We start from the raw sequence: 72,089 nt of genomic DNA, 5'->3' as shown, positions 1-72,089 counted from the left end.
GATCATTCCCACGAGGATTGCTGAATTTATGTTTAAAAATAGATTCCTTAAGCAAAAGCAAAATAAAGTTTGATTGTTTAAGTGATGATAACAAAGGGTAGGGCTTTGATATCCACCACTAATTATATTAAGCTAATATATCAATATGCCAATGCTTTGATCAAGTTATGCATATTTAATGTTTGCCAACCTAAGGGCATGGGTGTATACTCCTTAAGCTATTGATTTCCCTAAGCAACGAGTTAGGCATGGGTGTATACTCTAACTCTTTTCTTTCCTAAAGGATTTAGCATGGTAAATACTAAGTTGTTCTTTAGAAAAGCATATGTTTTATGGAAATCGACAAACACACGAGGCCTAGGGCATGGGTGTATACTCCCGGTTCCTTATGTTGATTAACCCAAGAATCGCGGTGTGGATTCTTTTGTTACTTAAGTTAAACCCAGGACTTGGTCATCCAAATTGATCTAACTAACGAGTCCATACCACATGCACATGTTGATTAGGCATGCACATATGAGGAATTCATGCAAGCAGGTATTAATCAAGTTAAATAGCACAACATGATCGTCACGCGGCGCCAATATTGAAATATTAATTTAACATAACTAGGGCTTCAATCTAGCCCTACTAAGTAAATTAGCTACACATAGAGTTGATTTTAAACATCTTCATAAAATAAAAGAAAAGAAAGGAAAGAATAAACCCGAGACTTGACTTAAGAGCTCCTATTCTTCTCCCTTCTCCAAGCCTGTCTATTCTAAAGGCTTAGGAGTCTATTTATAGGCTTTAGAAGTCCTTGGAAAAGTAGTAAACCCTAGGGATTTCGTAAGGTTTCAATCCTATTACAATTTGGAGTTTGAAAAACCCTAATACGGAAATAGGGACATTCTAGGCGCCACTTGGGATGCCTTCTGCGCACTGGTGCGATCGATCGCAACCCGTGTGCGCTCGATCGCAAGTCTGCGATGGATCCTTCTTTTGGCCTGCTCTCTATCGCTCCTGGCCTGGCTCATGCTGTATCTTCTCTTTTATTGCGCTCGATCGCAGGTACCCTACGATTGATTGCAGTACTAGGGATCTCCGATTTTTCTCATCTTCTCTTTTTGAGCCCAAATCACCCAGTTTTACTTCACTTTCTTCCAAAAGCCTGTAAAAACATCAAAAACACAAAAAGGAATTAAAATGGCCTAATTAACTACATCCAAAGGATTAAAACATGTAAGATAATGGCTGAAAATATGAATATTTTGCACTTATCAGCAACTGGTCAGGAGGGAGTTTCAAGTAGGACAGAAGGTTTTGATCTATAACTCAAGATTGAAACTCTTCCCTGTAAAGCTTAAGTCAAGATGGTCTGGGCCTTGCATTGTCACACAAGTATTTCCTCATGGAGCTTTGGAGGTTCACAACCCCCAGACAGACCAATCTTTCAAAGTCAATGGACACAGAGTCAAGGCATACATTGAAACAAACTTTGCACCAAGAGATCAAGATTTGGCATCACAAGACTTGGCACTTCAGTCTCTCCAATATGCTGCACACCATCTAGAGCATCTACTTCTGGATAACACTAAGAGGGGACCACCGTCTGGCTGAAGACGTAGAACTTAGCGCTCATGGGAGGCACCCCACAGTATATCCTTTTATTTTGTATTCTTTTACTTTATGATGTGTTTTAATTTTATTTTGGTATTTTTAGTGTTTTTTTATAATTTGTTATGTTTTCCATTCTGTTACTGCGATCGATCGTACCCAGTGTGGGATCGAGCGCAGTTCTCCATTTGTGGGTTCAACGCACTTTGTTAGTGCGATTGAACGCTCCATGTGTGCGATCGAGTGCACTTGGGCAGCATCCCATAGTTATCTTTTTATTTTGTTTTGTTCAATTTTTATTTAGTTTCAGTTTTGTTCCTTTTTACTTGTTTGTGTGTTTTCGTATTTTGCAGAGATAAATGTGCTTCAGTTCAAGTTTGGGGGTGTGCTATGAGCCATGCTTTCCAAGATCATATCGACCAGCTCTCAGGTACACTCTTTCCTTTACTTAGACACATTGGGGACAATGTGTCAATTAAGTTTGGGGGTATGGCCACACATATTTACACACACTTTGTCCCAAATTTCATGTTGTTTGTTTATTTGAAAAAAATAATAATAAAATACAATTTTTGCATGTTCATGTTTATGCTAAAATTTTGGGTTGATCTAAAAGAATTGTGATTTGAATTCATCAGTGAGCTTAAAATTTTGAACACATGATCTGATGAGTGAATCTGTTAGTTTGGTTACTTGTTTAGGACCGTTGAAAAATCACATGTTTGATCTAAGCACTCAAGCACATTAGCACATAATTTGTGAGGAATGACATGAGGTTGATATGTGTGTTTTTGCATCTTGGATGAAATTGGATGACTTATTAGATGACACTTTTGGCATATTTGAAAAAAAAGAAAAAAAAAAGAAAAAAAAAAGTGAAATAAATGATCATTGATGGCTTTTCACTGAGTAACTGGACCTTTTGCCTCAAAGCATTGAGTGTTCACGTCAAAAGGTGAAAAATTTGGATTTGATCAATGTCATGGTTAGTTGGTTTTGTAGCCTTTTTGACTCGAGTTAGTAGGTTCTTAGGGGTGTCTCTACACCTAATGCCCTAAAACCATCTGGTTTGGGAGTCATTAACTTAACACTCGCTACAAGGGTCAAATAGAAATCTTAAGGGAACCATCATTGCACAACCAGACCAAAAAAAAAAAAAAAAAAAAAAAAAAAAAAAAAAAAAAAAAAAAAAAAAAAGAAATATGCCCTTGTGTCATTCTAATAGGAATTTCAAAGAAGTCTGAGATAAAGAGACAGTGCATATTGAAAAGATTTGGAAGCCTTATAATTTTGTACTAATTCACTGTACACAAATTTTCAAACTTGTGATGATTTAGCATGTCCTTTGTAAGTTATTGTACTTTGAGGTTCCAATTCATTGTGAAGATGGAGTTCATCTTTTTAAGCTTACTAATGAATGAAAATCATGATCTTGAAGTGATGCTTAAATTTTTGGAATAACATGAACTGTGCATGATATTTACGGGTAACGTTACTGGAAAACCCTCACGAGACTTCACTCGTCCACTAGGGAATTCCTAGTGGTTTAAAAGGCTTGTTGCATATGCTAAATGCAATCGTTTATCCCACGAAAGATGGATTTATCTTTTGTCTTCTGTTTTTTTTTTTTTTTTTTTCTATTCCTATTTTTAGTTTTGTATTGCTAAGGGACTAGCAATATGTAAGTTTAGGGGTGTGATAAGTGCTAAAATATTCATATTTTCAGCCCTTAACTTGCATGTTTTAATCCTTTGATTTTAGTTAATTAGGCCATTTTAATTCCTTTTTATGTTTTTCACACTTTTACAGGCTTTTGGAAGAAAATGAAGTAAAACTAGGTGATTTGGGCTCACAGAGAGAATATGGAGAAAATTGGAGCTCCCTGACACTGTGATCAATCGCAGGGTACCTGCGATCTAGCGCAGTACCCGAGAGGACATAGCACAAAGCAGGCCAGGAGCGATCGAGCATATGCCAGAAGAAGGATCGATCGCAGACCTGCGATCGAGCGCACACGGGCTGCGAACGATCGCACCCGTGCGCTTGAGACACATTAAGTGGCGGCTAAAACGTTACTCTTTCCATATTAGGGTTTTCCAACTCCCAATTGTAATAGGTCTCAAACCCTACGAAATCCCTAGGTTACTACTTTGTCTAGGACTTCTAAAACATATAAATAAACCCTTAAGCCTCTAGAATTAGGAGGCTTGGTAAGGAGAAGAAGAGGAGCTCTTGAAGTTCAAGTCTCGAGTTTATTCTTTTCTTTTCTTTTCTTTTATGAAGATGTTTAACACTAATTTTATGTGTAGCTAATTTATTAGTAGGGCTAGATTAAAGCGATAGTTATGTTTATTTAATATTTCAATATTGGTGCCTTTGTGATGAACTTGTTATGATATCTAACTTGATTAATACCTAGTTTCATGAATTCCTCATATGTGTGTGCCCGATCAACATGTGCATGTGGTATGTACTAGTTAGTTAAATCAATTCGGATAACTGAGTCCTGGGTTTAACATAAGTAACAAAAGTAATCCAGACCGGGTTCTTGGGTTAATCAATATGGGGAACCAGGAGTAGACACCCATGCCCTAGGCCTTATGTGTTTGCCGATTTCCACAATTTTTAAGCTTTCTTAAAGAACAACTTAGTAAACACCCATGCTAAATCCTTTAAGAAAGAAAAGAATTAGAGTAGACACCAATGCCCTTAGGTTGACAGACATTAGATATTCATAACATGATCAAAACATTGGCATATTGATATATTAACTAAATATAATTAGCGGTGGATATTAAAGCCCTACCTTTTTATCGATATCAACTTAACCCAATCTTTGTTTTAGTTTACTTTTGGAATTGATTTTGAGCAAGATTCAGCAATCCTCGTGGGAATGATTCCGTATTTGCACACTATACTACTGTGTTGACCTCGTGCACTTGCGGGTAAAACACATAATTATTTTCCTATTAATTTAGGTAGGTAATTGTGAACAAAAATGAAGATAGCGATGGCGAGGATGAACGGCATCTGGCCGTTAAAGAGAGAGAGAGAGAGAGCGCGATCGAGCTGGCCGGAGCGGGTGAGAGAGTGAGTGAGTGAGTGAGTGAGTACTGTGAGATGGAGCGGGGAAAATCTGTGGCGACCGTAGAGGAATGGGTGGCCAGCAGTGAAAAAATGGTTGAGAAGAAGGAGGAGCTATGTGAGCTGGGCGCGGGAGGAGGAAGAAAGAAGAGGGAAATGGAAAGAAAAGGAGCTGGCTTGGGGATCAGTGGCCAGATCTAAATTCTTGACGTGCCACAAGTAGCACGTCAAGAATTTCTGACGTGCCTCATGTAGCACGTCAATAATTTCTGACATGCTACATGTAGCACGTCAGAAAAGGGCTGGCACGTCAATAAATTCTGACGTGTCACATATGGCACGTCAGAAATTGGCTTATTAATTAAACTCGTTACCTAACTTAATTATTACCATAAATAGCGATGGGAGGCACCCCATAATTTATCTTATTATTTTTCTATTTATTTTTCAATTTATTTTTATGTTTATCTTTTTTGTTTCCCTTTTAATTGTTTTGTGTTTTATTTTGCAGGGACAAGTGTGCTTCAGTTCAAGTTTGGGGCTGTGCTATGAGCCATGCTATTCCAAACAATTTCATCCATATCCCGGGTAAAGTCTTTCCATGTTATAGACACATTGGGGACAATGTATAATTTAAGTTTGGGGGTATGGGAGACACTTTACACATATTTTGTCCCAGTTTTATTTTATTTTTATTTTTTGGAAGAAAAAAAAAATTTCAAGGAGACAACTTTGGGGAGAGGAATTGGAGGCTACTTCTAGGAGCGGTTTTTGGTTCTTTCTTTTCCTTTTCTTTTTAGTTTTATTTTAATTATGTGTAACTAACTCTTAAGGAGGGCTAGATTGAAACCCTAATTATATTTATTTAATATTTTAATATTGGTGCCTCTGTGATAATCATATTGTGTTGCTTAACTTGATTAATTCATGTTTTCTTGAATTCCTCATATGTATGTGATTGGCCATTATATGCATGTAGTATGGACTAGTTAATTAAATCAATTTGGATGATCGAGTCCTGGGTTTAATAAAAGTAACAAAAGAAATCCACATTGGCTTCTTGGGTTAATCAACTTGGGGAATCGAGAGTAGACACCCATGCCCTAGGCCTCATGTGTTTGTCGATTTCTATAAATTTATGCTTTCTTTAAGAACAACTTAGTAGACACCCAAGTTAAATCCTTTAAGAAAGAAAAGAATTAGAGTAGACACCCATGCCTAATTTGTTGTTTAGGAAAATCAATAGTTTAAGGAGTAGACACCCATACCCTCAGGTCAGCAAACATTAAGTATTCATAATATGATTGGATTATTGGCATATTGTTATAGTATCTAAGTATGATTAATGGTGGATATCAAAGCCATGCCTTTACCTTTTCATTTATCTTTACATCTTTTTATTTCTTTTTCACAATATCAATTTAGTTATAATTTGATATTTTTATTGATGTGGTATTTTTGTGTCCAAAAATATCAATAATAAAAATTACCACTCGCAATAGTACAAATCCTGTAGGATAAAGCTATATTGAGGGTGTCGAAGCTCAAGGACTGCAGGGGTTTTGTTATCAAATTCGAAAGATTAAAATTAACTTAATTAAAAAGAGAATTTGATTTGATTTTCTTTAAAACTAAAGTACATGAAAATAAAAGAAATTTAAAATAAGAGAGAGGGTGTAGGGTATTGACTTCACCTCTATCCGCACAACATTGGTTAATCATAATTAATCCCTGAAAATCATTCTCTGCATGTTATAAATAAACAAGAAACTACCTTATCAAAGAATAAGTATAATCTATCTTCGGTTGGCACGGATCGTCCACCTAACCACTAAGATGCGGTACGACCCATCTTCCCTAGGTATAAATTATCAAATTCTTTAACATGATACATACAATCAATGAAGAAGTATAACCCATTTTCGGTTGGCACGGAGTGTCTACTTAAATTACACTAAACTAGGGTGTAGTACAATCCGTCTTCCCTAGGCATGGCCTATCAAATCCTATTAATTATATGTCAATTCAACCCATTGTATAACCATCATCCTCATAATCACAGAAAACAAGAATGATTTGAGATCAACAAAAGTAAAATACTTTCTAAGACAAGAGAAGAATTTCACAAATATTGATTTTGGAATTTAAGAACAATTGCATTTAATAATTAAGAACTGAATCAAAAGGTAGCAATTCTCATAGTTATGCAATCAACATGCATAAATTGAAAATCTAGAAATTAAATACAATCAAACCATTGTGCTTGGATAGGGTTACATCAATACCCCACGAAGGGGTTTAGCCGCTCATGATCTTCTAAGCTCTAAAGACAAATTTCTGATTTCTAACTCTAGGAAGTGGTGTGTTCTTTTTTCTCAATGCTTAGAAGCCAATTTATAGGGCTTAGGAGAGTCCTAGAAGCCCTAGTAAACCCAGAAAAACCGTAATTCAGTTTCCTAGTCGGATTGGGAGACCTAGAAAAACTTTCCTTATCAATTTCAGACTCCTTTTTGCCCTTGCCGCGCATGTGCTCTCGAGCACACTGTAGCTGCGCTCGAGCGTACTGTAGCTACAGTAACGTGCTACAATAAAATTGCTACAGTGCCGCTACAGTAAAACTTCTACAGTTAATCCGCTACAGTAACTACTACAGTGAATCCGCTACAATAAACTTCATTTTGAGCCCAAAATCAATGATTTTCTTGTATCTTTATTAAACACCTGAAAACACAAAAACAAAACAAAATCAAACAAATAACAATGCTAAGGAATTAACATATGCAAATTAAGGGACTGGAATGTGCAACATTCGGCGCTTATCACACCTCCAAACTTACATATTGCTAGTCCCTTAGCAATACAAAACAGAAAATAAACTAAAAAACAAAAAGATAAATCCATCTTTCGTGGGATATACAATTGCATTTAGCGTATACAACAAGCCTTTTAAACCCCTAGGCATTCCTTAGAGGACGAGTGAAGTCTCGTGAGGGTTTTCCAAGAATGATACCCACAAACATTGTCATCATTATGTCATTCAAGAGAATAAAGTATAAACTCCATTAGCAAACTTTAAATTATAAACTCCATCTTCAAAATTCCAAGGAATTTACAAGTCAAATCACTTACAAATGGCCGATTGAGTTACACAAATTTGAATTAGTGCAAAGTGAACTAACATATAGTCATGAGGTTTCAAAATAATTCCAATATGAATGAATCACCATCTCAGAATTCATTGGACTTCATATCAAATGAAACAACCAAGGCATACAATTTTTTTTTTTTTTTTTTTTTTTTTTTTTTTTTTTTTTGTAAGGCTTTGCAATGCTTAGCTCCCTTAAGCTTTCTAGTTGACCCATGTATCGAGCGTTAGGCCAATGTCTCCCAAACGAAATGGCTTTAGGGCATTAGGTGTAAAGACACCCCTAAGGACTTACTAACTCGAGTCAAAAAGGCTACGAAGCTAAGCTAGCAATTTTATTAATCAACTTAAAAATTTCACTTTTTGACGCGAACACTCACTGCTTAATGAGGCAAGAGGTCCGGTTACTCAGCGAAAATTTCAAACTTGATTTTTTTTTTTCTTTTTTTATAGCATGCCAAAGTTATTCACCCAATATGTCACCCAACAGAATTCAAGATATTGAAAACAAACATAATTGGTCTCAAAATTCATACCTCACAGACATGTGCTAGTGTGCTCAAGATAAATTTAAATTGAAGCAAGAAGCATCCCATATTGCCAAACGTAAGTAATAAGACTCAAAATCCCTAAGTCATATGATCATGTGTTCACAACTTTATGCCTACCAATGAATTTCAAACCAAAATCAAAGCTCAACCATATGCTTAAGAATGACATAACAGTAATAATGGACTGTGTTTTGTTTTTCCATACCCCCCAACTTGAATCATACATTGTCCACAATGTATGTATAGAACTAAAGAATAAGATCAAGAGTACAGAAATACCTGAATGAGCAGATGGAGGCATATCATACCCCCAAACTTGAATGCAAAAACACATGTCCTGGAAAACAAAGTGATACTCCAACCAAATACCAATCAAGCGCACACATTGTTGTAAAAATATAATCAAGGAATGAAACAACAATGGATAAAGTAAATGTTGTGCAAATTTATTTAACTCGCAAGTGCACGAATCGATTGTAGTTTAATGGATTGCAAGTGCGAGGTCGATCCCACAGAGAATTGTATTTTTGAAAGAGCAATTTATATCTAAACTAATTAAATCCTAATCTAGTTCCAAAAGGGTTTTAATTTTTGAGTTTTGATAATTAAAGAATAAACATAAACTAAATAAAATAAGTAAATCTAAGGATAAAGGTAGTAAGGTTTGGGAATTCACACTCACCAAATCATAACAACATACTTTATGTTCATCAATATTAATCCGAAGTTCTCACAAATTAAATCATAGATATGTTTTACTATACTTCAAAGAATTAATCAAAACCATCCAATGTATCCATTCATTGACCAAATCACAAAAGGAATCCAAATTGAATTGAAACACCAGATGTATCCGTAGAACAAATCACAAGGGATATCCAATTTTTATGAGTTAAAAGCCAAGCAATCAATCATATGAAATTATCTCAAATCATCACATGTATCCTTGAATCACAAGAGATATCCAAGAATCAATCCATACAATTGATTAAAAGTAAAACAATTGAAATAAAAAAACCCAATAAAATCAGAATAATAAAAACTTACATAAAAGTGATGTTGTTCTTCATCGGTGAGGCTTCATCCCCAACCTTAGTTGGGAATTTAGCTCCACATAAAAATAAAATCTAAACCTAAACCTAAACCTAAACCTAAACCTAAAGAAAAACTAAACAAAAGAATTTTGCTCTCTGGGATTGTGTATATTTTCTTGAATGCAAAGAAGTCTATTTATAGGCTTAGGGAAATCCTAGAAGCCCAAGTAAACCTAGATAATTCGGAAGTCTGTCTCCCAGTCAAAATAGAAGACTGAAATCGGAAGAGGATTCGTCCAGATTTGTGTCCTTTAATTGCGGGGCGATTTTGACATAGTAACTGTACGAATTACGAAAATCCTATTTCACAACAAATTGTAGTATTTTGAGCTAGCTTTCTAATGCCATTTGAATCACTTCAATCCGATATTTGAACGGAGAGTTATGGTCAAAATACTAAGACGTGTTCAGAATCTAAATTTGAATTTGATCCGAAATCTTATCCAATCTGATCTTTAATCCGACTTAACATTTTCCTTGGATTTGGTTGAACTTAACCACATCATCTAGGTCTTCTCAAAATATGCTTTCTTCCAAACTTCACATTTTTCCCTTTAAAGCTGCAGTTTTTCTTCAATGACCTACAAAACACTAAAAACACAAAACTAACACAAAATATTAAATAACGACACAGCTAAAGGATTAACTAATGTAAATAAAGGGGTCCAAATATGCAATATTTGGCACTTATCAAACACCCCCAAACTTACATTTTGCTAGTCCCTTAGCAAAACAAAACAAAAAATAAAATGAAAGCAAGAAACATAAATCCTCTTTCGTGGGAGAGACGATTGCATTTAGCATATGCAACAAGCCTTTTAAACCCCTAGGCATCCCTAGTGGACGAGTGAAGTCTCGTGAGGGCTTAACAGGAATGATACCCACAAACATTGTGTACTATGTTGTTAACAAGAAAGAAGTCTCACATAAACCATGGTTCTTATTCATGAGCAAACTTAAAAAGACAAACACCATAATAACAGTCAAAAGGAAATCCAAAATCAAATTACTCATAAATGGACAATTGAGACCTCATATGTTTTGAAATGTGTAAAGTGTAATTAGCATATAATCATGAAGCTTTCAGTTTAAACTCAAGATAAGTTCCATAAAATTTGTAAAAATCCCTAACAGATGAAACAACCAAGGCAAGATATGCATTTTTTTTTTTTTTTATAGGCTTTGCAATGTCTAACTCCCTTAAGCTTTCTAATTGACTCATGTAACAAGTGTTAGGCCAATGACTCCCAAGCCAGGTGGCTTTAGGGCACTAGATGTAGAACATCCCTAAGGGCTTATTAACTTAAGTCAAAAAGGCTACGAAGTCAGATTAGCCATATCATAAATCAACACTGAACTTCACACCTTTTGACGCGAACACTCAATGCTTAATGAGGCAAGAGGTCCGGTTACTCAGTGAAAAACTCAACATGATCTTTATTTTCTTTTTCCTTCTCTTTTTTATTTTTATTTTTTTTAATTTTTTTTTTATATCTTGCAAGCCAATGGTTATTCATCAATAGGTCATCCAACAAATCTCAAAGAGAACAAGCCTAAGCTCAAACATCATACCTCACAGAAAACATGCTAATGTGCTCATGAAAATTTATCTCAAAACAAGTGAAATCTCTTTTACCCAAAAATAAGTCAAGGGACTCTGACTCCTAATGACATAATAATTTGTTCAACCCTTTAAGAAAGCTAATGAAATGTAAATCACAGTTATAGTTTAACTCAAACTTGACAACAACATAGCATAATTTTTATTTTTTTTTTTCAAATTTTTTTTTTACACAAAATGATAAATAAAAATAAACAAATAAGAACAAAAATAAATAGACTAAGTGTTTTTCCATACCCCCAAACTTGAATTACACATTGCCCTTAATGTGTAGTATAGAAATACATTACCGGAAGTAAGGAAATCGGAGTGTGAACAAGGCTAGGGCGTCCCCCAAACTTAAACACCAAAACACCTGTCAATAAAAACTAACAGCAATATTTTTTTCATAGAAACAATATCAAAAGATTAATTGCTGTTAGAAACAAAAAAAATAAAATAAAATTAACATGTAATGGAAAAGGAAAGAAAGAATTTTTGGAGTGAAGTGCAGAAAATAAACTGGAGGAGAAAACTTTACAGTGCTTCCCCCTATCATGCGGATGTCCAACTAATCCCTTCCACCCCTTCTTCTTCAAAACTTCATACCCCTCTGGAAGGATGTTTCGCCATCTTATGTAGAATTTCTTGCTTTGAAGGATCGTCTTAGGAAAGTGGTTCCTAGATTTGTGTGCTTGTGTGCACAAGTCCTTGAGTATCTTGACATAAGATGGCTCTTTGAGATATTTAGGCGCTGAAGCTTTGGGCTCTTGATGTGTCTCAAGAGGAACAGTGATGCTGGCAGGAGCTTCAGTACTCACTTCCATGTCACTAGGCAGATTAGGATCCATTGGGAGTTCACCATTTTCATGGTGCTCAACTTGCTCAAAGTGCTCAACTTGCTCATCTGTCTCTTCCTCCTCTTTGTTATCCACAATTTCCTCACTCTCAAGTGTGATGGTAACTTGGGGATGCTCATGATAAGAATTTTCAGAATCATCCTCATCCATCATGTAGTGTCTTTCAGCCATCAGCTGACTTTGAAGCTCTTCTTCCTCTATTCTGTTGAAGTCAGCAACTAGATGACCGATCTGTCCTTCTATCTTGGTCATGGCCTGCTTAAGTTCTTGTATGTCTCTACCATTAGCCATGTTGGAATTCCTCAGCTCCTGTACAGCTTGATTGGTAAAACCTTTTAGCTCTTGTATAGCTTGGGAGTTGGAATTCTTGAGCTCTTGTATAGCTTGGGAGTTGGAGTGGTCGACTTTTTCTATTAGTGTTTTCATCATGGCTTCCAATGATGACTGTGGTGCAGGCTGTGGCACTTGAGTGGTAGCCTGATAAATGGGAGGTTGAGCTTGCTGATCGAACTGCGGATATTCTAAATGGTGCAATTCATCAAATTGGTGAGCATAATTTCCTGTAGCTTGAGCTGACCATGAGAAACCAGATTGGTTGCTCCAGTCCGAGTTATAACAATTGAAATTTGAATTAAACCCCAGGCTGGAGAAACTAGTGTTCATTTGTTCATATGAAAAGTTAAATCTAGCTGCTCTGATTTGGTATAATTTGTCCCATAAGTCATCGAGCTCAGCTCGCAAATCTGGACAATTGTTTTCCTCATGATAAGGATTGAAACAAAATGAACATGGTTTATGTGGGTAAAAATTTTGAGGATAGTTGGTAGGAGCTGATGTCCTATAACTAGGAGATGCATTAAAATCATTAAAATGAAAATTCATGCTTCCCCTCACTTTTTAGCATGCAGATATCTCACATAAAATATTAACCAATTTTTTTTTTTTTAAATAAAATAAACTAAAAGAACAGCTAACACAATAAAAAAAAATGAAAATGAAAATTTAAAAACTCACAAAAAGGACCAAAAATAAATTTTTGGCAAAGATCTACGGAACTGCTGCTTTTGCTATGAGTGCGCTCGATCGCGCTGATGTGCGGAAGGTGCTGCGGCAAAACTGTAAAACAAGCCAAACAAAACAAAAAGCAACAAGAAAAATCTTTTTTTTTTTTAAGTAATACGAATAAAACAAAACAAATTGCAGAAAAATAAAATTCTAATTATAACTAGTAGAAGAATAAAACTAATTTAGAAATAAATTAGTTTCAAAAATTGAACAATTCCCCGGCAACGGCGCCAAAAACTTGTTGTGCAAATTTATTTAACTCGCAAGTGCACGAATCGATTGTAGTTTAATGGATTGCAAGTGCGAGGTCGATCCCACAGATAATTGTATTTTTGAAAGAGCAATTTATATCTAAACTAATTAAATCCTAATCTAGTTCCAAAAGGGTTTTAATTTTTGAGTTTTGATAATTAAAGAATAAACATAAACTAAATAAAATAAGTAAATCTAAGGATAAAGGTAGTAAGGTTTGGGAATTCACACTCACCAAATCATAACAACATACTTTATGTTCATCAATATTAATCCGAAGTTCTCACAAATTAAATCATAGATATGTTTTACTATACTTCAAAGAATTAATCAAAACCATCCAATGTATCCATTCATTGACCAAATCACAAAAGGAATCCAAATTGAATTGAAACACCAGATGTATCCGTAGAACAAATCACAAGGGATATCCAATTTTTATGAGTTAAAAGCCAAGCAATCAATCATATGAAATTATCTCAAATCATCACATGTATCCTTGAATCACAAGAGATATCCAAGAATCAATCCATACAATTGATTAAAAGTAAAACAATTGAAATAAAAAAACCCAATAAAATCAGAATAATAAAAACTTACATAAAAGTGATGTTGTTCTTCATCGGTGAGGCTTCATCCCCAACCTTAGTTGGGAATTTAGCTCCACATAAAAATAAAATCTAAACCTAAACCTAAACCTAAACCTAAACCTAAAGAAAAACTAAACAAAAGAATTTTGCTCTCTGGGATTGTGTATATTTTCTTGAATGCAAAGAAGTCTATTTATAGGCTTAGGGAAATCCTAGAAGCCCAAGTAAACCTAGATAATTCGGAAGTCTGTCTCCCAGTCAAAATAGAAGTCTGAAATCGGAAGAGGATTCGTCCAGATTTGTGTCGTTTAATTGCGGGGCGATTTTGACATAGTAACTGTACGAATTACGAAAATCCTATTTCACAACAAATTGTAGTATTTTGAGCTAGCTTTCTAATGCCATTTGAATCACTTCAATCCGATATTTGAACGGAGAGTTATGGTCAAAATACTAAGACGTGTTCAGAATCTAAATTTGAATTTGATCCGAAATCTTATCCAATCTGATCTTTAATCCGACTTAACATTTTCCTTGGATTTGGTTGAACTTAACCACATCATCTAGGTCTTCTCAAAATATGCTTTCTTCCAAACTTCACATTTTTCCCTTTAAAGCTGCAGTTTTTCTTCAATGACCTACAAAACACTAAAAACACAAAACTAACACAAAATATTAAATAACGACACAGCTAAAGGATTAACTAATGTAAATAAAGGGGTCCAAATATGCAATATTTGGCACTTATCAGTAAACCTGGATGGAGATCATGTACCCTAGTAGAATGAGGAGTCGACAGGGCCTGCGCTCGATCCTATGAAACTAACTCATCTAGTCAAAATATATGGAATTTGCCAAGTCAACAGAATCCACAACCTTGATGCGCGCAGTGTTCTCTGACCCTTAAGTTTAAATTTGAAGCACCAATCTTTTCTTCTCTTAGACCAAAGAGAATAAATTTTACCCACAAATGGGTAATTCCAAATGTCAGCATATTAAGGTAGATCCTTCTGAGTATTCTCAAACAATTTCTCATCCGAAAAGGAATCATGAATTGGAATAAAATGGGGAGAATATTTGGAGAGTTTTTCTACCTCAATGGTCTCTTGTTGCTCGTCTAATAGCCCTAACAGACTACCCTCCTGATCTCTTGGTAAGTCATAAAAAATAAAGACCGGGATAGTGTCATCTATCCCTAAAAATGAAGATTTCAGATTACCTGGAATAGGGGCTTGGGGCTCATATGGCATCTCCGAAATAGGAGGCGATGGTCAATAAACCTTAGTGCTTGCTTCCTTGTTTTTTTCCTGATGTAGATCCTGTGGGACCTCAATTTGCTCCTCTTGTTGCTTCTCCTTCCTTTCTTCCACGGGGTTTTCGACCACCTCTCCACTCCTCAGTGTGGTGATCGCTTGCTTATGACAAGAGGTACTTTCTTTCTCCATGTAGTGCCCATCAGGATTGGCCACCGGCTGACTTTGAAACTCTTCTTCTTCTTCCATCCTATTGAGGTGGTTGATGATTTGTTCAACATGAGCTTCCATCTTGGCATCTATCTCAGCGAAGAATTGAGGGGTATAAAGTTCCTGTTGAGACTTCACAATCTGATTCGTCTCCTTTACTTCACTGAGAATCTTCAACACCGTATTTTGAAAGTCAGCATCTGACAGCAGAGGTGGCTCCTCTTGGTATTGTTGTTGTGGAGGATAGTAGATGGGAGTTGGCTCCTATTGATATTGTTGTTGTGGAGGCCAATAGATGGGAGATGGCTCCTCTTCGTAGGCTTCTATCTTAGCAATGGATTGAGAGTTCACCATCTCCTGTTGAGATTTCACCGTCTGCTTTATCTTGCCCGCCAGCGCACTCATTATTTTTAGCATCCGATCCTCAAAATTAGAATCTGAGAGAGGTGGTGTGGCCTAGTATTTTTGCAGTGGAGTTGCTTGATATTGAGGGGAATATGATTGATCATTGAACTGCGGATATGCCTGATGGTACAGTTCATGACGTTGTGGAGCATAATTCCCAGGAGCTTGAGCTTGCCACGAGAGATTAGGCTGGTTGCTTCATGCCGGGTTATAGGGATCAGAATAAAGGTCATTCCTTGGTCTAGAGAATGGTCTATTCATATGCTCATAAGAATAATTAGAAAATTGTCCTGCTGTAGGACAATCTCTAACATGATGATAAGGACTATAGTAATATGAACATGGTGCATGGGGTGTTGGAATGCCTCCCCACATGAACTAACTAATAGAATTAACATAAAATAACAACAGAAAAATAAAAATAAATAAAAACAAAAACTCACAAACGGCCCTTAGATGTCCTGGAAATTTGGATGCTGACTTCTGCTAATGCGCTCGATCGCACGGCAGGGTATGCTCGAGTGTACTACCGTCGATGGGTGCGATTGTAGGCTAGGAAGGATCGAGTGCAGAAGGCGGAGTGGGTACGTGCGCTCGATCGCACGGGGGATGCGTTCGATCGCAGTCACAGAGATGGGTAGCTACGGACCTGTTTGAGAAAATCAACAAAACCAAAATAAAACACAAAAAAAAAAAAAAAAAAAACAGAATTAAATTATAAACGTAAAATAAAGAAAAATAAAATAAATAAAATAAAAATTAAGCTAAAATTAATCCTTAAAATTTGATAATAAAACCGTTAAGTTGTCCCCGGCGACGGCGCCAAAAATTGATGTGGTATTTTTGTGTCCAAAAATATCAATAATAAAAATTACCACTCGCAATAGTACGAATCCTATAGGATAGAGCTATATTGAGGGTGTCGAACCTCAAGGCCTGCAGGGGTTTTGTTATCAAGTTCGAAAGATTAAAATTAACTTAATTAAAAAGAGAATTTGATTTGATTTTCTTTAAAACTAAAGTGCATGAAAATAAAAGAGATTTAAAATAAGAGAGAGAGTGTAGGGTATTGACTTCACCTCTATTCGCACAACAATGGTTAATCATAATTAATCCCAGAAAATCATTCTTTTCATGTTATAAATAAACAAGAAACTACCTTATCAAAGAATAAGCATAATCTATCTGCGGTTGGCACGGATCGTCCACCTAACCACTATGATGTGGTATGACCTGTCTTCCCTAGGTATAAATTATCAAATTCTTTAACAGGATACATCTAATCAATGAATAAGTATAACCCATCTTCGGTTGGCACTGATTGTCTACCCAAATTACACAAAACTAGGGTGTAGTACAATCTGTCTTCCCTAGGTATGGCCTATCACATCCTATTGATTATATGTCAATTAAACCCATTGTATAACCATCATCCTCATAATCACAGAAAACAAAAATGATTTGAGATCAACAAAAGTAAAATACTTTCTAAGACAAGAGAAGAATTTCACAAATATTGATTTTGGAATTTAAGAACAATTGCATTTAATAATTAAGAACAGAATCAAAAGGTAACAATTCTCATAGTTATACAATCAACATGCATAAATTGAAAATCTAGAAATTAAATACAATCAAACCTTTGTGCTTGGATAGGGTTACATCTGCACACCACGAAGGGGTTGAGCCGCTCACGATCTTCTGAGCTCCAAAGACAAATTTATGATTTCTAACTCTAGGAAGTGGTGTGTTCTTTTTTCTCAATGCTTAGAGGCCTATTTATAAGGCTTAGGAGAGTCCTAGAAGCCTTAGTAAACCCAGAAAAACTGTAATTCAGTCTCCCAGTCAGATTGGGAGACTTAGAAAAACTTTCTTTATCAATTTCGAACTCCTTTTTGCCTTTGCCGCGCGTGTGTGCTCGAGCGCACTATAGCTGCGCTCGAGCGTACTGTAGCTACAGTACCATGTTACAATAAAATTGCTACAGTACCGCTACAGTAAAACTACTGCAGTGAATCGCTACATAAACTGCTACAGTGAATCCGCTATAGTAAACTGCATTTTGAGCCCAAAATCAAAGATTTTCTTGTATCTTTATTAAACACCTGAAAACACAAAATCAAACAAATAACAATGCTAAGAAATTAACATATGCAAATTAAGGGGCGTGAATGTGCAACATTCGGCGCTTATCATTTATCAATTCTAAAATAAAATCACCAATCCTCGTGGGATCGATCTCTTACTTGTTGCACTATACTATCGATTGATCTTGTGCACTTGCGAGTAAAACGTACTAAATATTATCTATTAATTTTGGTAATATTTGGCACAACAAGTTTTTGTTTACACACACTTTGTCCAATTTTATTTTATTTTTATTTTTGTTGTTTGTAACAAGAATATATATATATATATATATATATATATATATAATCATGTTTGTCTTAAAATTTTGGTTGATTTTAAAAATTGTGATTTGACTTAATTGATAAGCTTAAAATTTTGAACACGTGATCTAGTAATTGTGTTTTTCAGTTTGGTTTCTTGCTTAGGACAGTTTAGAATTTACATGTTTGATCTCATCTTACACAAGCACATTAGCACATAATTTGTGGGGTATGACATAAAGTCTGATGTATGTGTTTCTATGTCTTGGGTGAAACTGGATGATTTATTAGATGGATACTTTGGCATATATATATATGTGTGTGTGTGTGTGTGATCAAAAATATATATATATATGATCATTGATAAGCTTTTCACTAAGTAACTGGACCTCTTGCCTGAAAGCATTGAGTGTTCATGTCAAAAGGTGAAGAATTTTGATTTGGTTAATGTCATAGTTAGTTTGATTTCGTAGCTTTTTTGACTCGAGTTAGTAAGTCCTAGGGGTGTCTCTACACCTAATGCCCTAAAACCATTTGGTTTGGGAGTCATTGACTTAACACTCGTTACATGAGTCAATTAGAAAGCTTAAAGGAACCAAGCCTTGCATAACCTGACGAAAAAAAGAAAAATATGCCATTGTTGTTCATTTTAATAGGGATTTCAGTGAACTTTGAGATATTAAGACATTGTACATTGAAAATAATTGGAAGCTTCATATTTATGTGCTAGTTCGCTTTACACTGTTTCGAACTTGTGATGCCTTAGAATGTTTTTTGTAAGTGATTAAATTTTAGAATTCCAATTCATTGTGAAGATGGAGTTTATCTTTTTATGCTTGCTAATGAATGAGAATCATGGTTTTGAGTGATACCTTAATTTTTGGATAACATGAATTCTTGCATGATGTTTGTGGGTAATATTCTTGAAAAGCCCTCACGCGACTTCACTCGTCCTCTAGGGAATTCCTAGGGGTTTAAAAGGCTTGTTGCATATACTAAATGCAATCGTACATCTCAGGAAAGATGGATTTATCTTTCTGTTTTCTATATGTCATTTTGTTTTTAGTTTTGTATTGCTAAGGGACTAGCAATATGTAAGTTTGGGGGTGTGTTAAGTGCCAAAATATTCATATTTTAGCCCTTAAACTTATATGTGTTAATTCCTTAAGTATGTTAATTTGTCCTATTTTAGTTCTTTTATGTGTTTTCCATGATGTTGTAGGCTTTTGGAAGATAAGGAAGTAAATCTGGAAGATTTGAGCTCAAAGAGAGAAAATGGGAAAAATTGGAGTCCCTGACAGTGTGATCGAGCGCAGGAAACGTGCGATCGAGTGCACTACTAGAGAAGGCAAGCAGCGATGCAGCCATGCACGATTGAGCACCTCACACCTAGGAGCGATCACAGACATGCGATCAAGCGCACACAAGTTGCGATCAAGCGCATCCGTGCGCAAATGACACATCAGAGGTGGCCAGGCTGTTATTTTTTCCATATTAGGGTTTCCCAAGTCACACTTGTAATAAGACTAAAACCCTATGAATTTCCTAGGTTTACTAGTGTAACAAGGACTTCTAAAAGCCTATAAATAGACCTCTAAACCTTGAGAATAAGCATCTGGGGAAAAGACACAATTTCCAAGGAGAAGAATTAGAGCTCTTCAAGTTCAAGTTTCGAGTTTATTCTTTTCCTTTCTATTTTATTTTATGAAGATGTTGAATATCAAACTCATGTGTAACTAATTTACTTAGTAGGGCTCGATTGAAGCCCTAATTATGTTTATTTAATATTCAATATTGGCTCCTTTGTGATGATCATGTTGTAATATGTAACTCGATTAATTCCTGTTTTCATGAATTCCTCATATGTGTTTGCCTGATCAACATATGCATGCGGTATGAACTAGTTAGTTAAATTAGTTTGGATGACCGAATCCTGGGTTTAATAAAAGTAACAAAAGAAATCCATGCCGGGTTCTTTGGTTAGTCAACATGGGGAGCCAGGAGTAGATTTCCACAGACTTATGCTTTCTTAAAGAACAACTTAGTAGACACCCATGCCAAATCCTTTAAGAAAGAAAAGAATTAGAGTAGACACCCATGTCTAATTCGTTGCTTAAAAAAATCAATAGTTTAAGGAGTAGACACCCATACCCTTAGGTTGGCAAACATTAAGTATTTATAATATGATTGGATCATTGGCATATTGTTATATTATCTAAATACGATTAGTGGTGGATATCAAAGCCCTACCTTTAACTTTTCATTTATCAATATTAATTTAGTGACAAATTAATATTTTTTTTTTCTAAAACAAAATCAACAATCCTCGTGGGATCGATCTCGTACTTGTTGCACTATACTATTGTTTGATCGTCTGCACTTGCGAGTAAAACGTACCAAGTATTTGCCTATTAATTTAGGTGTGTATTTGGCATAACAATTAAACTATAACATTTGGTGATAAACTCTAGCTGAGCATGATTACCATGGTAGTAATAATTTTGCCCCATGCCAACTCTCTTCTGTAAAACCTACAGATTGGCGTCAGATCATGACATGGCTATACGTGCGCACATTTTCGTCATCTTATCTGACTGCATCCTTTACCATATACTTCCTTATTGATATCATATTAGGGATGACTTCATTTCGCTATCTTTCAAATGAACGACATCAATTCTCCTTGGTTGGGAGTATAGTCCACACCCATCACAATTGATGACTTCAGTTGTACGCAAAACCATGTGTTGACCCTCGCTAAATATTTGATCAAGTACTTCCTTTAAAGCCATTATTCCTGTGGTTTTCCTTGATGCACCTTATTAGTGTCTTTTTACACCCCCTGAGCATAGATATTACCCAATCTCAACATAATGCATTTCAGTGGACTTTTACATTTATGTGGGATATAACGTATGTACCTTATCCATGTCATTTGCCCTTAATTGACCAATTATTTCCCCATTAGGTAGAAGTGAATAAAATCGTTCTTCTAGGTGTCCCTAGATCCTTCCGACTATGCGTCAACCCATTGTTGCTACATGCCCTTTGAATTTATCCAGAGGCAATCCCTTGGTCATAGGATCGTCTACCATCTCTATTGATGAAATAAATTCAACATTTATTTCACCTCTCTCCACTATATCTGGAATATAGGGATACCTTCTATTAATGTGTTTGTCTTTGGAACTATGTGCTCCAGTTTTTATTAAAGAGATAGCAGACTTATTATCACAAAACACATTTATTGGTCGGCTAGGTATACCTAAATTAAACTGTTGACAAAAAATTAAATCTAGACCAATTGACGTACTATTGTGTTGCATCCATTATACTAAAGCTCCATTGTGAACTCCACAACACAACCTTGCTTCTTACTCAAACCATGAAACAACCATTCCACCAAATAGGAATATGCATTCACTTGTAAATTTTTCATCCTCTACATAACCTGCAAAACCTGCATCACTACAAGCAATAAGGTTAAGATCACTTAGCCCAATACACAATTTCATACCTTGGTGCCATGCAAATATCACAATATTTGCTTCACTCCCTGTAACGCCCTCAAAATTAGCCTTGGCTAACCTGGCAGGGTTACTGGCAATTATCTCAGTTTAACCAACTTGTGGCTAAATGAGGAATCGTCCCTCTAAGCATTATCAGAGTTAATGCATAGGAAGGTGAAATAAAATAAGAGAAACTATTAAATCATGAGATGGACAAGTATATTCCTTGAAATCAAGATATGGAGCAACTAACAGTAATATCTAAACAAACCTGATAACCTTTAAAACAAGTCTATAGTGGCTGTCGTACCACCCTTGGGTTTTAGCAACAGATTTCCTAGAAAAGTAATAACAATGTAAGTCTAACGACTTAATAAGTAAACCTCACAATTAGGTATGATTGAGCCCATTTATGCTTAAATAAACGTGCAGTTTTAGTGAACATTTAAAAGAGGTGTTGTCTTCGTTAATACACTATAACAGTATTGTTTAGTTAATAAAAGAGTGGTGTACTCCTAACGGCAATCGCCTAAGTATTTTAATGCAGAAAAACTATTGTTTTATAGGTCACAACTCTTATGTATGGTCTATCCGAAATATTGCCCTTTCTCAGTAGGGTTGACGCTATCCCGAGGGACCTGTAATACAATGTTGGTGCCCCAACCATTGTACTATATCGTCCATCCCATTTGTGGTACAACCGAGTCCGACCTTGGGTGGCCCACACCACTAATGATGTCTGTTCTATAGTTATCATCCACTAGGGAATGGTTGCGCCTAGTCACGGAATCATTGTATCCAAAGCCGACATAACAATACACACATTTGACCATAGCATTAAGTCTATATAGTAAGCCCATGGTCATTATAATGCACGTACCCGTGTATCATGTTATACGATGTATCTTATTACTAGTTATTAAAGTAGATTACCAAATAATTACGAAAATATAGATATGCTCATATCATACTCGTGGTCAGTCAGTTGACATATCCCACGTTTTAAAGGAAAGAGTTCGTAAGTGTTTACTTACCTTACGCGCTCGCTTGAATCCTTCAACATTGCTAAATCCTGCTATAACGGAACATAACATACCATTATACATAGAATTAGAGGACCCTTATGAGTTAAATACTAGGTTAACGTAATATAAAGGGTTGCTGGGACCTAAGTTACACAAATGGGGCTAAGGCGGATGTCTGACCTCCTGACCGTACGTCCAGGCTTGAGGAGCGTACGTCCGGTTAGTAAGTAGGCATCTCGACCAAAAGCTCCTATCGGGGTTTCAAGGTCTCTATAAATTCTATAGGCTATCATAACTCCTTCTAGGCTATAAATTAGACACATGCAACGTAAGGAAAAACACATCGATCATGCGACACAAAGAATAGAGGAGATTTAAACTCTTTTGAAAATGTTTCTTATTTTGGTAAGGAAATGATTGCAAGAGCTTAACACAGTGCCTTTGAAACTTATAACACAACAAGAACAAAATTAAAAACATAGAAATGGGAAGGGGTTACCTTGGGAAAAATGGCAAGGACACAAGCTTTCCTCCTTTCTCTCTTAAAACTCACAAAGCACTCATATAGGGTGGTTACAGAGAGTCTGGGGGCGGAATGATGGTTTCAAAGGGTGGTAGGGGAGTGGTATTTATAGGCTAGACAAGCTGAGGGCGCTACCAACTACTCTGAAAAGTAGCGGATGTTCGTTACTATTGGGGCATACGTCCAGTACCATTGCACATTGGCTAAAAGGATTCAGCGTCCGTTTTGGGTATTATCTAGGGGTTAACCCAAAAGTAGCGTACGTTCGGTGGTCCCCAAGCGTACATCCGTGTGGTCGCCCGGTGTACGTCCGCTACTAAAGACAAGAGCGTACGTCCGGCAACCCTAGCATATGTTCGAACAGAAAAGGTTAAGCTTGGGTCTATGCTTCAAACTTTTTAGGAGCTTTCTAGGCTATTAGTATAGGCTTAGCTTTGTTGTTATAAAACTAGGTTTCTTTCATAAATCCTTTAACCATTCTTTGTGGAAAATCTTTTAATAAAAACAATCGTTTTTATCGGGGTATTACACTCTCCCCTCCTTATAAGAATTTTGTCATCGAAATTTCATTTTAGTAATAAACAAGATCCTCCTACTAGAGAGGGTTTTCAAAAACAAGTAAAAGAAAATAGTTGAAATGAAACATATGGTTTTGAAAAGATCGGAAAGATTTAGGCATGCATAATTAATTCCAAGGAAAAAAATAAAAGAAAAGAAACAGTTGCATACTAACAAAATTGCCATCATCAAGCAACACATGCACAAACAACTAACCAAGCAAAAGTCTATAGAAATCGTCCTACTATGTCGTCTTCGATCCCCTGATCTTGACTCGGGGTGCCTTGCGTACTAGGGCTCCCTCTTCCTAGGTTGATGATTAGGCTCCAAATGCCGTAATCTCTCACGTCGAGCAAGGATTTCGTTCAAGTGATTGTGAATTTTCGAGAGTGACCCTAGAATGTCGTCGATATTTTTCCTAGCTCCGATGTGAGACTTCCTATAGATTGCTGAAGTCCACTGATCGTGTTGTAGATGCGCTCCAGATCAAAGTCGTTTGCTGGTATGGACGAGGAGGCTCCATTAGCTGCTCGTCCCTTCTGGTGCAGCTCCCCGTGTTTGTGGCACTCGTAGTCAATGGTAATCCTAGTTAGAAGGGTGTAAAGGAGAGAACCCTATCCTACGTGACAGTTGCGAGATTCTTGACCCGAGGAACTCAGCTAATCATCACGTGGTATACTAGTCGGTTGTCATGCTAAAGGGCATGCGGGTTCACGTAAAAACTCCCGAACTAATTCGACGATGGCTGGCCCACATCGAGCATTTTCGTCCTTCTTTCTACAATGATGTTGCAACTGCTGTAGAAAGAGTTGTATCGGCTCTCCATTTTGACGACCATGAAGTGTGTGCGGTCGTAAGAAAATCGGATGTTGTCGTTGTCGGTGCCTTGGCCGAAACATCCTGAGTAGAGCTGTGAGTTGAAGACTTGTCCGAAATGACCTCTTGCTACGGCTCCTCCATCTCAAAATTGGAGTTGGAGTCAGGATCCTGAGCCTCCTAAAGCTAGGCTCGGGCTCTACGAAACCATGTTAGATAAGACGAAGATGAAGCTACAGTGCTCGCTCTTTTTCATGCCAAAAAGAATCACTACCAATTCTAAGTGCGACCTTAACAATAACCCATCTACTACAAAAGTGGAAACCTAGTCTTAGAAACTGAAATCCTCCCTCAGGTGTTAGGAAAAATGCAAGGAGGTATCAGGAAACATTGGGATATAAAAACTTAGTGGGGTTGCCAAGGGGTTGGTTCATAGTTTAGAAATCTGGTCAAATGCTTAGCAGCATTTTAGGTGTGTTCGGTTCGCAAAGGCAATCAGGTCATTTCAGATTCTTAGGCCAAATACCTAAGTTTGACTAGGTGAGAGTTGATGGATTCCAAATGTCGAGGTTGACTTCAATCTCTAGGTTTTCAAGAGGGGTCTTTAATAACAAGAATGCCCTTAGGGGCGAGATGTGGGAAATGTGGGGTTACCTAAGGGTAGGGGCATTTCGGTCATTTGGAAACAACACCGAATTTGATAAGATATTTGGTTTCTTTTGAGTAACCCAAAATAATGGTGACCTCAAAATGCAAGGGCACCTAGGTACTTGATAAGTCATGAAAATTTTAGGTCTAGGCTCTGAGGGTGTTTTGGAAATTTTGTATTAAAAGAATATAGCACCGAAATGAATGGTGCCACTCTTGGGGTTGTCTAACATAACGATGTCCTCAAGATGCGAGGATAATTAGGGTTTAGGTCTCAGGGTTATTTTAGTGATTTCTAAATTCGGACAAAACACAGAAATTTGTTTGGGTTAAGGTTGATGGCTCGAAGTGTTCGGTATTGTCTTAAGGGCAAGTCATTTTTGGTTATGCCAAAATACCAAAATTCAAACTGCCAGGTTCATAGGTTAGGCTTTCAATTTATAAGGCTTGAGGCTCAATTCAACAGATAGGCTTGACCCTGTAACAAAATCAGGTCGTCCGCAAATTAGACGAAATTTTCCAATTTGAGAGTAAGGGGTATTTCGGTCATTTTTTTAGGTCCGAGCGAAAAACTTTCAAATCCAATTGGTCTAGATCGGGCTTCAAATTAATGGGTTTGGGTTGTATTAAGATCATGAAAGACAAATTTTGAATTCAAGGGAAAACCCTCAAATCCAACAGCTAGGGTTTTGGGTTGGTCAACAGTGGAGTAAATGGGTTATGTCCATAGGGCATTTGGGTCACAACCCATGCATCAATTGTATGATGAGGTCAAGGAAACACAATGATTTTTCACTTAGGCCAAAAATCCTCAAATCCGAACATGTGGGGTTTCGGAAAAGGAAATTGGTTCTAATCACAACCACAACTATCCTAATATGGATTTTTTTCCCAATTGATTTTCTCCCTTCAAACTATTTTCCTTGAATTTATCAATTGTTTCAAACTTATGTTTGAGAATGTCGATATTTCTATATCTTAAATAAACATGAATAAAGGTAATAAAATATTCAATTGTTGTTACCGTGCACAATAATTGATGAACAATATAGAATTGAAAAGAGAGAGAGAGAGTCAACATACAAATTTACGTGGTTCAGCAATTTGCCTACGTGCACTGAGAGGCGGCTGTATTTTTACTCTTAATGATTCAGGATTACATCATTCATATATATAGAAAAACCCTAAATCCTACTTGTACCGTCGCTAGAGCGACGTTCACTCCGCTCCAGTCCACTGGTATTAATATAAGCCACCATTTCTAACAATCTCCACCTTGGCGAGTATTCACCTATTCAAAGATAATCATTTGGCTTCACTTGGAACTGATAGGTTTGGGGATGCCACCGCCTCTCTCTTCTCCTCTCTAGCACCTGAAGACATTTGTCAAGTCTAAGCAATGCTTGAACTTATCTGCAGTAACAGGCTTCGTCAACATGTCCGCTGCATTCTCAGAAGTGTGGATCTTCTCAAGTAACAGTTCACCTGTAGCAACCAATTCCCTGATCTTGTGAAACCTCACATTAATGTGCTTAGTTCTCGCATGATACACCTGGTTCTTTGCCAAGAAAATGGCACTCTGGCTTACACAATGCAATGAAACTCCACCTTTCTGAATACCTAGCTCCTTGACTAACCTTGTGAGCCACAAAGCTTCCTTTACAGCTTCAGCCGCCGCCATGTACTATGCCTCAGTCGTGGACATCGCAATCGTGGACTGGATCATAGACTTCCAACATATGGGTCCTCCTGCAAGAGTGAACACATAGCCCGTGGTCGATCTCCTGGCATCCAAGTCCCCTGCATAATCTGCAACCACATATCCCACAACTAACAAATCACTCTTTTGTCTGACAAAAGTGATGCCATAGTCAATAGTACATTTCAAGTATTTGAAAATCCATTTAACTGCATCTCATTGTTGTCTCCCTGGATTTGCCATGTACTTGCTTACCACACTCACTGCATGAGCCATATCTAGCCTGGTACATGCCATAGCATACATCAGACACCCCACTGCACTGGCATATAGGACCTTAGACATATCTTCAGTTTCTTCAACTGTCTTTGGACACGGTGAGGTAGACAAACAGAAATGATTTGCCATAGGTGTACTCACCGATTTTGCATGCTCCATGCTAAACCTCTCCAACACCTTCTTCACATAGCCGACTTGAGATAGGCACAATTTCTTGGCATTCCTGTCCCTACGAATCTCCATCCCAAGAAACTTCTTGGCTACGCCCAAATCTTTAATGTCAAATTCTCTACTCAACAAAACCTTCAGTTTGTCTACCTCTGTTGTGCAAATTTATTTAACTCACAAGTGCATGAATCGATTGTAGTTTAATGGATTGCAAGTACGAGGTCGAACCCACAAAGAATTGTATTTTCGAAAGAGCAATTTAAATCTAAACTAATTAAATCCTAACCTAGTTCCAAAAAGGTTTTGAATTTTGATTTTTTGAAATTAAAAGACAAACATAAACTAATGAAATTAAACTAAGAGATAAAAGACTAAGGTTTGGGAATTCACGCTCATCGAATTATAACAACATACGTCCATGTTTATCAATATTAATCTGAAGTTCTCACATTTAAAATCTTAGATATGTTTCACTATGCTTCAACAGTTAATCAAAACCATCCCATGTATCTATTCATTGCACAAATCACAAAAGGAATCCAATATCAATTAAATCATCAGATGTATTCGTAAATCACAAAAGATATCCAATCTTAATTGAAATCACAAGGGATATCCAATTATTTAGCCAAATATAATCAAGCAATCAAGTATGTGAAATTATCTTAAATCATCAAGTGTATCCTTGAATCACTCCAAACATTGAAAAGAAGTAAAACAATTGAAATATTAAACTCAATAAAATCATATAAATAAAGACTTACATGAAAGTATTAATGTTCTTCATCGGTGAGGCTTCATCCCCAACCTTAGTTGGGAATTTAGCTCCACATAAAAATAAAAGCTAAATCTAAAGAAAACCTAAACTAAAAAGAGAAAAACTGTAGAATTTTGCTCTCTGAAATTCTATATCTTTTCTTGAATGCAAAGAAGTCTATTTATAGGCTTTTGAAAGTCCTAAAAGCCCTTTTAAGCCGAGATAATTTGAAGGTCTGTCTCCCAGTCAAAATAGAACTCTGAAATCGGAATAGGATTTGTCCAAATTTATATCCTTTAATTGCGGGGCGATTCTGGCATAGTAACCGTTCGAGTCAGGAAAATCATATTTCAGAACGAATTGTATTATTTTGTGTTAGCTTTCCAATGCCATTTGAATCACTTCAATCCGTTATTTGAGCAGGAAGTTATGGTCAAAATACTGAGACATGTGCAGAATCTGAATTTGAATCAAATCCGAAATTTTATCCAATTTGATCTTTAATCCGATTTAACCTTTTCTTGGATTTCGTTACACTTAACCACATCATCTAGGTCTTCTCAATGTATGCTTTCTTCCAAACTTGTCATTTTTCCCTTTAAAGTTGTAGTTTTTCTTTATTGACCTTCAAAACATTAAAAAATCAAAACTAACACAAAATATTTAATAACGACATAGCTAAAGGATTAACTAAGGTAAATAAAGGGGTCCAAGTATGCAATATTTAGCACTTATCAACCTCCACTATACTCTTAGCTGCAATAAGCATATCATCCACGTATAGTAACAGAAAACAAATGAGCCATCATCAAGGCTCCTCACATAAACACAGCAGTCATACTCACATCTCCTATAGCCAATTCTGATCATGTAGGAGTCAAACCGCTTATACCACTGCCTTGGAGACTGCTTCAACCCATAAAGTGACTTCTTCAATTTACAGACCAAGTGATCCTGTTCAGGGTGATTGAACCCCTCTGGCTGTTCCATGTAAATCTGCTCCTCGAAATCACCATGGTGAAAAGCTGTCTTCACATCCATCTGCTCAAATTCCATGTCATAATGAGCTTCCTTGTAATCAACCCCTTTTTGCTGTGCATAACCCTTTGCTACTAGGCGAGCCTTGAACTTTTCTCCCCTTTTTTCTGACACTGCTACTTTTTTCTTAAACACCTATTTACACCCTATCGCACTCTTCCTCTCTGGAAGCTCCACCAAATCCCATGTCTGGTTTTTAAGCAGGGACTCCATTTCCTTCGCCATAACACCCACCCATTTGCTCTTTTCTTGGCTATTGACAGCCTATTGAAAAGTAGTAGGATCTCCGCTGCTAATGACAAGAGCATAGGAAGCCATGTCCTTATAACCGTACCTGACTGGTGGTCCGATAGTGCGTCTAGGTCTGTTTGTGGCTATACTGTGATGCTGCTTTACTCCTAAAGTAGAGGTCTCTGTCCCATAAGAAGTGTTCTCCCGCACAGGAGTCTCTAAGTGCACCCACACCACTTGCTTATCACTGTTACTGCTTTTTGGCCTCTGCTGCTTTCATCCTAAGTACTCTTCAACATGAAATTTTCATCAAATACCATGTCTCTACTGATCACCGCCTTGTTCTCCTTCGGATCCCAAAACTTTTAACCCTTGACCCATTTCCCGTATCCGAGAAAGAAACACTGTCTAGGATTTGGATCAAGCTTCGATCTTTCTTCACTAGGTATGTGCACATAGGCTGGACAACCAATTACTCGCAATCCAGAGTAATCTACCTCATTACCTGTCTACACCTCCTCTACAACTTTCCCATCTAGTGTTGCCCTTGGTGACTTGTTGATCAAGTAGCTTGCCATACTCACTACATTTACCTAGAAAATCTTTGTAAGTCCAGCATTCAGCCTGAGACATCGTGCTTTCTCTGCAATAGAGCTATTCATCCTTTCAGCCACACCATTTTGCTGCGGTGTCTTGCATACTGTCAAATGTCTCTTTATACCATGCTGCTCACAGAAATCTCTGAACATGTCGTTTGTGTACTCAGTGTCATTATCTGTTTTGAGGCACTTAACCTTCATTTCAGTTTGGTTCTTCATTTCAGCTTTCCATAACTTGAATTTGGCAAACGTTTATGATTTGTGCAGCATGAAGTACACCCAAACCTTTCTGGGGAGATCATCAATAAAGATTACAAAGTACATATGTCCTCCCCGTGACACTGTCCTCACAGGTCCCCAAACATCAAAATGAACATAGTCCAAAATTCCTTGTCTTGTGCGTGGCTGTCTTGAATTGTACCCAATTTTGTTTACCTAGAACACAGAACTTACAAAAATCAAGTTTGAACGTTTTGACACCCTTCAACAGATTTCTCTTATGAAGCTCCAACATGCTCCGCTCACCCATATGACCCAACCACATGTGCCACAAAACAGTACAATCAGAATCAGACTCTATAAAGGCAATTCCACCTACAACTATACTTCCCAACAGTTTATAAATATTCTTTGATATTTTCTGCCCCTTCATCACTACCATCGCACCCTTAGTCACCTTCATTACTCCACCTTCAGACTTATAACCATAACCGTTTAAGTCTAAGGTGCATAATGAAATCAAATTCTTTTCCACATCTGGTACATGTCTAACATCGCATAACGTTCTAACCACACCATCAAACATTTTAATTCTAATATTACCTATGCCAGTAATTTTGCAATGTGCACCATTACCCATAGTAACTATACCAAAAGTAATTGACCCGTAGGTGTCAAACCAATCTCTGTTGGATGTCACGTGAAATAAACATACTGAGTCTAGAATCCAAGAATCCACAGGATGCTCTGAATTAGATGCAACAGAAAGCATATCACCATCAGCATCGTCTGAATTGTCTTCCACTACGTTCTCAGATTTTGAGGAGCCTTCTTTCTCGTCATCCTTGTTCTCCTTCTAGTTCGGACAGTCCCGCTTTATGTGCCATTTCTTTCCGCACTTATAATAGATGATGTCCTTCCTCCCCCTGGACTTTGACTGAAAATTCTTGCCTTTCGAATCACCCCTGTTATTGCTTCTTCCACACTCATAGTTACCCTTTACAACTAGCCCTTCCCCTTGAGAGTTATCATCAATGTTTTTCTTCCTTTGATGATACGCCAGCAGGGCTCCTGTAATGTCCTCTAACTCCAAGGACTCTTTTCCCCATGTTTGGGTTGTAACCAGATTCTCATACATAGGAGAAGTTGAGAGTGAATTCAATAGCATCAACGCCTTGTCTTCGTCTTCGAACGTCGCATCAACCCTCTTTAGATCTCCAATTATCTGATTGAACATGTTAATGTGTTGGCTCAGATCCGAGCCCTCCGCCATCTTCAAGCCATACAACCACTACTTTAGATAGAGCTTGTTCGTCAATGACTTTGACATATACCAACTTTCTAGTTTCAACCAAACTGCCGCCTAAGATTCTCTGTCCACGACATGATGCATCATGTCATCTCCCAGACAAAACCGAATAGTAGCCACCGCTTTAGCCTCAAGTTCCTTCCAATATATGTCTGCCATCCCTTTTGCTTTCGTCCCATATAACACCTTCAACATCCCTTGTTGCACCAACAAATCCTTGATAGGTCTCTGCGATAATCTGAAATTACCGGATCCATCGAACTTCATCACGTCGAACTTCGTAGAAGATGTACCAACCCCAGCCATCGTAGATTAGGCTTTGATACCAATTCTTGTTACTGTGCACAATAATTGATGAACAATATAGAATCGAAAAGAGAGAGATTGAGAGAGAGAGAGAGAGAGAGAGAGAGAGAGAGTCGACACACAGATTTACGTGGTTCGACAATTTGCCTATGTTCAAAGAGAGGCGGCTGTATTTTTACTCTTAATGATTCAGGGTTACATCATACATATATATATAGAAAAACCCTACTTGTCCGCTCCATGAACGTCACTAGCGTGACGTTTACTCCGCTCCCATCTACTTGGCCTTCCACTAGTATTAATATGAGCCACTAGTTCCAACACAATTTCTATGTGTCTTAGTTCTTAAAGGTCCACATGTATGAGAATGGATTACTTCCAACAAATCTAATGATTTGGAATGTTATAAAAAAGACTTATTTGTCATTTTCCCTTAATACATGATTCACATGTATTAAAAACCTCATAACTAACTTGTGGCAATAATCCATTTTTACTCATTCTAATCATTTATAAGAACTATTTACCGACACATTCAAAAATTCCGATATCAAAACTTTATTATCAACTTTAAATGAGTTCATGTTATCCACATTTATACCATTTACTGGTGTATTCATTTCCATATATAAACTTTCTCAGACTTTGAATTTATCTCATATCATTTTTATCTAATACATGCACTGATATTAGATTTATACGAATGATAGGCACATATAAAATATCATACAAAACAATGACTAACCAATGACATAAAACTTACATTTTTCTTTTCCCAATATGTTTTTGTAAGTGATGTTTCCCATGTATACTTTGTGCTCCTGACCGCTTATTCTCTGAAGTCTACAAAAGATTCTTAGCCTCTTGCTATATGTCTTGTCGTTGCCGAATCTATCAATCAAGAATTTGTGGTCAAATTCACCATCATCACTTTTCTTTTAAACTTTTGGGTTACCTTCATATGTTGGCGCATGTGAGATTTGTGTCATAGTCTAACTATCATCAAATTGATAGATATCCCTTTTCTCACGAGGCAATTCACTGGTCGGCGTGTCGGGCGGTTCTGGTATGCATGGGGCAGAACACGGGTTGAGAACCACTTCAAAGTTCAAACCGTGGCATGGGTTTGGTCTTGGATTTGGCCTTCCACTACTCTCTATATGTTAATATATTAAGCAAGTGACAATTTTCTCATGAGAATTCAGTAGCCTATTATTTTTGCCGCTGCATCAAAAGAATTTTAGTTAAAAACCAAATAACCGCCAACGCTGCTGTGAGGAATCGAAATGTTGCCTTCTCCTTCGCAGAGCCTCAACCATTAGGCCAGGCGCATTCAATGATTGATTTTAGCCAAACAAATATTAAACCGTGTTTGAATCTATTAACACAGATTTCAAAGAACCGAATATATAACCAAATAAATATAATTGTAATTTGAAGATATAAACTTCTCGATTCATGTTCATAAGAAGAACCAACACATGAAGCAATTTCAAATATGCAGTAATCTTGTTAAGCTATTCTAACCCCCACTCTATTTATAGAGTGCATGCATTGTTTCTCTTTTAACTATAACCTACATGGAAGTTATCACCTTCCATGGGGAGGTTAGGTGTAGAGATGACCACACCAATTATGGTGTGATCACCCCTACATCTTCATTTGGAGCAAGGTTCAAAAGGGAAGCATGTGGAAGAGCAAGCTAAAGTCATAGACTTTTCCAAGGCACAAATTAACCTACTGTTCTCCCAATATGGAGTTTGCTCTTGCCTCGAAATTCAAGTTCCCATAACTAGAAACATATTGTAACACCCCACTTAATTAAATATAAATTATTTTAAAATAATCACCGGTTTATACATAGGCCTTGATATTCTAGTGTTTTACAAGAAGTGTTGAAAAAAGTTCAAAAATTTTAGGGTTTAGCAAACATCAATCGATCGATCTCACCATTGATGAACCGATGCTTGTGGCACATTGTAATAGTTTGAAAATAGAAATATATTTATTATGAACCGAGACCCTTAGTTTTATTCATATAGGAAAATATTTCCAATAAAATGTTCACCATATTTAAAATAATCATTAAATGAAATATATTATGTTTAAAAATAATAAAATTTTTATTCTATTTAAAAAAGAGTTACCCAAACGATAGAAGTTTCCTCCCGAATTTTTATTCTATCTAGAATGTTAGCCACCTCAGCCCTTTAAGCATGCAAAAATCCAAGTAAAAACATCCTTACACCTAGAAAGGTTGGAGGACTTTGGTCCACTAGCTAGAACTTGACTAGCTAGGAAGGTTAGAGGTCCATGTGAAAGTTCATTTTATAAAATAAAGGGGAATAATATGCTTTAACTCTATGAATTATTACTACATTTTTATTTATGCTTTTAAACTGTAAAAAGTAACATCGGAGCATCTCATACTACCACTGTGTATCAAATTAGATGCATTTGTACGTTTCTGTCCAAAATATCTTTAAAGTTATTAAAAGATTACCATTTGAAAATTTAAAATTATTAAAAAAGTAAAAAAAAAAAAAAAAATGAGAAAACCAAAAAATACCAAAAAGGGGTGGCTCTTTTCATATTAGCTCCATGAATTTCTATATATATATATATATATATATATATATATATATATATATATATATATTCAAATGGTTACTTACCCAAAAAAAAAAAAAAGCTTCAATGCTATTTTAGGGGGAAAAGGTTTTAAAAAAATGTCTAATTGGACACATGTACTAGTTTAAGGGGTCCCAATATCACATGGTATTTTTATGGTTATGTTAATGCAGGTTTCATGGCCCATTTTGGGGGAATGCTTTTACTCCTACTCATTTCTCCAACACGAGCCACTTCAAACATGTGGCTGAAAACATCTTTGAATTGCATGTATAATACAGATAATAACTTTAATCAGGTCGTGGTTTAAATTGAGTATTTTATACCCTCCAATCAGAAGCATACATTTCAGTTTGAAACACCAAAAAATAATATAACTGATAAGCGCCGAAAGTTGCACATTCAAGCCCCTTAATTTACATATGTTAATTCCTTAGCATTGTTATTTGTTTGATTTTGTTTTGTTTTTGTGTTTTAGGTCTTATTTGACAAACCATTGAAAATTGGGTTTAAAAGGGTAAAAAACTGGGCATTCTGGATCTAGGATCGAGCGCAGCTGTCTCTTGCCAGGGATCGAGCGCATGCCTGCGCTCATGCGCATGACAGCTAGGCTCGAGCTCACAAAACATAGGATTGAGCGCACTCGGGCGTGTATTGAACGGCAGCAATTCTTTTCTAGCGTGGATTTGGTTTTCAGTCTCCCAATTGGACTGGGAGACTGACCTCCGATTTTCTGAGGGTTTCTAGGGTTTTTAGGGTTTTCGTAATCCCTATAAATAGGGCTCTAAACATTGTAAACAAACACACCGCTTCCTAGAGCTAGAAATCAGAAAATTGTCTTTGGAGCTTAGAAGATCATGAGCGGCTAAACCCCTTCGTGGTGTGTTGATGTAACCCTATCCAAGCACAATGGTTTGATTGTATTTAATTTCTAGATTTTCAATTTATGTATGTTGATTGTATAACTATGAGAATTGCTGCCTTTTGATTCTGTTCTTAATTATTAAATGCAATTGTTCTTAAATTCCAAAATCAATATTTGTGAAATTCTTCTCTTGTCTTAGAAAGTATTTTACTTTTATTGAAATCAAATCATTCTTGTTTTCTGTGATTATGAGGATGATGGTTATACAATGGGTTTAATTGACATATGATCAATAGGATTTGATAGGCCATGCCTAGGGAAGACAGATTGTACTACACCCTAGTTTAGTGTAATTTAGGTAGACAGTCTGTGCCAACCAAAGATGGATTACACTTATTCATTGATTGTATGTATCCTGTTAAAGAATTTGATAATTTATTCCTAGGGAAGACGGGTCGTACCGCAACTTAGTGGTTAGGTGGACGATCCATGCCAACCGAAGATAGATTATGCTTATTCTTTAATAAGGTAGTTTCTTGTTTATTTATAACATGCATAGAATGAATTTCCGAGATTAATTATGACTAGTCATTGTTGTGCGGATAGAGGTGAAGTCAATGCCCTACATACTCTCTCTCTCTCTCATATATTTACTCTCTTTATTTTCATGCACTTTGAATTTACACAAACAAATCATTCTCCTTGAATTAAGTTAATTTTAATCTTTCAAATTTTGATAATTAAAGTCCTGCAGTCCTTGAGGTTCGACACCCTCTATATAGCCGTATCCTACAAAGATTCATCCTATTGCGAGTGGTTATTTTTATAATTGATATTTTTGGTCACAAAAATACCACAATCAATAACCATTCACACCAAATAATTTTTCTTCTCTTTACAAAATACTTCGTTGACAAAATCACGAGAACCATTGTCTTAGTTGGTTTTGGAGACTTCGGTGTCAGGAAGTCAGAGGTGGGTGGGGAGTTCGGCAGTGGGTGGTGGTCCTGGTGGATGTTGGGTTAGAATAAATGAAAAAAGTCCATAAGATTGATTTGGATTAAAAATACTGTGTTTTCATCATTATTATAATTAATGTTTTTATGTAATGCGTCAAATTTTTATTAAAGGCTGTAAAAAAAAGGTTTTATACTCCATCCTGATAGAAGGGGCTCTTCTTATATATATAACTTAATGCTAACGTATGATCACAATGGTGGTGATTTAGAAACATTCGAGCTAACTCTTTTTCTTTTTTAAGGGAAATTCATTATGATTCCATTGATAGAGTAGTCAAGAGCATAAGAGCTCTTTGAACAAAGTAGTTCTGAAAGATTATAGGCGAAGGTAAAAGATTACACGTCATACAGGGCAAAAACATAAAGATCTTACATTGAAATCCTATCTATGACGTCAAACATCTGCAAACCTTGCCCAACCTTCAACTTATAGAACATATCTGCTCTAGCAGACTCCTTTCGGGGCAAACATAGCACATTCTCCAGGCATAAGCAAAAGACCCACACCCAAACTATTCCCTTCTAGACTCGAAAGCCAGAAAATTATTCACATCCTTAACCCAAATGCCAGGAATACAAAACATACACGAAAATACAAGGAAAAAAAACAAAGCAACTAAAACCCACAAACCAGCAGCACCATCGGAATGAGGCGCAGAGGGAAGTTGCCGGAAGATTATGGCCGGAGCGCAAAAGACATAAAAAGCCCACAAGCACCAAAGGAAGGTTGCCGGAAGAATCCGGCTGGAGCGCAAAAGACCACGTATCAGTGCGTGGTTGCCCGAAAAAGATGCCTATGGTGTCATTGGAAGCGGGCGGAGCTGGTGAGTGCAGTGGTGGGGCACATGTCGAGGTGGGTATGACGGAGTGAAGTAGATTGAGCTTTGAAAAGTTCAATCCAAGAGCCCAGTCAAAAATTGGAAAAAGACTGCAAAAGATGGTGGACGGCATCGGTACTGAGCTTTCTAAAAACAAAAGAGGGGGGGGGGGGGGGGGGGGGGGGGGTGGGTTTGAAGAAAAGCAGGGAGGAGGGGGAGAGCAAAAGTTCTCCCCCCTCCTCCTGACGGCGCTCAACCAAATTCCAGGTTTTAATCGTTGGATGCCATCGCCTTTTCATCTTATAATTTAGTGGGTTCGTAGAAGAGTTCATAGTCAAATCTCAAAATCATAAGCGTTTAAGATTATTTTCATATCACCAACTTGGGTGTCTCTAGTGTACTAGTGGTTTCCTACCTTTTTTTAATTTTTTTTTAAAAAAAATAAAAATGCTGACGTATGATATAGCATGCTTTCACCAAACACTCCATTGTTGAAAATTATAGTATTCGAGGTGTTAAACCTTCCAACCTGAAATTCTGAGGAAGTTCTACATCATTAAGTGGAAATTTTATTTTTTATTTTTTATATTTTATTGTTTAATTTAATGTTCTATGCTCGAACTAGATCCCGGCAATTTCAAAGAAAATATAAGTTGTTTTGCAGCTTTAGAAACTTCTGGTTGATTGAGACCACGTCATAGATGAATTGTTGACAATAAATCCATAATTATTGTGTTAGAATATTTTGGTATTATTGTAATTAACTGTATTTTCATTTATGTGACAAAATATTTTCGTAATATTCTCAGTATGTTACGGAAATATTCTTCACATTTTATGTCAATATTTGTTACCGTATTCACTATTGTAAATATGCTAGAAATATTGTGTGACTCTCTGTTATTTTATAACGAGCTTATACCCCACGCTATGCGTGGGTTTTCTCATTATAATTTATTTAAAAAGTTTTTAAAAGATTACCAATAACAAATTTTCTTTTCTTCACTCAATTAACTCATTGGCTATTAAAAATGAAAAAATATTTATAAGAACATTTTGAACCATATCTCTCTTCTTTATTTAAGACCATAAACCCTTATATTAAATAAATTTAAAAATTCATAAAGTTTAATCCTTATAAATTGAACGTGTTAAATATTTGTTCTCATAGATATAGTTTAAAACTCTATAAAGGAAAAATTATCAAAATGAAAACCTGGATTAATCAATAATAAAAAATGAGCAAAGTCTTCAAAACCCAACCAACCACAATCTATCATATCCCAACAATAATACCATTTTTTTCTCCATTGAAAAATACTTTTCTTTCAAATATTAATACTAATATGATTAACCTTAATTTCTTTCGGTAATTGAACTTTCTTCTCACCAACTAAAAATGTGGCAAGAATATTGGAGGACCTAAAAACAAAGACATGAATAGAAAAATCTGGCATGAACTATTGGAAAAAAACTTATACTACCAACATTATGTTACTTTGAAACCATACGTTTTTGGCTATATAACCATTCAAGACAAATTTTCAACAATATAAGCTCATGACTTAGCTCATCTATGAAGGCAGTTTAATAACAACATTTCACCAAGAGGATAACACTTAGTTTCACTTAAAATAAAAACTTGTCTGGCAAAAGAAATGAACGTATGTTTTGATTAACAAAAGCACTGTTTCACTTAAATGTACCTTTTGATTTTAAACTTATGATCTAATTTAAAATGAACACTTGGCAGCATTTTAAATAGCCACTTGTCTTTTTTAGACCCCTCTCTTAAAAAATAAAATTAAAAAAAAAAAAACTATAGAAAGTTGAATAAAAAGTAATATATAAATTAGAAAAGAAAATAAGGAACAAAAAGGGAAATGGAAGAACAAAACCACATAAAATAAAGACGAACAAAGGGAAAATGGAAAATGCTAATATAATCGAAAATATTTTTCTTGGTTCCAATAAACTTGATAGGTTTAAGAACAAGTCAATTCAAATAGAGATTTTTTCTTTCTACCATCATTTGATTATATAATGTATAAAAAACTACTTTTAGAAAATAAAGTAAAAATAATGCATATATTGGAGCATGAAATAAGGAAAAAAAAAAAACAATAGGAAATTCTCTCTCACTATCATTTTTCTCGATTCAGTAAAAAATTTACAAAATAAAAAATAACCAATTTTAATATATATATATATATATATATATATATATATATATATATATATAAATTAGAAAAGAAAATAAGGACAAAAGATGAAAATGAAATAACAGAACCACATAAAATAAAGTCAAAATAGGAAAATGAAAAATACTAATAATAGAAAATAAGTGTTTTTTCCATATACCTTTTCCTGTTCCAATGAAATTCCTAGGTTTAGAAAAAAGTAGTGTCAAATAGAGATTTTTTCTTTGAACATTCTTCATAACATAAAAGAAACTAAAGTGAAAAAATAATATAAAAATTAAATCAACCAATAAGGACAAATGATGGAATTTAGAGCATAGAGTCACATAATAAAGATAAACAAATTGATTATTTATCGTTCTCTACTACATTATTTACCATTCTCTTTCAACACCATCCCTGCAAATACAATTTCCAAAACTTAATCAAAATTAATATTAATCTCAAACTTATAAAAAAATAATATTAATCTCAAATAAATTAATGTATTTTTTTGTCTTTGTTGCAGAAAAATGAAAAATAGTAATATAATAGAAACTAAATTCATTTTTTGGGTACTTTTCATGGTTTCAATGAAATTCACATGTATAGAAAAAAGTCTTGTCAAATAGAGTTATTTATTTATTTATTTTTTATGTTAGATCATCTTCTCAAATCTCAATATATAATATAAATGAAACTAATTTTATAACATAAGTTAAAAAATAATATAAAAGTTAGTACAAAAAATAAAGAGAGAAAATGAATACATAATGACAAAAAATAAAGAAAAAATGGTTTATTTATCATTCTTTCTACAATATTTATCTTTATCTTTTAACACGGCCTGTAAATATAAAGTAACCTATATTTAACAAACAAAATACATCCTCATGAATCTCCATTGATCAGGAAAAGATACTGAAAATTTGTCTAAGTCAAGGGTGAGACAGAGATATTTGAGTGTTCAAAGTAAAACTTACGTTCAAAATGTAAATCTGACATTTAGACTAAAACTTACTTTTAATGAGAGGGGAAATTGTGTTTGACTGAAAGTGTGAAACATGGTGTTTTAAACCAAGTCCAAAACTAATGAATTTGAAAAGAGTAATTTTCCTTATCAAATTGGCACTAACAACTACCGAAATATACATCACAAATGAAGAATAATAAATAAAAAAAATCCAAATTTCTATACGTAAAAAAATTGGGAACCTTCAAAACTCGATTGGATGAGAGCCAAACGTGAAGTTGCTTCTTTTATTGCCTTGTCTAATTGCTTTGCTTTGTTCACCAAAATATCTTGAACCAAGCCGCATGCCTTTGTTACTAATTCCATCAAAACTTAGTGACATGTACACCCTACGTCATGTAGACCATCCAAAGCCATCTTCATCTCCATAGTTGTCCATTGAGATGCTCTATATTGGAATAACCGCATGCATAGACGTTTGGGAGAAACAGATGAGGGAGGTATGGAAAATAAGTTTGCTTTGATGTTTATTGGATACGTAAATAAAAAAAAAAAACTAAACTTTTGTTTTACACTTAAACATGGACAGTTGATATATATATATATATATATATATATATATATATTATATATATATATATATTAGATATTAGATATGATTAGACTAGATTAGATACATTTATTAGAAATGTAGTTCTGAAAAGATAACTAAAGGCACAACGTTTCACCAGAGTTTGTTTTGTTTTCAATAAAATAAAAAAACTAAACGCTTGTTTACACTTAAACATGAACCGTTGTCAGCAAAAAATAACGACACATGTCACAATATTAGCCTCTCCTCCTAAAAACTTCCCTATTATATATTATATTAGATTAGATTAGATTAGATTAGATTATTGTATTTCCTTTCTCTAATGGCCTCATACCATCATTTAACTATAAATAGGTTATTCTATTATACAATTAAAATTACAGCATGAGATCCTCTCTATTTTAGAGGAAATGGAGAGAAACCGCTTAATATAATATAGGACGGCAAAATGGTATTTTCAATTTTTTGTAAGACCATTTTGCCCTCTTGTTTTGCCTAACCAGTTCCTCTCCATTTCCTTTGAAATTAAGATGATCATTTTGGTGAAAATTGCATATTTCTTCTCGACAATTATTTTTCTGTTGTCTTATTCTACATGGTATCAGAGCCACTGTTTTCTTGGTGCCTCTTTTAAGCCTATGTTTTCCGTTCGTATGGTTCTTTTATTTTTGTTTAACCGTTTCTTTTTTGTGGTTTTTTTTTTTTTTTTTTTCAAAAATACACCAAACGTCTGTTGCGGTTGTTTTTGTACGTGACAGAACTTGTAGAAGTCTTATAGCACAAAATCACAGAAAATCACACAATATTCCTATCATATTTACAATAATGAATACAGTAGTAAATACTGCCATAATATGCGGAGAATATTTCTATAATATAATGAGAATATTACGGAAATATTTTCTCACATAAATGACAATACCAAAATGTTATACCACTTTCCCACATAAAAAGGAAATCTTTGCTTAAAATCAAAGCATTTCTCGTTTCTAAAGAAGATAAAATATGTTACCAGATAGAAATGTTAGGGTTTGTTTTGTAATTGTGACTAATTGATGGACCAATTGACAAGCCCATGATGCACATTTCTTATCTGTGATTGGGAGTGACTGCATACAGTAGGGCCGGGGCTCTGAATATCATTTGATTGTATTTAAATTTTGTTGAGGCAGTTTTTAGTCAGGTTTGTATGGGCCTCTTTTCCAAGAATTGATATCAAGTCTTGCAAAAGAGACAGAAATGAAGCAAAGAGCTTGTTGGAACGGGTCAATTGAGAATAACTCTGATGTCTAAGTCAATTATCACCGTAAAGATGAATAACGACTAAGTAAGCAATTCAGATGGTAAATTCGCCAAAAAATCTGGATACCTGGACTTCAAGTTTTTTATATAGTAGTTGAGCATTAAATGTGGTTATGATGGCTAATTCATTCTTTATGTAGAGCCTTAGGTTAGGGAGTGGCTTTGTCAGAGCCGAACGTTAGGTGTTGGCGTATGGAGAGGTCTCATACCTCTTGATTGGTATAATTAATGTGACGTTAGTCTTATCTGGGCATTTTAGCTTGTCAAGTTGCTGTTTCTGCCACTTGACAATGTCGAATAGGAGATGTCATCTATTAAATATCGAATTCTTCGAAGATCTCACCATCAATGAGATAGACCTTAGGAAGAGTCTATCGGACACATAAGATGGATTGACTGGTGGGAGTCCTTTGTTTGCCTAGCCTCGATCGTGGTCAAGACTCGTGAGTGAAATTCGTGATCGTAGAAGCTAATAGACTTGTGTGGGCCAAATCCTCTCGAAATTTGGACTTGGAAGCAATAGGCCCAATTCCCAACAAACAAATATGATTATAATTGATTTCAAATTTTTTATTGCAATTATTTTTTAGGTAATCAGATTTGATGATTCGATATTATCTCCGACTACCATTTTGTATTAACTTCATCTACATTGTACTTATCAATAGAAACCATTTGTATTTTAATTGATTATCAAGAAATAAGAACACAATGTAGCCCTTAACCCATAGGACGCTAACTTGTATACTACCACAGACTATATAACATAATTCTTTGTATTTCTCCATTTCTTTCCCTCTTTCATCCTGTGTTTATTTTATTTTATTTCGCTATTCAAATTTATTTTTCGTCCGATTATGTTTTTCTTCTCATGGCCCCTAGAAAATTTACAAAACCCCATTAATCCTCCAAAAAAATTTATAAGGACCTTATAAACTCCCAAAAATATCCCAGAAAACATCCTCACTCCACTAAAATCTGAGAATGATATATTTAGATTTTTTTATAAACTTATAAAACTTTTCTTCCCAAAATATTTTAAGAATACACATTTGGATTTTCCTAAAACTCAAAAGTTGGTCTCTAAGAGCCTGTTTGGGATTGCGTTTGAAGGTCTTAAAAGTGCTTTTAATATTCAAAAAGCCCGTTTGAAGAAAAAAATTATTCGTCTGATAAAAAAATTAAAAGCGTTTTTAAGGGTCTAAAAAGCTTAAAAATGGTCTAAACGCACTTTTGACAAAAAGCTTATAAATGAAGCTTTTGCCCAAAAGCTTTTTTTTGACTTAAAATCTCTATTTCTCAAATACAATCCCAAACAGGCTCTAAAAAATTTCTTTAGGCCAAAAGCTCTAATTTTACCCTTTACTAGAACGCAAGGTCCCTTGACTTTACTTCACTCCCCACCCCACATTTGTTTTCTATCTTTCCCACAACCTCAAAGTAGCCTCATAAATCTCTTTCCACTTCTGCTTCTAAAAATATATGATGACCCAGAGTAAAAGCTTCTCGCCTACGACATTATTCATCGTCGCCTTCATATTGAAACCCCAGTATTTTGGATTTCAAGTAAGGCAGAAACTTTGATTGATCACAATAGAGTAAATAAAATTATTGGTTGTGCTGGAAAGCCTGGCAAAAACTATGTAGACTTGTGTGTATATATAGAGTGAATATACAGTGAAAGGCAGCAGTAGCAATATTAATCATCATCACAGAAAGCTAAGACCTTCCAAAGTTTTAGCAGACTCATCAACACTATAATGAGTTCTCCAAAGAGAAGGCATGCATGGAGTCACAACCAATTTAACAACATTGTGTCATATATGCATGCACTTAATGATGTTCTGAGGCATGCTTCTATAACCTGGGAAATGGGTGTGGCGGCTGAGGAAGGTCCCAATCAGTCACAATGTGATGACGGGTGATTTCTTTGAGCGAACGGCAACCGCTTAAAGCCATAGTTAGCTCAAACTCCTCGCGCAGCATCTGGAGTACTTTTCTCACACCAGCCTCTCCTTCAGCAGCCAATGAGAACACCACTGGCCGTCCAATCTGAAATAGAGCCCAGAATTAAAAAAGTCTCAAGTCCCCATACCCACATTCAACTGTAGGTGATGTGTCTTTCCATGGTGTCTAAATAAAAGTCTTCTAAACAACCTCCAATTAAAGGAGTAGAATAAAAGAAGGGATAAAAGAAAAGTGCAGTTCCAAGGCATCATTTGGTAGGAGTTTTAACTAAAATAGCTTAAGGAGAACCAACTATGTGAGTTCAAAATATCTTTTATAAAGCATGAATTGACTGCCGCAATGAAGGTTTAAAATCAGCCTTTTCAAATAGGGAATCAAATAACATAAAACTTAACTAAATGCGCTTCTGTGATCCAAAATGAGTCCTAAAATGTTTTTGGATGCATTTTCCTTATCAATAAATGCAGATGGCATAAAAAAGACTAACAGGAAATAATGGACCTTCTCACAAATATAATATGGAGCAATAATATAGAGATACTTACAAATATGCCAGATGCTCCCAGTGCCAATGCTTTGAAAACATCTGTTCCACGACGTACACCACCATCCAAGAACACAGGCACCCGTCCTTGGGCGGCTTTAACAACCTAAATTATAGGACAGAGACATTATACCAGAAAATTGAGAAATAGATGTTTCAATTTAATAGAGATATACCACATGCAGGAATCATCAATTGATGTACCTCTTCTAGGGCCATGATCGTAGCAGGAACATAATCAAGTTGGCGTGCTCCATGATTGGATACGATAATCCCAGCAGCTCCAGCTTGTACCGCCAGCCTTGCTGCATGATAATGATAAAAGAAGTGTTCACGCATTCTAAAAATTTCATGATGTAAAAGTCAGAAAATAATTAGGAGTTACACTGCTCTTACCATCCTCAGCAGTGAGTACACCCTTAACCAGAATTGGCAGTTGGGTAATTGTCTGAAGCCATTTCACATCCTGTCCAAATCCCAGAAGAGAGAATTTTTACGGGCAGTCTCCTTTAAGGAAATCTTCAAAAGCCACAGATGTCGAAAATATATTTTGTTACTCAATTATTTTCAGCCACAACAGCCCCCCAAAGGGCATGGTCTTCCTCTTTGGATATCATGCTTTTGGCCAGAAAATACTAAGAAGCTTAGCATCATAATATATATAGGTTCATCTCATTGATCTAGCTATTCTACCTTTTTATTTTTATCTATCTTTCAGTTGGGCAGGTTTTTGTTGTGGGTGGAGGATGGGGGGATTCAAAAAAATTTCTTTCAAAATTTATCAGTCTGTAAATTGGCCAATTCTCTCTTCATGTCTAAATTTTCATCAATTCTAAACAGGTCCACATGACAAACCCAATAAATCACTAATTTCAACTGTTTATGCAGACTGATGAACTCTCAAGTTATGTATCTCAATCCTCAACTACTCAGTCACATCTGACGTACCTTCCAGCTCAGAGAGCGATCTATTTGACCAGCAACATATGAAGCAAGTCCAGAGTCATTAGCCTGCATGGCCCCCAGAAAAGAAAAAAAAAAAAAAACGATATTAACTATAAGACAAAAAACAACAACCAAGTGATATCGTAATAAATAAAGAGGAGAGAGAGGGCCCTGATTGTCACTCACTTTGTCCATCTTGCCAAGGTCCAAACCTTCAAAGTTTTTCAATGTTAAAAATGGTGGTAAAGTAAACCTGCAGAGAACCAATCATGACTCAGAACTGCTCTTAAGAGAGTAAGTGAATCTTTTTTTGTATTAAGCTTAAGCTAGTTTCACAAGCTGAATTGATCAGCCTTCTAGCAAGATACTCAAGATCGACCAAGCAATGCTGTTTCCTAACAAAGTTGATGTGACCTGTTCTTGATGTCAGCTTCTCTGCGACCAAGCCTTGGGGTATCAACTGTAAGGGCAATAGCCTTGAACCCAGCCCTTTCAGCTCTTCTCACAAGTTGAGCAACTACATGTCTGTCCTTATAGACCTGAACATTATGACCAGCGAAAATCATAGACCATTTAATGCATGAAAACTCATTTAGGAGACAGGTCAATCACAAACCAGTAAAAGGGAATGTAAGATGTAAATTAAGCTTACGTAGAGCTGGAAGAAGCGAATGCCAGGTCCAGTTGAAGCAACCTCCTCAACACTAGAAGTTGCCCATGAGGATAAAGTCTGAAATGATCGAAGAAGGACTAATAAATAAAGTAAAGCAGACACTCTAAATTTTACAGCCAACAAAGCTGATGAAACCCAGTAATAAAATCTAAAGCATCCATATTCTCTGCATTAACTCGCTAGCTGATGTCCGTCCATTCCTTAGTGTGATCTCATCATCACATGAATCAGTTTCTAAACATGTTAAGACCCAGCAAGAGTTGTTTCGTGACTGTGATAAAAACATGATATCTTAGGTGCATTTGATCATATATCCCTACTGGAAAATGTGCCTATTCAGTAATAGGAATCTAAAAATGCATCTGACCAGCCAATAAAGGCTGGGAAAGTATTTTATGCAAGAAATACATATCATATTAAACTCCACTGACAGATTCTTGAAATTTAAAAGACTGGCTGCCATTTCTAAGCAATTTACCTGCCTTCAGGGTTATCATACTATGCTTTCTTCTTTCGTGTAACTCTCTGTTACGAGTCTAGGCCATTTGGGTGATTAAAAGGAACATCTAACCCTTTTTTATTTAATTTTTTTTTTCTTGGAACATTTAACCTATTATTGATTATAATAACAAGTAACTTAAATCAGGGATAAGAAAAAAAAGATCCTTTGAAATGCATAATGAGAACAAATGTTAAGAATTATAAAGAGGGCATGTGATCACACAGGACCAAGTAGGCAAATGCTAAGAGTTCAAAAATTGTACTTCAACTCTATTGTCTCTTCTTATTTGTCATTTAGCAGTATAAAAGTGACACTTTTATTACACTTCCTTGAGTTTAAAGCAAATAAAATAGTGTAAGGTGCCTATTCAAAAGGAGCATATAAAGAAGAAAAGTGGTACCATAATTGTTCCAGCTGCTGATGCAGCTCTTGCTGTTGCATACTCTCCTGCATGAGAACAAAATTATCTCATTAGAAAGTAGCCACGCTATACTTCAGATAAAAATGAGTCAATAATAATTAATTAGTAAACCAGTGCAACTTGACTAGATTAACATGCAAGTATATCTAATGGTCAATCAAATAATCTGTTCTAAACAATAGTATATGTTGTTCATGCACTTGTGAGGTTTGTGTCTCACATTGAGAAAGTATAAAGAACAATAGTACTTAATATCCATAAGTGGATCCAAGCCCATTAGCTTAGGCTTTTGGGCTACAAGTGGTGTCCTAATATGTATATTAACTGACTCTTGTTTGACTACTCTTAGTGTTTCTTCTCCCCAACAATTGGTATAAGAGCCCATAGTTAGCTTCCACTGCTATTGATATGAGTGTCTTGGTTTGACGCGTTTGGTTTGACTCCGGTAAAAAAAAGAGTAGTTTCTCTTGGAGTACGCGTGACACTCTTGTGTGTGGGGGAGTTTGGTCAATGAGGAAGAGACTCACAAGTGAGTAGAGATTTGTTATGCATGCACTTGTGAGGTTTGTGTCCCACATTGAGAAAGTATAAAGAACAATAGTACTTAATATACATAAGTGGACCCAAGTCCATTAGCTTACGCTTTTGGGCTAGAAGTGGTGTCCTAATATGTATATTAACTTACTCTTGTTTGACTCCCCTTAGTGTTTCTTCTCCCCAACAATATATGTAGAAATTTCAGCTTAGCTCTATGGAGCAATAGACTACTACTGAAATGAAACATGAGAACTGAAAGCTTAGATCATAACAGCAGGTAACTAGTCGATTAAGTAGAAATAGACCACAAATATAATCAATTAACTGACTAAAATCAATTAATCAGTACAGGACAACTAGTTACAACAGCTAACTAAAATCATTAGTGCCAGGAGAAATTAACTAATTAACTACTTGGTTAAAGCTGTTAAGCGAACAAGCTAAACAAAGAAGCAGAGTAACTTGAAGGAGAAGAGAAATGTTATACAGACTCCCACATTCTCTGATGTGGCACTAAAAATTACCATTTTATTTTGAATACATCATTATTATATTTTTTATTCAATGATGATTTTCCCTGCCATGTCAGGGAGTATACACCTAAGAGTGTAAAAGTAGAAGTGTGTAGGGTTTCTTGAAGGAGAATCATTGACATACCTTCAGGATGAGCCATTTTCTGCATGGCTGTTGGGGCAATCATTATTGGCATTGATATTTTGAAGCCAAGAACAGTAGTAGCCATGTCTATCTTGCTTACATCAATAAGAATACGGGGTCGAAACCTATATTTAGTAATAACAGGCTTATCTCAAACAATTTCAAAATACATACATTCTTAAGGAATAAGATACAGAAAGAAATTAGGAGAAAAAAAAAAAAAAAGAGAGAGATGAAAATCTCACAGAATTCTCGAGAATGCATTTCTGTTTTCTGCCAGAGACCATTGGTCCTCTGCTCCTGACGCATAGTAGTCATACACCATCTTGGGCAATTTTTGCTTTGCGATGTCTTCATACTCGCTGACATTGGTAATCTCCATTTTCGATGTCCTTTAATGCTCCCCTTCAGAAAATCTATATTTAACATTAAAAAATTAAATTAAATAAAAGTTTAAATTTTTTTTTTTTAAAAAAAAAAAAAAAAAAAAAAACCCACATGGGATCAGATCATAATCTTCTCATGCGAACAATAACACAAGCACAGGGTGGGTCCTTAACTAAAACTGGATTCCTCAAGGTCCATTCTTCTTTTTTGAAATATATAGAGAGAAAAAAGAACAATAGTAGAATGAAAAATTTGATGGTTTCATAATTTCCTCAGTTTTCTGAGCAACTGGGTCCAAATAAATGGCAAGAAAACACAGGTTTTATATGCTCAAATAAACTTGTAGAAATATAAAAGCCAATAGAAGAGGAATATAATGTCGAACAGTTTTAGCCAAGACCCACATGAAAGAAAGGTGTCAAAGCTGTAGCATGCAAGGAATATAATTGAAAACCAGAGTCGAGAAAAGGAGAGACCTTTGGGTTCCAAGGCTATGCAATAATGCAACGGAGTGCATGCAGAGGAACCAGTGGAGAGGAGAGAATGAAGTGCAAAATAACAAGAGCTTATAAATATGGATTAGCATGAAGACAAATGGGGTGGGCTTCATATAATTCATGCAAGAGAAAGCAAGAGAGAGAGAGAGAAAGATGGAGTTACAATAATGAAGTGGATGAGCATTTGGAGGTGAGAATTCGAAACCAAATCTGATCAGATAAATTGGGTGCCTCTCATCCACAAACCCCATGTGTGTTTCACAGCCAGCCTCTTTCACTATCAATAATCTCATTTCTCTGAAATCAAATATATCCATTAATATAAGGTGACCAAATAAACCAGAAAGGATAAGACAAGGATCATTCTCGCTCTCTCTCTCTCTCTCTCTCTCTCTCACACAGTTGGAAGTCCAAAGAGTGAGGTCAAGAGGGACATAGGCAAGTGAGTCCGGAAAATGGATTAAGCTAAGGCTTATTTGATTCCGCGTAAAATGACTTCTAAATTTTTTTTTTTAATTTTTTAATTTTTTTTTAATTTTTTAATTTTTTAATTTTTTTTTTCTAGTGGGATGAAAAATAATTGTCTACCAAAAAAGTTTATTTAATTTTTGTAAAATAGTTTCCATTTCTTAAAATCGTAAACTATTTTTCAAGTTTGAGTATCTCATTCTCAAATCGTCAGGCTTAGTCAAGACGTCGTCGGACCTTACCAGGACCTCACTAGGCCACTGTTGGGACCCACTGGGACACAGTCGGGACCCATCAAGACTCACCGAGACTTCCCTGGAACCCGATAAGGACCCCTCGTGTAGACCTGGTTGAGACTCACAGGACCCCGCTCGAGTCACCACCAAGACTCTTTGAGACCAGTTGGGTCATCGTTGAGACCCGGTTATGACATTATCATAATTTATAGTTTAATATGATTAAATGAAAATATATATGTGTGTGTGTGATGCGGAACGTCAAAAAAATGTTGATTTCACATGAGCTGTCTACCCAGCAATTAAACTATAAAAAAGTTGCTAATACACATCTACTTATAATAGGAGTCTTTAATCACATTTTTTATTGGATTTTTTTTATTATAAATTGATTAATCTATTAAACTTAAACTGATATGTGTTTTTAGAGTTTAATAGACTAATTTCCTCTAACTCAATTTGGATGAAAATTTTAAAATCACGTGATTAGTTTATTTCATGGTCCAGATTAAATTTTATAGATCTAATGGTATATGTGTTGTTACATTATGAATAAATTGCCACGTCATTTTTTTTTTTTTGAATAATTGTAGTTATATATATATAATTGTTGTTAATACGAAATTAACTATAAAAGTCCCACTAGCTAATTTTAATAGATAACATTTAGTTGAACCATACATAATAGACGACCTTTTAAAAATATGGTTTGATTTGCTGCAAAACCCAACCAATATTTGCTACGGCTTTGGAGACATAAAAAAATAAAATCGGAAAGTAAAAAAATGTTAATTATGCTATGTTGTTATACATTGTTCAAGTAATATTGTCTTGTGTGATCAAGTTTTGAGCTTTATTCTTATCAAAAAAAAAAAAAAGGACAAAAAACTTAGGAGCTTTATTCATTTTTGGGTAGTGTTTTGGTTGTTGCTCAGACAAATGCTTATGAATCATCCTCTATTTTTGCTTGAGAGGCATAAAACACAGTTAAAAAAAGACATAAGTCAGGGAAAAACAAATGCTCATGGGTCTGAATCTAAAATATATTATGTCTCAAGAAAATTACCTGAGTTCGGGCTCTAGTAAGTGGAGTCGTGGTGGAGGGCCTTCGCAGTCGCTGGGTGACGGAGGAAGAAGCAGCTCAGACAAACCTTGGAGACTAAAGAAGGACTTACGTTCACTGATGGACAAATGAGCTAAAGGAAAAATAAGAAGAAATAACATTTAGTCTTGCAAGGGCATTTTAGGCAGAATATTGATTAACTTTTTTGGCGCATTCTTTCAAGTTTCGCTACTGTTCAAAGCTCAGAGGCTTTTTGACTTTCATTGCAGTTTGCAGGGCATTTACTTCTAGATTGTACAGTAATTTGCCCATGCCATCTGCCCAAACACGCTTATCAAACGAAGCCCTAGTAATTATCTAGGGTACTACATTCCTCCCCCCTTATAAGAATTTTCTCCTCAAAATTTTAGAAATAAAATTCTCAAAGGAATAGGTCCGTAGCTTCACATGGTTCGTGCTCAGTGAATTCTTAGGTGATCTCGTCCCATTTGTTTGTTGGCACTAGTCATCTTCAAACAACTACGAAAAGTCACCTCGTAGGTCATCTAAAGCATCATTGTCGATGTTGCCCACGTTGTACCAACCATTGTCGATCTCAACCCCTAAATCGATCAACTCGCAAAAGGAGTAGTTCGACACACATTCCGGATCCTCAAGTATCTGGTCACAATCCTGTAAAGGAAAACAAACTATTTTTTAGTCGACTACCTTGTGACCATCGTGGAGATAGGGAGAAAATCATTTTTTTTGATATTTCTTAGAGACCTTTGAGTTTATTTTGATCCTACATGTGTTAATTGTAAATCAAGAAAATCACATGGACTTTTTCAATTTTGTCTATTATAAATGATAATTTAAAAATATTTTTACAAGAAAGATATCAATAGAATTATGATTTAAAAATATGTTTACGACAAAGATATCAATATAAACGATAATTTAAAAATATCTTTCAAAAAGGATATTAGTTGGGACGGGTTAAATATAATTTCTCTCTCATTTGCCAAGAACAAAGAAAGAATTAAAAAAGCTCAAATTTAATTAAAATAAAGAAAAATGTAGAGAGTTTTATGTGTAATTCATTTTAAAAGTAGCTCTCCAAATAAAATCAAATTAAAAAAAAAAAAAAATCAAATTAAAGAATTCAATAGAAATGTTCTATATTTCATGATGAAATTTTCATCATTCTTCAACCCCAAAGAAAGAAACTCCAAGCCTTAACTAGGAAAAACAGAAAAGAAAACGAAAAAGGAAATCAAGAAAGAAGAGTTTGAAAGAAGTTGCTCCATCCGAGGTATAACAACATTATTTGTTGACTTCTCAACCATACCAATACTATAGCCTTAATTTACCGAATTTGAAGAGACATGTTTATTTATTTATGCCACTTTGTTTTTACCAACACTTCGTCTTCCTGCCTCTTGGATATGCTAGTTTTGAGCTCTTCTTCGGAGTAGTGTGTTGTGTTGTGAACAGCTTCAAAACTGGAGCAATCTTCCCATTTGTGTTGTTCGTTTATATTTGATAGTCAAATAGTAGTATAATTACAATATTCGAATAGACAAAGTTGAAAAGAAAGCAGCGGCTACGTTTGAATGGTGCCGCCCACCAGGTGTTCGAATAATTTCTCAAGAGAAAAAATAAAATAGCGAATCATATACTGCAGTTCCCATTCTTCATTGGTAGTCTGTCGAAAGAGGCCAATTAGCTTGTCCCCCGTCTTTTCTCTTCAAATATTAGGACCCATTTGTTTTTTTTTTTTGGTCTTTGTTGTTATTGTTACCATCTTTTCGTTACCATGTTTGGCTTTGCATTGGGAGAAGTATTAATGAAAGAATTTAGATAATCTCTGTTTTGGTTGCTTAATCCAAAACACGTAAGAGTACCATGTATTTATAGTCAAATGAGCTAAGAGCTCTTGTTACATAGAGATTTACAAAGAGAACCGAAAGAGAAAAATGTTAAGGAAGATTTGCAGTAACGTAAAACAAAGAAAACTAATTAAGGAAATTGGAGAAGACTCCTAACTAAGGCTGTCAAGTAGGATGGTTGTGCAGAGAAGTCGTTGAACCTCAAAAGCTGGAAAAGGGAGGCCGCATGTAGAGGCTACTGTTCACAGAACACATGGAGACATGTTTTCTGTGAAAAGTTGAGCAGTCAATGCAGTCAATCTCCTTGGATCACGGGATCAGATTGAGTAATGAGATATGTGTTGTTTGCTTGTAGCTGAGAAGGTAGCAGATGAGTCTTGAATCACTTTAACATTTAATATGCATCTTTTTTTCAGATTTGGCTTAGGTGCATTTTCTATGATTTTTTCTATTTAAATCCAAAATTAGAAGGAAGAGATGATAAGTCCCAAGCCTAACCCAGAATGCAATATGTTTTTTCAATATTAATACAACACCAAAAATATGCACACTAGCCAATGCAAATTATTGATGTTTTCCATTTCTCTTGTTGTAAATATCGGCTTTGCAGTACAAGCTTTTGCTGCACCCAATTTAGTTCATGAATGGCGACCAGCAGCAGCTTGGTGCTTCATCGTTGTTGGTCTATGTTGGTCTATCGAGGTGTAGCTTTCCCACGGAGATCTCCGAGACTAATGCTGAACTTCCATTCAGTGTGTGCAACTTTAGCAGTCAAAGCCTCCTTTGACAGGTGCATTAGTCGCTTCGGCACAAGGACATGCAACAGTAAACCAAACCAGCTCACAAGAAGCTGCTCCGCCAATGCTTTTGTTGTTGTCGAGGATGAAAAATATGGCAATAAGCAGGTGATTAGTGTTACTCCAAGTCTTTACGACTACATCCTTGCCAATGTTCGAGAGCCTGAGGTAAGGAACTTCTTTCCCATTTCTTCCTTTAATATTTACTCATAAGAATGATATCTTTTTCAGATGTATATTTAACTGTTTATTATCGATTTGTTCTTCTATATTTGCATTTTTGTGATTCTTTATGAGGTTCCATGTCAGATTCTACGGCAACTTCGAGAGGAGACTGCTTCCATGCATGGTAGTCAGATGCAGGTATTTGTTACTGCTTCCTTCCTTCGCATATTTTATTGGAAAAAATGTAAAATCAAATCCATGTGGTTATACTGATTTGCAATAAGCTCCCTATGGTATAAAATGTTCTGAGAGCTCCACGTGGTATGCAAAAATAACAAATAAGTCTATACACCCAATTTCTGTCTAATTTTTTTGACAAAAACCGTCAAATAACAAATACATCTTATGGGTTACACGTGTCATAATCTGATTGGTGTTGATGTGGCATTTGACGGTTTCTGTCAAAAAAATAGACGAAAGTTGGGTCCAGGGACCTATTTATTATTTTTGCATGCCACAGGAAGTTATCAGAACATTTTGATACCACGGAGAGCATATTGCAAAGCAGTGTAACTACAGGGACTGATTTTCATTTTTTCCTAATTTATTTGAAATTGTGTGATGCAGAGTTCTTAACACTAACATTAAGACATCTAAAATTCCTAATTACTAGAGCACGCAGAGGCTTCTGGTTCCTCTTTTTAGTCTATCTTGAATTTGATTGGGATTGGCATGTACCTGAGCTTCTGTTAGTGGTTTGGATGCAAGTATTTGACCCAACTTTCTTCAATATTATATTATAATAATAGGCAGGACAGCTTTGTGGGTTTAGGACTGTTGTGTGGGTTTAGGGTTTATTAGGGATTTAGGGGTCTGTTTTGTGGGCTTAGGGTTTTAGGGCTCTCTTATGGGGGGCTTTTGTGGGCTAGCTTTGGTTTTCCTGTGTATACGTCCAGTGTACTTAGGGGCGCTTTATGCTTTTTAATATATACAACATTACTTATAAAATAATATTATATTATAATAATGATTGCTATGAAAGCAATGTTTCTATACCATCGAAAATATTAAACTGATATGCAGGGAAGGAACTCTTGATTCAACATGCGGAGAATTCTTCTGAGGGGAAGTAATCTTCTTTTCTCTATTAATTTTTCAAATATTTAATTCTAAGGGATGTTACAAGTACTATTCTTCTATTACATATTTTGGAAACAGTTGGATGTGATCTACATTGTGTTTGATCATTATCTCAATGGACGATTAATAATTGACAATATTTTGTTCAAGGAAAAGTTAAGATTGTAATCCTTCGCAATATTATATTGACTTTACTCGCATTTCTGCTACAATCTTCAAGGCATTCATAGAAGAACTATTTTCTATCAATGTAATCTTGTATGGAATGTCAAAGTCACGGAACATATTCACTAAAGCTGACAACATATTGTTCTCTTCATAGGTGTCTCCTGATCAGGCACAGTTGCTTGCTATGCTTGTGCAGATTCTTAGGGCAGAGCGTTGTATTGAAGTTGGTGTTTATACTGTATGTATATCTTACTGAAATTTTACTTCTTCTAGTTAATCAACTACTCACTGTTTTCTTTCTGATATGCAAGTATTTGTTGCCATATCTCATCATCATCGTCTTGTGACAGTCCTTTGATTTCTAAACTCTCGCCTAGTTTGTTACTTATACATATGTAAGAAAAAGTTCACTTCAATGTGAAGTAACAAAATGTAATGGAATAACTGCAATTCAGGTCCTTAAGAATTTGAACCAGAACTGCATGCGATGGCATATGCTCAGTGCAAGTATTTTATGGAAATTGCCATTCTAATTTGGTGGGTCACTTATATATACCAACAACAACAAAAAATCATTACCAAAAACCAAAAAGGGTACTCACAATAATTGTGTATTGTGTGGTGAAAACTTTGGTTATTCCTTCAAGGTTGGTGGCATAGAATTCTTTAAAACAAGTTTATTTACTTCCATATACATTGAACAAGCTACCACTATCCTGAACGAGTTACCACCAGACAAAGTTACTGTTTCATCCACTGGACAAACAAAGAACAGTTTTGAGTCAAAGCTATTTGAATCCTCTGTGCAGTTGATCACCATAAGATCCTTGAAGAGCAATTTTCTAATCCTTCACCCTTTTTAGATCTCCAGTAACTACTTAATGCACTCAGACTAATGCTACCATCTCAAGTCGATTTGGTGATGTGAACCTGTTCTATGTATATAGATTAATAAAAGCGAAGCTATTAGAAAAACGCAGAGAACATATATGGGTAATGCTTGCAGTTCCAGCTTCAATAGTATTTAAATTTGATTAGGGCTCATTGATAAAGATAGAATCCTATCTAGAATAGTGCTTATCTTAGGGTGATTTGTCCTATCAACCCTTGTCTTTAGTACTTTAGTAGGAATCTAGTACCCTGCTCTATAAAAGTAATGTATTCTTTTTATTTTTGAGATAGAATAAGATTTACAATTGCTTAGTTTTATTTGAAGTGAGACTCCCTTAATATTACAGTAGTGGTGAGATGCTACTACTAGCCCATGACTTATATTAGTGAGACGCTAATCTATGTGAGGGATTGCTACCTCGTCCTGTTAGTTTTGTATTTGTTCGATCAATTTTTGGTGTTAGAGCATGTTCGATACATTGGGCTTTGGTTGATCTTTGATTTACGTCCTTGAATCATGAGCACACAGAGTGGCAAATCTTATTCGCTAAGAAGACTCTCGCAAGCACAAAGTAATGATCTTTTGGTAGAGGTTGTTAATCGGATAAATTCAATAAACCAAAGGTTAGACACTATGTCAAAGCTCATGTATGCTAAACAACATGCGGAAGTAGCAACAGATACTGTAGAAGATGTTGAACAGATGAACGGGCTAGCTAAGGAGATACCAGATGGTGAAGAAGTTGCTGAAGGAAGTAGAGGAGCTCAACCCAAACAAGTCTGCTACGAAGCTGTGCCACCTCCAAGAATGAGGAACAACACACCACAGGCTCCACCATTTGACGGAAGCAAACATCAAATTGGAAGGCTGAACTTTCAGCATATCTTGGACCCAATTAATGGGTGTGGAAAATGAATTGATGATGCCAAAAAAATAGTGCATGTTGATGTTCCATATTTTTACGGAAAGACAAATCCTCATGCCTTCCAAGAGTGGCTTATGTCCCTTGACGACTAGTTTGAATGGTTTTAGTATGTCAAATAACTGGAAGGTATGATTTGTGAGATGAAACTAAATGTCAGAGGACATGGGTGTTAGATAGGAAAGCTGAGGAATAGCCCACATAAAGTGAGTGGTTTATAAAGATAGTCATGAGTGTTTAAGTCTCACATTGCCTAGTTACTAGGTGAAATTGGATTTTATAAAGAAATATAGGGAAGCTCTAAATTATCTAGTCCTTTTGGGGTGATAGCGCAAATGTGGCTAGTGCTTTTATGAGTCACTCTGGTCCTATATTAGGAAGATATAAGTAACCCACATAAAATAGATGGTTTATAAAGATAGTCATGAGTGTTAAGTCCCACTTTACTTAGTTACTAAGTGAAACTGGCTTTATAAAGAATTCTAGAAAAGCTCCAAATTGACTATTCCTTTTGGGATAATGAGTGTAAATGTGGTTATCTCTTTTCCTTGAGTCGTTACAGAACATTTTGTATGTTAGCATCATTCTCACCCTCTCTTTTCCCATACGTCACTTTTATAAAGAAAGCAAAGAGCCCCCCACCTAGTTGCACCTTCCTTATCAAGCCCACTCACTATCATTGGCTGCCTTCGAGTGTGTGGCTGGGCTGAGATTTCATTCCTCTTGCTGCCAATGGAAAGCCATAGTTATTTTTTTCCAGTCACACAGCACTGGTCCTAACTACTACAACCATTTTATTTCAAGCATAACATCTAGCCCAACCAGTGGTAGAGAGTACAAAGTGTAGTAAACTCGAAACCTTGTAGAGTTATGGGCATTGTTGTGTATTTTTCTTTGTAGATCAGATGTTATCCATTAGCCACCTTGACCACAATGCAGTTGTTGGAACCACCGGAAGATTTAGGCCCGTAGCAATTTCTTGGCCAATGAAATTGTGTGTAGACCTGCTGTCCTCCAATACCACCATGGATTGCTTGTTGATATAAGCCATAATATGCGTCATCCTAGGTCGCGAGCAGCCAGATAACGCTTGAAGAAAGATTAATGGTCCCTCTGTTATGGGCTCCATATCAGTATTTGCAGCTTCAACTGTCTCTTCCTGCAGCTCTTCTTCCTTGGTCATATCTTCGTAAAGGCCTGATCTAATAAGAAACATCCATGTCTTGTTGCATCTATGGCCCGGTGTGAATCACAATGGAATCACAAACCTTTCTCATGTTTCTTTTGCAATTCCTCCCAACTCAGCCTCTTGAATCCTGTTACTGGTGCTAGCCAATTTATAGGTGCTGCCATAGGACCCCTGTGATTCCTTGTTGGAGGCCTATTCCATTCTTGTTGTGTACTCTTCCTCTGCGTACTTAGCTTGTCATCCCGCTTGCAAGCCAACTTAATCGTATGTCGCAGTGTTCGTGGCTTAAACATTTGCACTTCAGATGCAATGTTGTCTTTTAGGCCTCCTAGAAATGCTCCAATCAAAGGTTCTGCTCTTTGGGTGTCCTCCGAAATTCAAAAAACTACACCACTCGACAGATCGGATCACCTCCTGAATAGCGAGGAAGTCCATCTTGATCTGTTTGGCTGAAGTATTGGACTGTGTTCCTTCATCCTTGCTTGAGACACATGAAGAAGAACCCTTATCCTCAGACTTGTATGCAGGTTTCATCGATTGGTCTTCTGTTTACCCATGTAATGCTGCGAGCAGGCCCTTGATTTCACTCATGGTTTCTTTGATGCTCTGAATCTTTGCACTTGTGCTGTTGATACCATCTTGGACCTCTTGTACATCGGACTCAAGCTTCTCGATTCTCTCCTTGTGTGTAGACATGGCTCTAATACCACTGATAAAACCCAAGATCAATACTACAGAATATGGAAAATAACAAAGCGGAGCAGCTACTGGTCATCGCCTTGGTAAGCAAGCACTCCACTTAGGGCAGTAGTAAAACCACTGGTGTTTTGCTAGCAAATTTCTCTGCTTCATTATAGCCATCTTCTACAAATTTAAACAATAAGTGTATGGTTCCTTATTGGACTGAACTTGCTCTAAACCATTCGACTAATACCAAGACTATTACTAAATTTATACTAACAAACTCCTAAATAGAATTAAACTCTAGCAGCAACCAACTTCTATTGCATCACTTCAATTCTGCAGCAACCAACTTCTACTGCACCTCCATCCTGGCTCTTCTCTCCCTCAACAGTCTCAACCGCCTAATACTGCTCCTTTTCTAACATCATATATTTTTTATTAGGCTTCCTTTGTCTTTGTTATAGGGTTTAGGGTTTGCATGAAAAGAGAATTGAAGAAGAGGCTTGATAATCATGTTGCCTTCTTCCTCTCACACAATATATATATATATATATATATATATATATTGTAACTTTGAATACAAAGACCAAAATACCCATATAACTTATTAACCCTAATACTCTCCTCTAACACTCCTCCTCAAGCTGGAGCATATATATCATATAAGCCCAGCTTGGAATAAATAAACTCTTAACTTCTTTTGACACAATGATTTTGTAAACATATCAGTTAGCTGATCTCCAGACTCCGCTGAGTATCTTATCTCGAACAAAGTGACAATCCTCAATATGCTTGGTTCTTTCATTAAAGATAGAGTTAGATGCAATGTGTATAGCAGCTTGATTATCACAAAATAACGGGATAGGAGTAGGAGCGGCGATCCGATTTCCTGGAGAAAATTTTGTAACCATGTCAATTCACTAGCAATATTAGACATTGCCCTGTATTCTGCCTCAGCACTCGACCGTGCCACCACCGTCTATTTCTTACTTTTCCAAGTCACTAGATTACCACCCAAGAATGTACAATATCCTGTAGTAGATCGCCTATCTGAGGGAGAACCTGCCCAATCTGCATCAGTAAACCCTTCTACCCGGAAGTGTCCATTTGGTCTATACAATATTCCAAGGCCAGGAGCTCTTTTCAAATATCGAATAATACGAGTAACAGCTTTCCAATGTGAAACCCTATGAGCCTCCAAGAACTGATTAACAACACCAACTGCATATGAGATATCTGGCCTAGTAATAGTAAGATAATTCAACTTTCCAACCAAACGACGATACCTACTAGGGTCTTTAAATAATTCTCCTTCATCCTTTACTAATTTTTGATTAGGATCCATTGGAATGTCAACAGGACGAGCACCCAGGAGACTTGTTTCTTCTAACAAATCAAGTACATATTTTTTTTGAGATAAATTGATACCTGTTCGGGATCTAGCAACTTCAATTCCCAAGAAATATCTTAATTTTCCCAAATCTTTTGTATGAAACTTCTGCTGTAAAAACAATTTCAATCGAGCAATGTCTCCTGAATCATTGTGACGACCCGCTTGATAAAAGCATGGTTTAAAAATTTTTCTTTTAAAATCCAATAACCCACAACAAAGCGGATTGTCACAGTGGCATGGCGACACTGCAGTATGCCACGAACCCATGCACTAACCTGATTGACAATATCATAAGTCTCACAGAGCTATATGCATCATCCATGATTAATCAAAGTTTATATCTTTGCAGCGGAATATAAATAACATAGACATAACTTAACATATTTGAGCTGACAATACATCTATGTGAATAATGCTTTACATACAAAAGAATGGCTAAACAAAGTGTCACATGCGACACGAGCCATATACAAAATACCAATATCTAAGTATATACATAAATGCTATAACAAAAAGGACTAATAACTAGTCCATTAGAATCAACCCCCGACGCATCTAGGCCTCAAACCTCGTGGCCCAAATACATGGCAACAGGATCCTCATCTACTATCTCTGTACCTGCCTCCACAACATCGTCTGCATCACGGCAATTACCACCACCCATGATGCAGGCGGATTTCATGAGCCCGCCGTCTCCATGTAATCGAGATGCTCAGCAGTATAGAACTTACTAGGCTTTCAAAAATAACCATCATTTGAAAACATACTAAATCAGCTGAGAGTATACATAAGCCCGATCTTCCACTCTCGGAACATGCGAATACTAACCCATCTAACTTTATACATACTTACAAATTAAAAGCTTAGTTACACCTATAGACGTGCATTCACTATTTTGGGTGAACACAAATCCATAAGTTTAGTTAATCAATAAAACATATTCAAAGTCATCACATATCATCTTATGTAACTATTCATATCGATATACATTATGCGCAGTTGCATCTCCTGCACATAAGCATATGGATATGCCTAGTATAAAAATCATCATATGCAACCATTCTTATCAATATACATTATGCGCAGTTGCATCTCCTGCATATAGGCATACTGATACACCTGGTAAGAGCTCATATAAAACCAATCATCATTATCATAAAATCATATGCTATGCATGCTCATGCAACATCATCTTCTCATATCATCCATACATATACATATATAACATCATTTCCTCATAACATCCGTCATGCATATATACATAACATAACATCATCTCCTCATAACATTCGCCATGCATATATACATAACGTAACATCATCTCCTCATAACATTCGCCGTGCATATATATATAACGTAACATCATCTCCTCATAACATCCACCATGCATATACATATATATAACATTATCTCCTCATAACATCCACCATACATATACATATATAACATCATCTCCTCATAACATCCGTCATACATATACATATATAACATCATCTCCTCATAACATCCGTCATACATATATACATAACATAACATCATCTTGTGCCATTTCCATCATGAGGCAACCCTTCGGTAGGAGACTTGTCATCGCTATCGGGGGCCGTCTTGTTGTTTTTCGTTATACATGAGGCCAGCTCTACGGTAGTGAGACGATACTCAATCATCACCGGAGTTGAACCCCGTTTCCGTTATGCATGGGCCAGCTCTACGGTAGTGAGACCATACTCAATCACCACCGGAGTTGAACCCCGTTTCCGTTATGCATGGGCCAGCTCTACGGTAGTGAAACCATACTCAATCACCACCGGAGTTGAACCCCGTTTCCGTTATGCATTACTCATGCCATGTTCATGCTTATGTCAATAAATCCTTGGACTCATATGCTATCATAACTCATATTATAAAATCATAGAATCATATCATAAACTATGCCAACCATCAAAATGCTCATAACAACATAATCATCACATTATCTTGTAAACCCATAAAAGCTCATAAAAACAACACATCAAACATTCATCCAACACTTCTCATAGAACATCATTAAATAGTCATATAATCACAAAACACCTTGTATCAATCATTCACCCAAAACATCTTTTATACTTTAAAACATAGTATATTTTTGCTCAGTAAGTAAAATACTTACCTTGTAGCCTACAAATGACTCGCGATTCAAGTAATCCTTTCGAAGTGCTCCATCGATCCGATCACCCACACCACACATTGGAAGACTAGATCTAGTCCTAAGCCTCCAATATCACATTACATGCCTCACTAACCCCATGGCCGGAATCCATCACCTTCTTCTTCTTCTTCTTCTTCTTTCTTCCTCTTTCATCTTCGTCGGACAGCAGCTCTCTCTCTCATTCGGTCTCATTCTCTCTCTAGCTCGGTCTGCATCTCTTCCTCTCTCAATCCGCAGCTCTCTCTCTCTCTAGCTCGTTCTCTCTCTCTCGGCCAAGTGTGTGTACGTGAGAAGAAGGGAAAGAGAGAAGAGAAAGAAAAGAAAGAAGAGAGGAAAGAAAGAAAGAATGGGGGCTGCTGCGCGTGAGTTTGGGAGAGGGAAGAAGATAATGTTATCTTCTTCCATCCAACCATGGCTTGACACGTGGCAAGTTAGATTTCATTTTTATTTTAAAGCCACATCTTTTATAAATTGCTATATCACCCCCTCATATTAATTCTATTTTTTTGTTCTCTTTAATTCCCCACACTTCTTTTATTTACTCTAGCTACAACTTACCATTAATCTATTTTATTTATTAATCATTTATCACACTAACATCATTATTAGTTAAACTCTTTATCACTAAAACTTACATTACATAATATATCATCATTAAATAATATTGTTATTATATTATTGTCCCACAAATATTATCATTGTTATTAACCAATCTTGTTTAGATATCAATTACGATAAAGTCATTATTATTATTATAAATCATCCCATGTGCAATTTATCTCATTAATTAAATCTGATTACTATGAGGTTATTAATAATAAACTTAATTATTTTCTCGGGTCTTACAATCATCACCTATAATCACAATGTCATCTACATATACCACGAGAAGGATGTAGCCTGCACCTGTATGCAAGTGAAATACTGAATGATTTGTCTGACAGCGCTGAAGACCAAACTCCATAACTGCCTCAGAGAACTTTTCAAACCATGCCCGTGGAGATTGCTTGAGGCCATACAAAGCTTTTTTTAACTTATAGACACAACTCCGATACTCCCCCTGAGCAACAAACCCAGGTGGTTGCTCCATATAAACTTCCTCATGTAAATCTCCATGTAAAAAGGCATTTTTGACATCTAACTAAAATAAGGGCCAATTAAGATTAGCAGCAAAAGAACTAAGAATACGGACGGAAGAGATTTTGGCAATTGGAGAAAACGTCTCATCATAATCAATACCATATGTTTGTGTATAACCCTTAGCAACCAAACCAGCTTTCAACTGTTCAACTAAACCATCAGGATTAAACTTAACCGTGTAAACCCATTTGCCGCCAACATGCTTCTTATCCACAGGTAATGGAACAAGCTCCCATGTACCATTTTGATGTAAGGCCTTCATTTCCAATTCCATAGCTTGCCTCCAACCAGAGTCAGATAAGGCATCCTGCACTATCGTTGGGGTGGAAACAGTAGAAAGATGGGAAATAAAGCAAGAATAGGAAGGAGATAAAGAACTAGTAGATACAAACTGACTGATAGGATGGTTTGTAGTGCAAGAACGTGTACCTTTCCGTAGGGCAATGGGCAAGGAATCAGATGTAGGTGACAGCGGATCCGAAGACGGGATGGATGATGGTGGAGGTGCAGGAGCTGATGGACGTGGCCTACGTGTATAAACGTGGAGAGGAGCAGAAGAGCATGGAGGCAACACGACAGACTTAGAGAGATATGGAATAGGCAGCGGAATAAACGTGACATTGGGCTCAAGGGTAGACGCTTCGAAAGACGCATCACCAGGAAAATAGGCAAGAGACTCAACAAATGTGACATCGACGCTAGTAAAGTAGCAGCGAAGAACAGGACTATAACAACGATATCCCTTCTAAGTTGTGGAATAACCGAGGAAGACACATTTAGTAGAGCGAGGATCAAGTTTATCATAGCCAAGACCCAAATTATGAACATAGCAAACAAACCCAAAAATCTTTAGTGGTAAGGCAAACGGAGGTGAAGAAGAGTACAAGAGTGAATGAGGAGAAACACCATCTAAGATCGAGGAGGACATCCGATTAATGAGATAACAAGCAGTGAGGACCGCCTCACTCGAAAAATGCTTGGGGGCATGCATATGAAACAAGAGACAACATGCAACATCCAATAAATGTTGATTCTTGCGTTCAGCCACACCATTTTGTTGTGGAGCGTGAGCACGCGATGTTTGATGAATAATGCGTTTATCAGACAAATAAGAGGCAAAAGAACTAGATGTGTATTTTTGGCATTATCAGAACGCAAAATACGGATTTTCTGAGTAAATTGAGTCGTAATCATATTACGAAAAATTCAAAAAACAGAAAATAACTCTGAACAATTTTTCATTAAAAATAATCAAGTCATGCGGGAAAAATCATCCACAAATGTCACAAAATAATGAAATTTATCGGACGCAATATTGATAAAACCCCATACATCAGAATGAACTAACTCAAAGGATGTGAAACTCAACTAACATCTCTTGACGGAAAAGAAACACGACGGTGCTTACTGAGCTGACAAGCTTCGCAAGATACGGACAACTCATGACGAAGACTCGGGACTTGATGCTTCATTGTAGGAAGGGAAGGATGACCAAGATGACAATGCCACTGAAGAGTTGAGGTTGACGACTGTAAAGCACGAGAGGAAAATGAAGGTGCAAGATCCAGATAATACAAGCCACGAACTTCATACCCCATACCAATCATCCTCCTTGCCTTGAGATCCTGAAAAATGCACAAAGAAGGATAAAAATTGACAGAACAATTAAGAGCTTTGGTAATTTTACTGATGGATAACAAATTAAAAGGAAGACCGGGAACATGTAGAACCAACAACAACTCAATATCTGGACTCAGATGTGTATGGCCAGAGCCGGCTACGGTGGAGAGGGAACCAATAGCTAGGGTGACACTGTGTGGTGTATCAATAGGATGATAATCAGAGAGAGAAGTGGACGAACCAATCATATGTTCATTGACGCCAGAATCAATAATCCAGGGGTCGCGAGTGGAGGATAAAAGACAGTGAGATGCAGTACCTGACTGGGCAAGAGTAGCAGTAAAAGTGGAAGTGACCTACTTATGAGCCAAGAACTGAGCGTACTCATCATTCGGAATGGAGATGAGATCATAATCTAGAGAAAGACTCGAACTAGTAGGGGGTCCAGAAATATCGAGAGAATCCTCCAGAGAAAAAGCCTGATTGGCAAAACCCGACTGTTTGCCGTGTAAATCCCAACAAAAATCCACGGAATGATTACTACGACCACAATGTGTACATTTGCGAGGGTCACGACTACTAGTTCGACCATCACCTCGAGAATCACGGCCGCTACGAAAATCACGACCATTGCGGCCACCACGATAACTACTAGCGCTGCCACGGGTAGTAACAAAAGCAACGTGCTCACCAATACGCTCATAACTCAGTTGAGAGCCATGATCAGAAAGATTAACATGCTAAATCCGAGAGAAGACCTCAGGAAGTGAGGGGAGGTCAGAACCACCCAAAATCTATGCACGAACCGACTCAAACTCAGGTTTGAAGCCAAGAAGAAACCGAACCACATCCACATCTTGGCGTTGCTTTTCCATTTTCTGCAAGTTCGTAGAAAGCAGTTGGTACAAGTTCGTCTCCTTACAGATGGCCACAACCTGATTATAGTACTCATCCACAGTCTGAGCACCTTGTTCAAGCCCAAAATATTGTTTACACATCTCATAAATCCGAGTGATATTTCCAGTACCAGAATACATATGACTGAGATGATCCCAAATATCCTTGGTAGTAGGCAGATAGATGCATGAGGATCCAATGTGAGACTCAATACTGTTCAACATAAGAGAGATAATTTGATTATCTTCTTGTTTCCGAAGGCTAGGAGCAGTGCCTTTAGGCTTACCTGAAGTTAAGTGAGGAAACCAGCCCTTGCCTTTCAAGAAAACTTCAACCAAACGTGCCCAATAACTATAGTTCTTTCGATTCAGCTACACATAAGTCATTGGGGCATTAACTAAGGAAGTATCAGGTTTAGCAGCCATAATCTCAACAACAATGAAGCCAAAGACTCCACCACAGAAATACACCAGATAAGTAACTGTAACAACCACTAAAAAAACAAATGGAAAAAAAAAAAACCCACAACAACAATGCTCGAAATAGGGCAGAAACCAGCTCAAACCAATGCCAATCAGTAAAATAATGAGAGAGAGATAAACCAGTAGGAATACAACTAAAAAAAACCAAACAAGGACCTTCGCCGGAGGCAGTCCAAACTCACCGGAAATAGGCAGACTACGCCGGCAATACCAAAACCAGAAGCTAATCGAGATAGGAACTTTCGCCAAAGACTTACCGGAGGCCCGCCGGAGTTTCGCCAGAACACACTGAAACACACCGGCGTCCAACAAACCTCACCAGAGATACCAACAACCAGGACTACAGACCCAAGCAACGACCACAAGCCAGCAACTTATTGAACATGCCGGCCACCACCACAGAACACGCCGGCAACTACCATAGACCACGCCGGCAGGTCACCAACCACCACAGAATCTGCCGGCCAACCACTACAGACCACGCAGGCCACAAACATAGAACACGCCGGCCACCATCTACCCCCAATCACGATTCATGGGCATTAAGCCCACTTCTTATACTTCCACGACCAGTAATACAGTAAGGGGAAAGAAAAAAAGAAAGAAAAAAAATATGAAGGAAGGAAGAAGCAGGGTGGGATGAGATGCGTTAGTAGTTATAGCTCTGATACCATGTTAAATTACAAATTATCTCAAAAGCTTAAGCTGATAGGAAGAGGTAAATTTAATCACTTAATCAATACTTTAACATTCCCTTTCACGTATACTTTAACACTCCCCCTCACGTGTGGGCTCAAACTCTCTTTTTATAGGTGAGACCCAACACGTAAAATATTTAATTTTAATGGGGATGAATTGACGAAGTCAAGGTTCGATTACAGGACCTTTGGCTCTGATACTATGTTATAAGGTTTAGGGTTTGCATGAAAAGATAATTGAAGAAGAGGCTCGATAATCACGTTGCCTTCTACAAAGACCAAAATACCCATATAACTTATTAACCCTAATACTCTTTTCTAAGAGTCTTCTACGTCTATCATTGTCTTATTATTATTGTTGTCATTGTTATTTTTCTCTTATCTTAATTTTTTTCTTTTTCCCTCCTTTTTTTTGTTGGCAAAATAGAAACTGTTTTTTGAATATTATTTGAACCCTTGTCATCTTGGTTAAATGACCTCCCAAATTATACTGCTGTCTGGTTGGCCGAGTTCATTCTGGTTAAATTTAACCCTTGTTAGTAAGTGAATCAATGTCATGCATGTGTATGTCAACGTGAGGTAATGAATATATTCTGATTGTTATTACTTTCTCCTTCTTGTACAGTATTCTTTAGAACTGTATTCTAGCTTTGGATTTCATGTTTTCTGAGTACCCTGAGCGAAGCTTCTTTTTTGTTTTCAATGTTTGACTATAGGGTTCATTTTTACTATGCAGTTGAGAGCTTTATTTTTTATTTTTTATAAATTTAATCAAGTAGCAATTAACTGTCTTAAATCTTAATATTGTATATGTTGTTTTAATTTGTTCAGGGATACTCCTCATTGGCTATTGCATTAGTCCTTCCAGAATCAGGTCGTTTAGTTGCCTGCGAAAGAGATGCCAAGTCTCTTGAGGTTGCAAAGAAGTATTATGAGCGAGCTGGTGTTTTGCACAAGGTTATATTTATCTCTTTTTATCTTGAATACTATTAACATCAAGAAATGCTTGATACTTGCAGTTATAGACTATAGCTTATAGAGTTTGTCTTTTAGCTTATACAGCTTGTAATAAGGAATATCTGCTAAATTTGCATCATCTAAACTGGAAGAGCCTGTAATATTTCTTCAGTGGTGCAATCTGATCATATTTCTCCAGTTACAGATCAACTACTCGGTCTTTGTTTTGCTCGAGATTTGTGGACTGTATATCTATCCCACATTTCCTAATTAACGTTTCTCATACTCATACTTCTTTGATGATTTCTGTATACTCTGGATCACTTGATTTGCATTAGGTGGATGTTAAATATGGACTTGCAGCTGATGCCCTAAAATCACTGATTCTGAAAGGTGAAGCTTGCAGGTAAATGTAGTAAGCAATAAAAACTGTGTGCCGCATTTTTCTCAAACTGCTTTAGCTTATGTTCTGTTTTGGTTATAGGGTTTCTTGGGGAAAACAATAGTAGTTCTCACTTCCCAACTCTTCTGCATTTATTTTTTGCAATAACCACAATATAAGAATTTTTGTACTAAGAATGGAGTCCAAATATTATGTGATGATTTCGTATCCTTAGATTTGAAGTCCTCCTACCTTATTCTTTTTTCATGTAAAATGGGCTTTCTTTCTTCCATATATATGAAGGACAAAATTAATAATATAACATTCTGCACCTATTTACTTTTCTACTCAGCTTTGATTTTGCATTTGTCGATGCCGAGAAGAGGATGAATCAGGAATATTTTGAACTGCTTCTTCAACTGGTTAGAGTAAACATTACATTCAAATAATCTGTTCCATATCCATTCACCCTTCCTGTTTGATTCTTTTGACAATTTTGCTCATTCATTGTCCTGCTTAGTTGTTAGTTAGTTTCATTTTACAGGTGAGGGTTGGGGGTCTCATTGTGATTGATAATGTCCTTTGGCATGGAAAAGTTGCTGACACAATGGTGGGTCAATGACTTTTGTTTATAAATCTTGTCCATTTGAAATGAATTTGATTTTTTTAAAAGTTTCTTTCAAGCAGGTAAATGACGTTAAGACAGTTAGCATTAGGAATTTCAATAAATGTCTACTGGAGGATAAGCGTGTAAACATCAGTATGGTAGGTCTGAATTTTCTGCATATATTATGACAAGTTCTGCAAGACTCTTTTCAATTGATCCATAACCTTAAAACTTTTTGGAGTTCTAGGTACCTATTGGAGATGGCATGACGATATGCCAAAAAAGATGACCTCATAGCAAAGGCTGATGATATTCTTGATTCAGTGAATAAGTTTATAATAAACTTATTTGGCACACAAGTCTGCGCAAGTGAATAAAGCACCTTTTGGTCATTCAGTTATATCTTGAGACCTAAGTTGGTGTAGCTTTTTGCAGGACTGAAGGTATACTTTGAGGATGACTTGAAAACCTGAAATTTGAATCTGATGCTGAAAATGAGATCATTCTGATGCAGCTATAATTTAAATAACTAGCTTCATCATCTATTGAACATAAACAAAAGTATATGCATTGAAGAATCAGTCGATGAGTTGTCGATTATAAGCTGGTTTTCATTTTGGCTCTGCCAGGAAAGATCCTTGCATCCTCCTAGCAGTGGTTTTACTTTTATATCTGTGTTGAATGCTAATCTATAACCATTTTATGGTTTACAAATGTTTGAATGGAATATGTGAAGAGGATGTGTTATTAAGTCATGATGCTAGGAACAACTTGATAGATCATTTTACAATCTCAGACCCTTCTCTCAAGCTTAAAACTCTTAACTTATTTGTTCCTAGTTTACTTTCAAAGTGAAATCACTCTGTGCGATGCATGACAATTGACAAGGAAAACTCTATTTGATGGAGACAAACCTTTTAGACACAAGGTTAACACTTGATACTGAGAATTTTGATAATCATGATGATTGGGAAAATCAATTGGAAATCATATCGATGAATATATATAGCAGTCATGCAAATTGTAACTCTTCTTCCTTAAATTATATAGAAGATATCATACCTGCAAACTTTTATTTCACTTGATTGTGTGATTTATCATTTAAGTGCATCTTAACTATGATTCTGATCGCTTTCTTATGAATTCCTGGATATTAGTCATTTAAGTGTCAATATAATGTTGATCTGTTATTATTTTTATTATATTGGAGGGCATTTATGTCCTTGTACTATGAACCTGTCTTAGTCTATTGACTCTATTGTCTTAGTCTATCTTAGGCGTACACATTCTTATGAGATATTTAATGTAATAACTTACAATGTTAATATTTATAATATAGGTTTATACAGCAATTCTAGTATGTTTATTTAGATGTGATTATATTTCCAATAGTTAAAAGGAAAATTATTTTGTTGTGAGATATCTGATATATAAATGTTACGTGAAAAATGTGAGAGTTATCGCTTATTGTTGTCTTAAAAGCCAAGGCGTTACATCTATTGTTCATGAAAGAGCACCAAGTGGAATTGGTGGCCATGCGGTCGGAGTTGGGTTTTTAGATTTTGATTCTGATGTCCAAGGAAAGTCTGAAAGAAGAGAAGAATGAGGAGAGAGTAAGGATATTGGGTTGATTGCAGAAGCTACTGTGATTTGCTCTAAAGAGATGATAGCATGTGTTAGAGAGAGAAAGTTGAGGATTAGAAGGTCTAGAAGAATTTAATCCACAAAGTTAACTCGATGCGCCTCCCAAGATCTATTTATCACGTAAATAAGTTCCAAGATGTCTACGTTACCTATTAACTCTGGTAAAATATGTAGCAGAAAATAAAATTTTAATACAAGATCGCATATCTAAAATAACCTACAATCCATTAAGTAACTAGAGCCAATACTAAGTCTCCAAAAATTAGCGATTATTATATCAGTCTTTCTCTCTAGGTTTCTCTCCAGGTTCCCTAGAGTTTCTTGGTGTAGAACGTCGAGGTGAGAGGAACGTCTTCTACTGCTAGGCAGACGTGGGTGTTTGAGTGTGACGGTATTGGCTGAGGAAGGAAGTATGGCGGATGAGTTAGATAAATTGTGTAGTAGAATATCTTTGACAGAGGGTGAACAAATTGGCATCTCGATATCTGAGGGAGAAATAGCAGATGTGAGGAAGAAAGGAGAACTGTGTTTGGTGGGGCGAATCTGGTCTAAGAAGAAAGCAAACAAAGAGGCTTTCAAGTCTGTGCTTTCTCGGATCTGGAAAATGGTGGGGGTATTGTAACGACCTAGGAAAAAATGCTAGTCACATCTACACTATCACCCCAAAATGACTAGTCAATTTGGAGCTTCCCTATAATTTATTATAAAGCCCAATTTTACCTAGTAACTAGGCAATGTGGGACTTAGCATTCATGATTATCTTTATAAACCACCTACTCTATGTAGGTTTTTTCTCATCTTCCCAATATGGGATCGGGCTGTTACAAACTCCCCCTCTTAAATTCCTGACGTCCTCGTCAGGGCCACGTTATGCAGTGCTCCAGTATCCCATGACCTAGCATTACTAGGTGGCTTTGATACCACTTGTAACGACACAAGGAAAAGTACTAGCCACATTTGCGCTATCACCCTAAAATGACTAGTCAATTTGAAGCTTCCCTAGAATTTATTATAAAGCCCAATTTTACCTAGTAACTAGGCAATGTGGGACTTAGCATTCATGACTATCTTTATAAACCACCTACTCTATGTGAGTTTCTTCTCATCTTCCCAATATGGGATCGGGCTGTTACAAACTCCCCTTCTTAAATTCCTGACGTCCTCGTCAGGGCCACGTTATGCAGTGCTCCAGTACC

General features: G+C 36.3%; 2 protein-coding genes across 5 annotated transcripts; one reads left to right on the top strand and one right to left on the bottom strand.

Moving 5' to 3' along the window:
* Positions 1 to 43,789: 43,789 nt before the first annotated feature.
* LOC132175691 (glycolate oxidase) lies at positions 43,790 to 49,523 on the bottom strand. 2 transcript variants are annotated; one of them, XM_059587714.2, is made up of 12 exons: positions 49,454 to 49,523; positions 48,652 to 48,822; positions 48,407 to 48,531; positions 47,192 to 47,238; positions 46,269 to 46,346; positions 46,031 to 46,155; positions 45,803 to 45,869; positions 45,620 to 45,682; positions 45,068 to 45,137; positions 44,876 to 44,976; positions 44,673 to 44,777; positions 43,790 to 44,211 (listed from the first exon to the last, which is right to left on the bottom strand). In XM_059587714.2, exons 2-12 carry the CDS (start codon positions 48,786 to 48,788, stop codon positions 44,017 to 44,019), a joined length of 1,113 nt encoding a protein of 370 aa, XP_059443697.1. In that variant the 5' UTR covers positions 48,789 to 48,822; positions 49,454 to 49,523; the 3' UTR covers positions 43,790 to 44,016. The 2 variants fall into 2 exon arrangements, with proteins under 2 accessions (XP_059443697.1, XP_059443695.1); XM_059587712.2 differs by lacking the exon at positions 49,454 to 49,523 and adding an exon at positions 49,270 to 49,415.
* A 2,677-nt stretch (positions 49,524 to 52,200) lies between these two features.
* LOC132176709 (uncharacterized) lies at positions 52,201 to 70,031 on the top strand. 3 transcript variants are annotated; one of them, XM_059588992.2, is made up of 11 exons: positions 52,201 to 52,351; positions 53,102 to 53,291; positions 53,539 to 53,893; positions 54,035 to 54,088; positions 55,353 to 55,436; positions 68,135 to 68,260; positions 68,599 to 68,666; positions 68,995 to 69,064; positions 69,187 to 69,252; positions 69,330 to 69,407; positions 69,497 to 70,031. In XM_059588992.2, exons 3-11 carry the CDS (start codon positions 53,573 to 53,575, stop codon positions 69,536 to 69,538), a joined length of 909 nt encoding a protein of 302 aa, XP_059444975.1. In that variant the 5' UTR covers positions 52,201 to 52,351; positions 53,102 to 53,291; positions 53,539 to 53,572; the 3' UTR covers positions 69,539 to 70,031. The 3 variants fall into 3 exon arrangements, 2 of the variants coding, with proteins under 2 accessions (XP_059444975.1, XP_059444974.1); XR_009439581.2 differs by lacking the exon at positions 53,102 to 53,291 and having other exon boundaries at positions 69,316 to 69,407; positions 69,497 to 69,518; XM_059588991.2 differs by lacking the exon at positions 53,102 to 53,291.
* Positions 70,032 to 72,089: the final 2,058 nt, after the last annotated feature.

This window comes from Corylus avellana, chromosome 3 (genome assembly GCF_965113065.1).
Source record: "Corylus avellana chromosome 3, dhCorAvel1.hap1.2, whole genome shotgun sequence".
NCBI lineage: Eukaryota > Viridiplantae > Streptophyta > Magnoliopsida > Fagales > Betulaceae > Corylus > Corylus avellana.
The sequence above is the reverse complement of the archived record's forward strand: the minus strand, read 5'-3'. Positions and strand labels throughout refer to the sequence as shown.

Excerpts from the sequence above, each read along its gene's own strand:
- LOC132176709 (XM_059588991.2), top strand. The coding sequence starts at position 53,573 with ATGGCGACCAGCAGCAGCTTGGTGCTTCATCGTTGTTGGTCTATGTTG. Across the intron at positions 54,089-55,352 it reads TGCATGGTAGTCAGATGCAG|GTGTCTCCTGATCAGGCACA; the intron begins GTATTTGTTACT and ends TTCTCTTCATAG. Across the intron at positions 68,667-68,994 it reads CTGAAAGGTGAAGCTTGCAG|CTTTGATTTTGCATTTGTCG; the intron begins GTAAATGTAGTA and ends TTTTCTACTCAG.
- LOC132175691 (XM_059587714.2), bottom strand. The coding sequence starts at position 48,788 with ATGGAGATTACCAATGTCAGCGAGTATGAAGACATCGCAAAGCAAAAA. Across the intron at positions 46,156-46,268 it reads TTCGCTTCTTCCAGCTCTAC|GTCTATAAGGACAGACATGT; the intron begins GTAAGCTTAATT and ends CATAATGTTCAG. Across the intron at positions 45,870-46,030 it reads GAAGCTGACATCAAGAACAG|GTTTACTTTACCACCATTTT; the intron begins GTCACATCAACT and ends GGTTCTCTGCAG.